This window comes from Hemiscyllium ocellatum, chromosome 19 (assembly GCF_020745735.1).
Source record: "Hemiscyllium ocellatum isolate sHemOce1 chromosome 19, sHemOce1.pat.X.cur, whole genome shotgun sequence".
Classification (NCBI taxonomy): domain Eukaryota; kingdom Metazoa; phylum Chordata; class Chondrichthyes; order Orectolobiformes; family Hemiscylliidae; genus Hemiscyllium; species Hemiscyllium ocellatum.
Genome location: NC_083419.1, coordinates 32,199,651 through 32,271,739, shown reverse-complemented (window position 1 = coordinate 32,271,739; position 72,089 = coordinate 32,199,651). Strand labels below are relative to the sequence as shown.

Here is a 72,089-nt window from a genome sequence, read left to right as displayed (position 1 = left end):
AAGATGAAGGAGATATGTTATTTGATGTGTATGTGCAGTCAACACAAAGCAACTGGAACTTGCAGGCTTGCTTCGTGGTGGAGTTTGCTAATCACATGGTCCCAAATATCAGACACAATGCTGGCCAAAGGAAACTCAGAGAAGGGGATATTGATTACGGAGACTGAGAAGTTGGAGTAATTTTCTGTGTTCAACATCTGATCAAAATACTAAAACAGTGATCATAAAGAGAGCTTTCTGCACATGCAGTTACCATGATTACAATGTTATTTTTAATTTGTTTTGGTAACTTTGCAAAAGATTATATTTGATTCCAGTGATGTAACTATAACATTAAGCAAAAGGTTACTAAAGTCGGGTTATTTTAAAAATAGGTTTTCATTGTTTTGCTGGCAGACAGAAGCATTTTCGAGAGATTCTGTGATGTTTGAAATTGTTTCCATAGCTCCGTTTTAACATGCACTCAAGTTAATGGCAACCATCTATGGTAAAATCAGATCCTCATAAAATGGAAGCACTATTCTCCAAGTGCTTGTTTCAGCTAAACTAAGAAAACAGCCAGTCAAAATATTTATGAAACTTAAATATGCATTTTTTTCTAGTCCCAAGCAAGTTGTTTTGAATAAGTAAGCATGCAAACCTACCACAAATGTAATTGTTTTCTAATAGCAAACATCTGTTTCTAAACTAACTTGATGTTAAGAATATTCCTGATAGAGTAAATAAGGCTATGCATATTTGAAAATAAATACTAAATTCTCTATGTTAATTATTAGCACAGCGGGTACAAATAGACATTCAATGTGTTTAGGGTCTTGTATGTGTACTATTCTTAATTGAAATCAACTGTGAAATGCAATCAGGGAATTCCATTCATTCCACCATCCTGTTTTGAAACTGGCTGGGTGGTGTAGACTTCCTTTCGCATTCATTCAGTGTAAATTTTTCCAAGTATACTCTCCTTAGTGATTAGCTCATGTCAAGTACGAAGGTAGATTCAGCAATCCTGTACTCCCAGTATGGAACCTTGCTGGATGGTCATTCAGACTGGAGATAGGACATCAACACTGAACCACCGATTCTACAGTCAGATTAAAGACGAATGAGAAATGGTGACATTGCGAGAAAGTAAACCAGGTCCATGATTGCCAATGGCCATCTACAATCTCAAACGAATGGCTGGTCTTTGCTTTGACAATAAGTGGCTGCTTGAGCAGGGAATCAAATCAATTCCTTACTCCGTTAAGGGTCAGCTCAGCCATTCGGTAGAGAATTAGCAGCCACTATCCTGATGTGGCCTAACCTCTGCTCACACCCCCACCCCATCCAAATAATTTTAGTGTTGCTCTTTCAGAGGGTTACAAAGGCACCTGGCAAATGCAGGAGCTGGTATCTTGACTAGATAAAAATCAGGAAGAGACACAAATAGGAGGCCAATGCAATTTTAACCAAGAATTCCACCAAATGTTAGACCAAATGTTCATTGCAAGAGCCAGCAGCAACAAGATCAGAAGCCAAAATGGACACAAAATTTTAGTTATTTTTCTTTTTTTTGTGTTGTTGTGTAAAGAGGAAAAGCAGTGGTTCTTTGTTCATCACATGAAACCTTGGGTCTCTTTTACCCCTCTCCATGACAACAAGTGTCTGCTTTCAGACTACCAACACACTCCCATGGACCAACTCAACTTCTATAATTGTTCAATTGGAAATGTGCTTTAGCTACTTTCGGCCAGTTTTTTTTTGAAGCTACACATAGTAATATACCAGTTAATATTTTGTGATGATACTGTGCCATTAAGAGATGTGTTCTGTCTTGTTTCACCTCCAGAGGGGCATTATCACAGTGGTGCAGAAATACTTCCTTCACACAGGCAGTTGATAAACAGCTTTGACTTTTTTCAAGTCAGACAAAAGAATCATGACTGGACAGGGTCAAATTCACACATATCCAAGGCAGACATTAGTTTGCTATCAGTTATTTGGTGGTGTTTGCTGGCTGCTGGAGCTGAAACATTGAGTTCACTGTTGTTTAGAGTGAAGTCTTAGACAGAGAGGCTTCTTCTTAGAAGTCAAAAGGAGCAGATTATTTCTTTTCTACTGGACTGGAGAGTGACTGCACTTGAGAATAATAACTGTGTTGATAAAATGTCTTTGTTCAGGGTGTGCTTAAGAGATACTGCCTAAATTGAAACAATTGATGGTTATTGGCTAGATAGCACATTATCTTGGTAATTATTTCAATGGAGTAAAGTTATGCCAATTCTTCTTTTTGTTTTGTTTGAACTGTATTGTTAGAATGAAGTGTGTTTTGATGACAGCTTAACGGTGGACAAATTGAATCACATCTGGAACACAGTGCCATAAACCTTTTTTTTTAAAGTGTATAAAAGTTGCAGTCTTGTGTATCTCCATAAAACTATTGTAGGAGTATGGTCTGGTCTATAACAATTTCTAGCAATACACAATTTTCACTCAAGTAAGATGCTTTAGAACTAATTATATCCTATTGTGGAATAGCAGATTTCACTGTGTTAAATACTAAAATAAAACAAAACATTGCTGTGTTAATCTTTTGGACCTTTTTTCTAAACTCCATTTGGAGTTCAAGTAAAGTTGGACTATGTAGGTTACAGGAAACAGGATTGTAGTTTTTAGGAATTGACAAATACATTTATTCAGAGCCATCTACAATCTTTGCACCACTACTTTGTCAAGCTTATAAAAGCAGTAACTGTAACTTACTGGAGTTTTTATGGACGTCTAATGTTTCAGTTAGGGTTCCTACCTGTCTATCAACAGTTCAAATCCAAAAAGACTGGAAGGAGAAGGCGAAGCAAGAAGGATGAAGGAGGGATTTCTGGATTTTTTTTTTTGCCCAACAATATATAGAACTCAACAACATGCCTCATGTAGTAAACATTGCTTCACATTTCTTCCTGTCATTTCAGGATAGGAAGTGTCATTTCTGAATATGATATCATGAAATTATGGGCTCATGTGGCACAGTGGAATTGTCCCTAACTTTGGGCTAGAGGAACCCTGTTCAACTTCCACCTACTCATGCAGTGTGTGGTAGCAACTCTGAATGGAATTCTAAGGGTTCTTGTGATGTAGTGGTAGTGTCCCTACCTTTGAGCCAGGACACCCTGGTTTAAGTTTCACCTCTTCCAGAAGTGTCTGTGAGCTTTAGGAGCTGATGTGATGCAGGAGTAGTGTAACTATCTCTGAGCCAGGAGGCCAGGGTTCAAGTCCCACCTGCTCTGCAGGTAATGCATCGAACAGGTTGGTGGAAAACAATCTGATATCATGGAATTTTATTGAGAACAATACAGAAAAAAGCAAACTTTTACCAATTGAGTTAATAAATTACAATTATGGATCAAATTTAATCCACCCATTATACAGGAAAGATAGGGGGCAACTCCGCTTAGTTGCAGGAAACTCACATATCAGTTTTCTGTGACCATGTCAGAGGTGGGAATTAACCTGTAGAAAGCTCTCCCTTTTACAGCAGGGTAACATTGAGCTGATTAGTGCGTAAATTTACACCAAATGACGGGGATCCTACTGGAATTTACCGGTGTCTCAGTGATTAACCAGGAGCTGGAGGTTTTCCCATGCTTCCCCCATCACCTGATGGTTGTGCAGTAAACTCTGTTAGGTTTCCCGAAGCCTACCAGGGGCTCCCTTGCTTTCTGACACTACGTAATCAAGGTAGCTGGCATAAATAGCCATGGAAGCCACCGAAAACCACTGCCTTGCCCTTGTCTGCAAACTTTCTGCCTTTCTGTCAGAGGGCACTTTCTCTACAATCCCTTTCCTACCCTCACTCACCCAACTACAGCAGTGCAAGATTGATCTCTGGTGAGTGCATTAGCAGCAGTCAGTCACAGCTCCCATTGACACTTTGGATGACCGGCAGCTCTCAGAGAGTGAACTTTCTGCCTGTAAATCTCAGGGATGCTCCAAGTCTGGCCAGTTCAGAGCTAAACAGGTACTTAATGCTGCAGGTTTTCCATCGATTTTCCAACAATTTGGAACATTAAATCCAGCTTCTTAAGTCTTGAAAGAAAATCTGCTGGTTATTTCACGCTATTAAAGACACTGTGGGCATGGATGATTTACAGTGCAACAGCAACTATGAGGTAGATCCCATACCTTGGCAGAATCTTGTCATCACAACAAATGTCCTGACAGTGGGAGTGGAATTACATAGGACTTTGCTCAGATATGGCAAGAGCAATCTTTCAGCAGCTAGCCAACTTTGAAATTTATTGTTGAGTGGCCTGTCCAGTCATGAAGCAGGGACAAGCAGGAGGTCACTAATCCAGACATTATCTGAAGGAGTCAAAAGTCCAGGTGCAATGGTTAAAGGGCACCTAGACAGGCATATGTTCCCTGCAATCCCGAGGTATCAGGCATGCTGTGTGAGTGAATGCTTTGTAACCTAAATTGCTGAGAACTATTGATCTGATCACTTCCTGCACCCACATGTTTGAGCTGGACTGCTGAAATCTCCTTCCTCTCTGATTTAAAGGCGGCTCTCTTTCACACAGGTCAGGGTGGATCTTCTTGGATTAACACATCATATTCTGCCAAGAGTCTTGCTCCAACTCTTTGCTGTCCAAGTAACTTCCAGGTGTGCTTTAACCCCCTGGCCCTCCATCTTCCCAAACACCTGTGGCCTTTGGGTCATGAGGGACTTCAAAGCATCCAAGGGTGGCACAGGGGCTCAGTGGTTAGCTTTGCTGCTTCATAGTGCCAGGGACCCAAGTTCAATTCAAGCCTTGGGCAACTGTCTGTGTAGAGTTTACATTTTCTCCCCCTGTGTGGGTTTCCTCTGGTGCTCTGGCTTCCCCCCATGTTCCAAAGATGTGCAGGTTAGGTGAATTGTCCATACTAAGTTGCCCTAGTGTTCAGGGATGTGAAGGCTAGGTGCATTGGTTAGGGGAATGGGTCTGAGCGAGATACTCTTCAGAGGTTTGGTGTGGACTTGTTGGGCCAAATGACCTGCTTCGACATTGTAGGGATTCTATTCTATTCAATGAGCTCACGCCAGCACCCTTCACTGTTCACATGTTGGGGTGGGGTAAAGTACACATCCTCAGGCACTGGCTGGAAGTCAAGGTGTCAGAAACTCTGATCCATCTTTCCCCAATACCGAGCTCTCAGGCTGGTTAGAATTGTCTCCCCTTGAAGCTTTGCAAGCTCTTTCACCTTGGTTTCCACTTTTCTCTGTAGCCAATAACTGCTCTTTGCTATTTAATTTTGTTTGGCTAATTTTCTGTCAGGCCTGATTTCTCCTGATGTGGGTCAATTTAAAATGTCTAATTTTGGGCCCACGGCTACCTAACTACATGGTGCAGAGAACAAGAGATCCCAAGACTTTTCAATGTCTCCCTTGCAAGTTTTCCTCCAGGCCTTCCAGCAGCAGCCAGTTTGCACTCAGTGACCCTCCAGCCTGACCAAGGTGATGTTGGTTAAGATTGCAGCAGAGCTTAACTCATAAAGTCCAGAATTTAAATTGGATCCAATGTTGCCAAATAGTCAATGAAACATTGTGCTGCTCAAGAATATGTGGCACAAAATATTTACTGCAGTGATGCTCATAATGTGATCAACATCAATGTGCTATTAGAGATGTGCCAAGCAGGAGTTTGGGTTCTAGGCCTCAGCATTGAATGTGTGCAGCTTAGTTAATGCTGTGAAATTATACCGGTTGTCGCAGTGTGTGCATGTGTATGAGTCATGGTCTTGAATGTTGTCCATCTGTTGGTTTTCCTGTCCATTTAGAGTATGCTCTGTGTTTTTAACTACCAGAAGGACACAACTGCACGCGGGGTCAGGGAGACTTCACTTAAGAGCGAATGCAATCTAACAGAAAGCTGCATATTGACACCTCCACAGGAGGAGATGGAGGAACTCACTAGGGAGAAAGTCAGATGATCATTGGAGTCATAAAGATATACAGAAACAGACTCTTTGGCCCAACTCATCTGTGCTGACTAGATATCCCAAATCAAACTAGTTCCATTTGCTAGCATTTTGCCAATATCCCTCTAAACCCTTTCTGTTCATATACCCATCCAGATGCCTTTTAAATGTTGTAATTATACCTATCTTAACCATTTCAGATCATTTCTTATATGCACCACCCTCTACATGAAAATATTGACCTTTGGTCCCTTTTAAGCCTTTCTCCTGTCACCTTAAACTTATGCCCTCTTGTTTTGGACTCCCTTACTCTGGGCAAAAGACCTTGGCTATTTACCCTATCTATGCCCCTCCTGATTTTATAAACCTCTATATGGTCACCCCTCAGCCTCCAAAACTCCAGAGAAAACAGCCCCAGCCTATTCAGCCTCTCCCTATAGCTCAAACCCTCCAACCCTGGCAACATCCTTGTAAATCTTTTCTGAACCCTTTCAAGTTTCACGACATCCTTCCTATAGCAGGGAGACCAGAATTTAACACAGTATTCCAAAAGTGGCCTAAGCAATGTCCTGTAAAGCTGCAACTTAAAATCCCAACTCCTCTACTCAATGTACTGACCAATAAAGGCAAGAATACTAAATGCATTCTTCATCACGCTGTCTACCTGCATCTCCACTTTCAAGGAACTACGAACCTGAATGTCAAGGTCACTTTGTTCAGTAACACCACCCAAGACTTTACCATTAAGTGTATAAGTCCTGCCCTGATTTGCCCTACCAAAATGTCACACCTCACACTTGTCTAGATTAAACTCCATCTGATCAGTGTGAACAAAGATGCTGGAGTTTCAAAATATCAGAATGAAGATAATTCCAAACTTCTGTTAAGAATTGGGCTTACAGTAGACACAGTGATGAGAAAATGAATCGTGCAAATGTAATTATTTGTGCTCTCCACGACAGGACTTCCAAGTCAGTCGGTGGGAGATATTGTGGCATTATGGCAATGTCACCAGACTAGTAATCTGGAGGGACAGGCTATTGCCCCAGGGTCATGGGGTACTCACCTTGGCAGCTGGTGAAATTTAATTTCAATGAATTAAAACTAGATTCACTAACTGTGACAATGAAACTATCAGCTGTTGGAAAAACTCTAATGGTTCATTATCACCACTACAGGAAGAAAATCTGCCATCATTGTCTGGTCTATATGTGACCCAAGACCACAGCAATATGGTTGGCTCCTTGTTATCCTCTAAAATTGAGTCAAATGCAAGAAAACAATTTAAGGGCAAAGAGAGAAAGGCAACAAATGCTGGACTTGCCCACAAAGTTCACATCCCATGACAGAATAAAGGGAACATGTGGGAGAAATCCAGATTGCTATCTTGAAGGATGATGACATGACTCTCTCAGAGGGTGCACCATCACATCACTCCCCTACACTCTCCACCAGTACAAAGATAGTCATCTCAGTCATTACACTTTTACAATTAGGCACACAGTCACAATCTGGTGAGGATGGGGACAGGGCTGCCTGCAGGTGGCAGCAGCTTGAAACCTTTTAAATTTTTAAAAAATATATACATCCAAAAGTGTTAATACATACAACCAAACAGCTTTCCCTCCACCAAATCACTAATTTCTTTTGTTTCTAACTATTAACCATCACCAGTAAATCACCCGTGTAGCCAGTCAGAAATTTACATCCAAAGCCCAGTATGGACAATGTACAGGCTAAATTAAGCCTTTAGGTGGCCCTTAGTTAGCCACTTAAGAGCCTTAGTTAGCAGGGAAGGCAGGGGAGGTCAGGTATGACACCATTCAACCAAATTAAGCTGCCTTCCCAGCACCAATTCTGCCACTCCTGAAGCCCATAATTCATCCAGTGTTCACATTGTCAACGGTTTGATGTGCCAAGTAATTGTTACAAAATGGTGAATTCTTGGTTTACCCATCAACATTTCAGTTATGAGTGACCTTCAAATATCTCTATTTGCCCTTTCATCTCCTTGAGTCTGGCAAGTCTATCAGGAACGGTTACTCTGAATCAGATTAATTGAAGTGGAGATGGAAGTCATTAACACCTGGAGAAAATCAATTACATTTTCAGTGAACTTATTCACACGCCCAAACATGACTAGTTCCTGTACCTTTTCAGAAAACACAGTAGAAAGTCACCTGCTGCACTCCCTTCCCTTACAGTCCACTTTTTGGGCAAGCTAAATTGTTCATATTGCGTGTTGCTTTTTAAGGACATAAAACACGGGCATAAGTTATATATGGTATACCAATGCATTACAAATTGGCTCCCGCATCTTGCTTTCAAGCAATCTGATACCATTCCAATCCACTGTGGATTTAATTCTAACCTTTAATTCCACCGTGCGTACAATTAGGTTCCCCACCCACCTTGTTTCCTGCCCGCAGCAGCTATATTAGGTGACAAGTTTTTTTTTTAATTTTTCATCCAATAATTCCCACAACAGCTAATCAGATTTTCTTGCATTTTTATTGTTGCTGTGCAATGTTATAGCAGCCATATGGACTACAATTTTGTGGGTAAACAAGTGAGCATTATGTGGTTTTTAGATGTTGAAAAATAAAACTATATCTGTTGAATGTGATGTCATATGAGGTATAATTTATTGGATTAGCTAATAATTCAACAAAAAGTGAAGGTAACGTTTCTGATCATTCACATTGTAGATACGTTTAGATACAACTCCATATGTGTTAATATTTAAATAATGGAGATTTATAAATATTATTGCTTCCTCTAGAAGCACAGTTTTGATTCCACTGAATTCTTCTAAATATACAAGCTTTTTTGGGGTTTTTTTTGTTGAAGATTGACAATTTATTAGAACATTGTAAATTTCTGAGTAATATAACCAACAAAATACTGCAAGTTTAAAAATAAATGAATTATTTTGAAGTAATATAAAGTTTTTTTTAGAATTATCTATGAATGGGTACTTTGCAAACAATGAAGAGATGGGAGAATTAAATCAGAGGAAGGAATAATCTGGCTAACATGCAAAGATGTAATTGGGATTTAGTAGCAGCATTTGAAAGTTCTGACCTCTACTTTGAGATTGTGCTCCACATTATAGGAATGCAAGAAATAATGAATCCATGCAAAATTGAGAGAAATATCTCTTAAACTATGTTAAGCACCTATCATTGGAACATCAACTTTAATAAAAGTTCTAACAAATTTTCACTCTATTTCATAAAGAAAATAGATCATTCTTGTACCTTATCTTCAACTGGCAAAATACAGCAACAGAGATGGGTTTGAAACAGACTTTAAAAGATCCAACCCACCATGATTCCAAAGGGACTAGTTTTTAAGTGTTCTAGTGAAAAGAGAAATGACTGGGATAGAGATCCAATAATTAAAGAGATGTATCTACAGGAAATGTTCTTGTCCTCTTCATAAAACTACCCCTTGCCAAATTGTTGTGTGAACACTTAATATATTTTCCCAAAATCAATTCACTCACATTTGAACAGAAATGTCATCCCATTAATTTGAAATGCACCACCTTCTCCGTTCAACATAAATTGTGCAACTTCACTGTTTTACTGAATGAAAATGAAATAGTGTAGGATAGATAGCTTCAGATTGGTCCCACAGGTCGGTGCAACATCGACAGCCAAAGGGCCTGTACTATGCTGTAATGTTCTATGTTCTAATATTCCTACTATAGTTTTGGGTTCAATGACAACATAGACAGGCTTCTGATGTAATCTATGGTGCAACTGTAACTTCAGGATCATGGGCTAGTGTGCTGCTAGAAAATTAGAATGTGCATATCACAGAGCATGCAGTCTGTTACTAAATGTTGCTTGAAGATAATCTAGAGGTCTGGTCTGAACTTGAATGAAGATCCAAGAAAACCACATGAAAACACCTAGAACTTGCACTATTGTATTAGCAAAACTGTAAACTTAAATGATTTAAGTAATAAACACCTTTACACTTGCCAATGGAAACTTGATGAGCTTCATCTTAAAATTTGCATCCCTTTTGAGTTGTAAAGTGGCTATATGGAAAATATAAGACTTTCAAATAAAATATTGGATAACGCAAGGATACTAAGTTGTACTTGTGGTAAATACTGTTTTATATGTGTCAGGAAGGTACCTAAAATCCATTATGATAATAATTATTATAATATACTGCACTCCAGCACTTAGATCACCAGTCCTTATGTTAGCTCGTCGTCGGTTCAGCTATCAATTGTGAGAAAGCGTCACAGAGGCATCAAATAGTACCACACAGATGGAGGCCATTTGGCCCAACACATTCATGGTTACTTTTTGAAAGAGCAAGCCAGTTAGTTCTCTTTCCTGTTTTCTTTCCTCCATAACCCTGCATTTCTTTTCCTTCTTTGTGTCTTTGACAGCTTTTTTTGAAGTTACTATTAAATCCATATCCTCAGACAGTACATGCAAATCCTAACTTTTCATTGCGGAGAATCTTTTGTTGAATGATTCTTTTGCCCATCAATTTAAATCTTTGCCTTCTTGTTATTAATTTTTCAGCAATTGGAAGCAGTGTCTTCATTTCTTTCAAGATTTTAAACAGCTCTATCCAATCTCCTCTTATTCTTCTCTACTGTAAACAGAACAGCCCTTGTACCTCCAAACTATTCACAACTAGAATTGCTTATCCCTGGAAATGTAATAAATATTTTTTGTATTCTCACATCCTTCCTAAAATATAGTGCCCAGCATTGGATGCAATATTCAGCTGTGGCTAAACTACACATGTTTAACATAGTTTTATAGCTTTTGTACTCTAGTCTGCTATTTAGAGAACCTGAGATCTCATAGTTTTCATTAACTGCTTTGACACCCTACCCTTAAAGTTTTGCAGACTTTTTCTCTTATGATATGTGGGTCTCATTGGCAGGGGCAGCAATTGTTGCCATCTCTAAATGACTTTGAGTTCAGTGGCTTGTTGGCCATTTCATATAACTTAGTGTGTTCAGGTCTAGGTTGTTGAAAGACCACGTGTATGCCATAAGCATCAACAACCCTCATTAAACATGACATCAAAGAAACAAGAGATGTTAGGAGAGGGTGTCTCAAATCGTACAAACCTCATTGAGTCTTAGTCCCATGTGGTCTGACAACATAATGGAAAGGCTCCCTACGCACATGCTCAGTAGCCATTCTTAAGATAAAGCTATAGTCAGCTCTTTACTGTACAAGCGGGGTGTTAAGAATCAACACTATAGTGCAGGTCTGCAGGCCAAAGTAAGTAAGGAAGGCAAATCAGCTCCCTTAAAAGATATTAGTAAACTAAATCAGTTTTTATGGCAATCAATGATTAGTTTTGTAAGCACCATTACAGAGAAGGACTTTCACTTTATTGTATTCATTTAAACTTAATTTCCACCAGTTACTGTACTAGGTTTACACCTAGTGGTTTAGCCTGGGTCTCTGCATTTTTATATTCATTCAATGGATATAGGTGCCGCTAGCTAGGCCCAATTAACCTGGAGAAGGCAGTGCTGAGCTGCCTCTTGAACTGCTGGAGTCCTTCGCTGTAAGGACATCTATAGTGCTGTTGGGAGGAAGCTGCAGGATTTTGCCTTAGCAAAGTGAAAGAATGACAATATAGTACCAAATCAGGATACTGTGTAGCTTGAAAGGGACCTTGCAGGTGGTGGTTTTCCAACTGTGATGACATTAAACTTCAAGCAGAGGTGTTTCAGATGGTCATCATCTGGCACTTGATGCAACTAATAGAGTCATTGAGATGTACAGTATAGAAACAGACCCTTTGATCCAACTCATCCATGCTGACCAGATATCCTAATCTAATATAGTCCCATTTTCCAGCACTTGACCATATCCCACAAAACCCTTCCTATTCATGTACACATCCAGATGCCTTTTTAATGTTGTAGCTATACCAGCCTCCACTACTTCCTATGGTAGTTCATTCTATACACGCACATCCTTCCAATAGGAAGGGGACCAGAATTGCGCACAATATTCCAAAAGTGGCCTAACCAATGGCTTGTACAGCCACAACTCTACCCATAGAGTCATACAGCATGGAAACAGACACTTTGGTCCAACCCAGTCCACATCAAGCACATCCCCAAACTAAATCAGTCCTATGTGCCTGCATTTGGCGCATATCCCTCCAAACCTTTCCTACTTATGAACTTATCCAATTGCCATTTAAACATTGTAACTATACTTGCATTCGCCACTTTCTCTAGCAATTCATTCCACACACAATACACTGTCTATGTGAAAAAGTTGCCTCTCATGTTCTTTTTACATTTTTCTCCACACACATTAAAAATATGCCGCCTAGTCTTCAACCCACCATCTTAAGGAAAAGACCCTGTCATTCATCTTATCTCTGGCCCTCTTGATTTTATAAATCTCATTAAGATCATCCCTCAACCTCCTACACTCCAGTGAAGAAAGTCGCAGTCCTTCCAGTCTATTTTTATTTCTCAAATCCTCCATTCTTGGCAACATCCTGGTAAATTTTTTCTGAACCCTCTCTAGTTTAATAATATCCTTGCTATAACAGGGTAACCAGAACTGCACACAGTACTCCAAAAGCTGTCTCACCAACATCCTGCACAATCTCAACATGATGTCCTAATTCTTCTACCCAAAGGTGTGAGCAATGAAGGCAAGTGTGCTAAACACCATCTTAACCACCCAGTCTACCTGTGATGGAAATTTCAAAGAATTATGTACCTGAAGCCTGAAGTCTAATGTTGCTTGTCATGTAACAGAGGAACCTTGATGCTGTCCAAGTCTTATGCACACAGACTGCTTCAGTATCTTGAGATTCATGAAGGGTGCAGAAACTGCACAATCATCAGTGAGCATCCACCACTGGAATAGGTAATTGATGAAGCCAACACTTGCTACACTGAGGAACCCCAGTAGTATTGACATCAGAGCATACCATTATTGTGATGAAAAATAGGAGGGGAGGGGAGTGGATTTCCCTCCCCCAGTAGTTCTGCGCTACCAGGGACCTGTCAGAAGTACTGATCTACATTTCTATAGGAAGCAAAATGGAAAACTGATGTCAGAAATGTGGAGCTCTTTTATTTTGTAAAAAGGAAGGGGTGTAGCAATCTGAGTCTGATTTGTCACTCCTTGGGAAAATCTGGCCAACCATGTACCAACCAAATTTACTAACTCAATGCACGCTCTGTTTCCAGGACATCAATGTTAAATTTGCTGAAAGATTGTGACTGACATAAATGTTCTTGACATCAGAGCTGGCTGGTTACCAAGTTCTCTAGCTTAATTACTAAGGTGAACCCTTTATAGATTTTCTTGCCTGATTAACATTCCTCAGCCACAAAACTGGAGAGAACAACAGAAGTGGAAGAACTGGTCCTTGCGATGGTATTTATGCTCAAATGCTTTAGGAGCTTTTTCACAGAACACAGTGATTGGAATTCAACCATTGATTAATGTGGTATGTTGGCAGACCAGTATAATCATAAACAAACTCAGCCTAAAGAGCAATTAGATTTGTACATTATTGAAAGCTAAAATAAAAGTACTGTCTATTGAGCAATTTTTAAAGCACTTTTACATTTACATTTTAGTTACTTTTTTGTGATTTTACAAACACTTCTACCACATTTTAAAATTCAATTGGTGAAGCATTCAAAATATAATTCTGAATGCAGGATATACTGGAACATTAAGAGGTTGTCAGTTGTGATGGCCAGTCGTCAAAGAGTTCAACATTGAGCACAATACTACTGCTGACAATGCAGATTAATTTTAACATTCTACTACGAATGGCAAAACAAATCTCTACACTGACCATTCTGTAGCAGCAAGAATAATGCATCATTTGCCAAGAATGTGTGAGGGGAAAGACTTTGCATTCTACTGACACAATATCTGGAAACTCTGCAGTTGTTTTTGGTAACACATACAATGCAAAAATCCTTTACTCCCCTGCAAGATTTTTGGAAGGAACTGCAATTTTAAATTGTGGTTTCACTTAAGATTTTCATTCTTCCAAATGTGTACTTCTGATGAAAAATGATGATTTGCAAAATCAGAGGTTTAAGAAGAATAAGCATGCATTTATATAGCTTGTTTCAAAACATTTAGATATTTTAAAGAGCTTTACAGCAAATGAATTGCTTTTGAAGCCTACTCATTGTTGTAAAGTATTAAAAGCAATTCACCGAACTCAAGGCCACACAAACATAACAAATGTTGGTAGGTTTATAAATATAGGGAGTTAGTTTTGGTGTACTTTGCTGATCAAACACCTCTTTGAAACATAATTTTCATCACTAACAATCAAGTGGACAAAATTTGACATGGCCTCTTTTTGACACAAAAGTTGTGATGTATGATCACTGCACAAACCAGTCTTGTGTTGCTGCCATACCTACTGTTCACAAGCATACAAGACTCAAAGAAATCCCACCACAAACAGTGGTCAACTTATACACCAAATGTAAAAGTGTAACCATTATAGTATTGATGTTCTATTCCATTGACATATAATGTAAAGAGTGATTGTATTTTAAATGCCCACACATCTTCACAATTTTGGTCCCTTTTATCTACTCATAATATAACAGTAAGTAAATCATGCATCTGAGGAGTGAAACATAAAGGCTGACAATGAAACTATACTACATCATGTCTATAAAAGGGCTGAAATAACTGCACAGAGACCTATCTCCCGTCACCACGTCACCCTTTATTTACTACTGAAGCATTCAAAATATAATTCTGAATGCAGGATATACTGGAACATTAAAAGGTTGTCAGTTGTGATGGCCAGTCGTCAAAGAGTTCAACATTGAGCACAATACTACCGCTGACAATGCAGATTAATTTTAACACTCTACTACGAATGGCTTATTTTGTGGCCAACCAGCTCAGAGTCAGTCCTCAACTTAGGAAATTCTAATCTCCTGGTTATAATTGTCAACACAGAGGTACAGGCCTCTCCTAATACCAAACTGACAGGTTTTGTCAGAGCAAGATTTAGAAGCCATGACAGAATCTTATGCAACTTAGGCAATTAGTTGCCTAACAACAAGGCTATGTCCTGTTAAGGCAGGATATTCTGTCTCCAAGAACTGCCAGCCTGTTGACATTTCATTCTCAACAACACCATTGGGAGCCATGATCACAGCTCGGACTGCAGAATGTCCAAAGTCATAAACATCACTGCAAGCTTGGAAGAGAAGTGAGTGAGGTCAGCTTGGCAGGAACAGTCAGGCTGGCCCTATCAAGGAGAGTGATTCTGATCAAGAGGCCAGACAACATCTTTGAAGGCCTCTCTGTGGAGTATCCAATCAGAATGGCCCTCCTCCAATTCCAAGCTTCGCAGGACAATGAACACCATTGTTGTGTATGAATTTAATTTCCCTTTATACTCTGCACTACTTGGATTTTTTTTAAAAAAACAGCTATTACCATCTCTATTCTCCCAAGTAACTTTTATCTTTCTTCCCTTCCTGTGATTAACTCAGACAGTGTCATGTTCCAAGAGCAGTGGTGTCTCAGAAACCAAGATATCCGCTCTCCTTCTGTGGATGAAAATAGTGAGTATTGAGAGGCGTTGAATATGACATTTGCAGAGGAAGTCTGGAGAAAGATGCAGTGGTTCTTGTCAAAGTTTGTCCCAAGCCATTCCATGACTCAGGACTCTGTGTCTACAATCTATTTCCCAAGAAAAACATTGATTGCACCTGAAGGACCATCATCTCAATGAAAGACTGTCTTTAGTCTGCCCAAAACTTGTTGGTCTTCAAAAGCAAGCAGTTGCCCTCAACCGGGTGCTGGAGATTGGCACATTCCAAGGTCCAGGATACACGCTGAGGGACACACTAAAGTGTGAAATCTTTCTGCCAAAGTTAAAGGGGGGTCAATTCAATTATTGGACCCTCCCAGTGCCTCAAATGTATGTAAATATAATCTTGGACAAGTATCAAATTACTTGGGTTTGTTTGCTGGATAGAGTCAAACTCCAATGTTTGTTTGTTTCCTGACATGCTACTGTACAGAACCAAACTGCTTTTGGGGACTACTTATGTGTGTAAAGATATTTTCATGAATAAAGTATATTTTTGAAATGCTAAAGAATCGAATATGGTAGCAGGGGCTTAAAAATTAATTTGATTCCTATCTACAAGCCACATTTACAGTGTATATTATATTTAACTTAATCTACTTGTGTTTATTGTTGGATCAAAGGAGGAAAGTACAATGAACTCCCACAAGCTCCATGAAGAAATGTGTATTTTCCTAATTATTTCAAATATGAACCCAACTAGCAAGGTCACAGTAATTCATTGAATAAAATTCATAGCTCATGATTTACTGAGGAACGCCGGGTGACTGATCCTGGGAAGGGTTACATTATTTAACGAAACAATAGAAGCATCATCTGTTATGTAACTCATTGTGCATGTGTTTTTTTGTGAAAAGCACAATGATGCACTAGTACCAACGATGCAAGTTCACCAAAGGTTCAGCAGTAACTTTGAAACACTTCATCAAATAATAGGCAAACACTCTTCTAAACTGACAGACATGGAGATTAAATCATTTTGTTTCTTTATTGTCAAGTAGAGTCGTTCATATTGGTATACATTTCTGTTAGGTTTTATGATTAGATTAGCCCTACATTTTATTCCCCTTTGGAACTCTGCTGCACACTGCATTTTTTTATAGCAGTGTTCTCCTGTCTTTCTGCAGTAGGTGTTTTGCACCCTACACAGTACATTTTTTGTCTGAAGGGACATTTCCAAAATAATGTTGAGGATTAAGGACGATTACATTAAAAGAAAAGAATTAAGAATGCTGATGACTATAACTGGCAAGCTTTTTCATAGAAAATAAATTCTCTTAAGTGGATACTGAACAGGAATTCTTTAAAAATTACACTTTGAGCACATACATGCACACTAACAATAGATACATGCTGCAATATTTGCTGAGTGACTGGAGAGATCCATGGACGGAATCTTCTACAGGTTTGAGAGACGTGGGCTATGGTGAGATTCCTGGCAGCAATGTGCAAGGAGCCCAGTGAGGTCCATTTCAATGTCAGGAGCATCTCGTTCCATCTTCTGTGCTTCTGACAAGCAAAGCGGTAAGTTTCTTGCTAGTCAGCAGCCAGTTATATCAATTAAGGGGGACTGTTGCTTTGTGAATGCACCTTGTGACTGGATTGATTTGCCATATTAATTTCCAGGTTTATATCTCATCGAGCATGCTAGAGAAAATTCCACTTGTAAACCGGAGCAGGTACCTGGCAGATTCAGCTCGCCAATTGCTCCGAGGGGCCTCCCTCCATGTTACATACGATCAAACTTCATTAGAAGACACAGTATCCACTGTCATCAGCCACATGCACCCATTGTCATGCACAGTGGCATTTGGCAATCCTCACAACCATCATGGCATCTCTCCGATTCTCTGGTAAGGCACTCCAGAAGCACAGACTTGCATTATGGATTGCACCCCAACTAACACTGCAAGCCTGCAGGAGGGACAGTTAGCATGCATAGATAGGGATTCAACTAAAAGGTTGCATAACACTGCATGTCAGGACTGCTCAGTCACATTCATAGCACTCACTTACTTAGAGCCTACTCGCATGCACACACTGTTTATGTCTTGCTGTGCCAATCAGCACAGTCACACAACCTGGCACTTTGTTCTGCTGGTCAGCAGACCTTAATCAAGAGGTTGTGCATCTTGCTGTACGGCAGTGTGCTCCATCATTCACATACCAGCACCATGAGCCAGCAGCTTGCTCGATAAATGCCTTATGTTCAGCAAGCAAGCAGCTAATCTCCCAGGCGTAGTCCTCAGCAAAGTCCATGGAGGTACCCATCATTCAGAGGGTCCTGCGCAGTAAATCAAGGGTAGCCTCCTAAACCACTCCAGGGGATTGGCCACAAATAGGCGTCCTATCAAAGTGTTCTCAGTCGGGGTGGGGTCTGTGTTTTTGCAGTCTGGGGAGTGGGTCATAATCAGTGCTGGGGTTCCACTGCATCTAGTCCAGGGAAAGGGTTGGAGAGATGTACAAGCATCAGTCAGGGCTCTGGGCACTATTCATCCAGAGCTGTCCAGTTGGGTCAATGAATTAGTGGGCCAAAGTCAGTCCATTAGGTCTCAGGGCTTTCAAAGGGAAAGAACATTGCACGCAGATCCATGACCTGTGTAGGACACAGTCCAACAGGCTCTCTCATCCCTGGCCATCTAAATGCACTGGTTCCCTCCTTGTGTTGAGCCTCCCTGCCCCAGACATTGCTCACCAACTGGAACTCTAACACCAAACACATCAAGTTAGGCCCCATCTACCACCCTCTGAGAAAAAAGAACAGGAAATGACATCACCAGCCCAAAGAAACTCAAACATATACAGTAAATAGAAAGCAGGAATTATCAGCAGTGCTTCGCCCAGAGGCCCACTGAAGATGTTACAGAGTATGGTGATGAAACATCTGGAAATGAACCTTCCAGCTTAGTGAGCAAACCTACATCCACAACTTCAACCTGAGCTAGAAATCTTCTCAAAACTCGCTTTTGTTTTCATTTTTGGTCACAAAGGCTGCAAAAGAATAGGGCTGGTGTCGGAGGAGAGCCAAAGGTGTCAGCAGCACCCGTTGGCCAGTTTGAACTTCGTTCCTCTTGTTTCCAGATGATGCAGCACACTCTCACTACAGGTACATCACCTGTAGCCATGAACTGATGCCTAACATTGAAATAATGACATTCAGCCTACACACAGAGACAACCAACCAGATGTAAGGTGAAAACAATGACATTTAATTAAAAAGTGTAAAATAGTGTACAGTGCATTGTTACTCATGCCCTCAATAAATTTATTTTCTTCCTCTCCTTACTTCTGCATTTTAGTTTAATCCCTGATTTCACCACCAGGATGGAAGGAGCCTACTTGGCAGTGAAGCCTGTTGGCCCTGGAGGTTTGGTCAGATAACTCCCAGGGGCAATCTGGTCTGGTCAAACATGCCAAGCCTCATTTTGGTAAATGCTGAACTTCTAAGGTTGCTGCTGAAGATGGTCAACTGACCAGGGTCTAGTAGCCTGACCTTCTCTGCCAATCCACCAGGAAGAGGACAGTCCTCCTCTGAACCACCACCATGACTTCAAATTCATGTCAGTGAATCACAGCACAATCTTTCCTTCTGATACCTTCAACTCTGGCTGTGGGTATGCATGGGGACTTCAGGATGCCAGTGCTCCTCTGAGTGTACAGTGAACGTTTAAAAAGTGGTGGAGCTGTAAAAGATGTCAGTCTTTCAACTGATATCCCCTGAATTAAACTTGACAGATGCCATAGGGGTGAGGTAGTAGTTAATGAGACAAGTTTGGTAAGATACAGTGAGAAAATCTGCTTGGTCTAGTGACAGAAATCCCTCCATAAAATTTAGTACAACTCACATTTAGCCAAAATAAACCATAATGTTCAGTGCTGTTAATCTCTCCCAGCAAATTTAGGGTTATGATTTGGAGCTTTTGACTTGCTTCTGCTGAGGTGAAAACATTTAGATTTGTATTAGATATCCAGAATTTAATTCTTCATTCCTGTCATAGCATTGGGTTCTTAGAGGATTCTGTCCCCACGGGTTGTACATTGTTCTGTCACAGAGCCTCCACCTTACCTTGCATGGGTTCCATTTTGGTTTTCCATCTGTTCTAACTTTATTCAGATCTGCAAAGCACATAACGTTGCAGAGAGCACCAGTGTCGTTTGATGTTCTCCTTCTGATGTAAGTATCAGAATAATTACATCAAACTATTTTTCTCCTTTAGACTTCAACAGTGCCAACCTCTAAAGTGTGGACTTACCAAAATTATCATCCAACACTTTTCTAATACTCAGATGATTTGTCAGAATCATCATCTAACATTTCTGTCACAACCGTCTCTTTAAATTTTAGTCTTTTTCACCTTACTTCTAGCTAAACATTTGCTTGCAAAGTGGTTTAGCTTCTTTCAGATAAAATCCTATCTTCCCCATGATGGTCATGTTTACCTTCGTTTTATATCATGACTTCTGCAATATTTGTATGATGTCCTTTGGCTTTGATCATTTTGCTAGCATTTACATGAATACTGGTTGCTGTTCTTCACTTTTTTGCTCTTGAAAGGTCTAGGCAGGTTTAACATAGTGACAGGTTTGAGCTGCTTAGAGTCTGGGCTGCCTATTAACATTGACACAAACTTGCTTGTTCTCTGTGAGTGTGTCAAGCTCAGATGTTCAGTTCCAAATGCAGAGAATGCAGAAGAAATTCAACAGTAGGAGCAGATGCTGGAAGCTGTACTGAAAACAACAAATGCTCGAGATCACAGAGGGTCAGACAGCATCCATGGAGAGAGAGCAAGCTAACTTTTCAAGTCTAGATGACTCTTCATCAGAGCTGAAGTGAAATGTGGAGGGGACAGCATCTATGCTTTAGTCTGGTGGTGGCCAATGTAGCAGTAATGGGTCTAGAGTGAGGATGGAAAAAAATATGTTGACAGTTCAGATTAAGTGACCTGAATATGAGAATGGTCGAACAATGGTGCGATCATTCAGGTTAAGTGATCAGAATGATAGTTCAGAAACAAAAACAGAAATTGCTGGAGGAAATCAGCAAGTCTGGCAGCATCTGTGGGGAGAGAAAAACAGTTAACATTTTGAATCTGGTATGATACTTCTTCACTCCAGTTCTCTGTTCTGAAGAGTTATACAAGACCCAAACCATCAATACTATTTCACTCTCGACAGATGCTACCAGACTTTCTGAGTTCCTCTTGCAATTTCGGTTTTTGTTTCTAATTTCCAGCATCTGCAGTTCTTTGGATTTCCGTCAATGTTAACATTGTCACTTTGAGTTTCTATGTTGAAAACATGTTGAGCACTCACATTAAGGATCAATGCATGCCATCAAGTTATCAATATTTCTGCAGTCTCATGTTTCTGCTCTTTGGAGAGTTTTGGCATGGAATACAGTTTATAACAGTCTCTCCACAACAGTGATGGTTTGTTATTCATAATTACTCTGGTTTATTAAATCTGTTACAGTCTCACGGTGTTGCCATTTGCGAATGGAAAAGTTGCCAGTTGTGTTTCACATTGCCTTTTATTTTGACCTTTGTGGGAAAAGCAAGGTTACAGCTGTTGTGTGACTCACCTAATGATTCAGCTGTCACCTGCTTCATATAAGTTCCTTTTCAGTGGTCTGCAGTAGCTATTAACATCTTTTCAATAGTTTGGAACATTTGCGTTCCTCTTCTTATACACAGCAGTTCAAAACTCAATCTCTGTGCCAATTTTGTATACCATGTTACATGTTCCAGGACTACAATATTGTATGTACCCTGTCTTTATATCAGTCGCTTGAAGATGGCTCCTTGCAGAAAGTTATCCACTTTTTTATCCTTTTCTAGTATTAAGTATGTTCAATTATCTTCAAGTTTGTGCAAGGTTGCCAGCTGCTTTAAACACATTCCATGGGGCATCAACTTCTTGGCTTTCAAAAGAAGTACCTTTGCCTGTGTATCATACCTTTTCCTGTCCACAAAATAGTCCATTGCACTTCTGAAGTACCGTCTTTGTTGCAATGAAAAAGCATCATAAATTAATTTGTGCTCAGTAAGATTCTTTAATCAGACAAATGGCCTCTTCCAGTGATATTGGCTGATGAATGAAATGTAAGACAAATCATGAGCAAAATCCCCCTGCTCACGTGAGTAAGCAGACAGGACCTTATTTGAATATCCTATTTGAAAGTCAGTACTTCCAACAGTGTAGCAGTCTCTCTCTTCTGCAGTGAAATGCTAGCCTGTGTGACACGATCAATTCTCTGGACTGCGTCTTGATTAATCACCTCTGACTCAAAGGGAAGAGTGCTATCACTGAGCCAAGGTTCCACAACTAAGCAATAGGAAGTTTCCACTTAAAGCATCTATCTTAAGAGTCACAGGAAATGTAAATGCTGTCAGTATTTGGGACACAATACACACCAGTGAGAATCTCGATGTATAATCAAAAAGGTTTGTTTAAGCATTAGAAACCTGTTCAAGTATTAAAATTCATAAATCATAAGTATCTTTTGTATGTGTAGCACAATGTATTTTGTTTCTACTCCACATGTTGCACATCTAAGGTGTAGTTCTTTATAAAGACTTTCTGTGAATGCACAATTGAATGATGCCTCCTATGAATTTTATTGCTAATGCAATGTCAAGCACATTAACCAATATCTTCAAGTGATCTGCTGATTGAGTCAAACAACATGTTCCTTCCATTTGTAACTTTAGGCAGAATAAGTACCATACTCAACCAAATCCTTGTTGAGATATTTTCTAACCAACCCGCTCAAAGGTGATATTAAACACTATTGGAGCAGGTGGGATTTGAACCCTGGCCTCCTGGTGCAAGGGTAGGGCCCTCCAACCAATCTATTTGAAAAAACCCAAACAAAATTACAGATGTGACTAGCTGAGCAGTTCTGTGTGTGCAAAAAGCAATATCAATAAATAGTTTAAGATCATCATTCATGCTTATAACAGGCTAAATTATATTTGGTCTGGTACCTGCAAATATGAGGAATATGTTTGAGATTTTATCCTTTTTGGAATTATCTGAAGCCTAGAAAGCATTTAGTTTCCCATTTCTTTCTCCATGACTACACCTTTGTTCATGTCCTAGGGATGTGACAGATGATGAAATTTGAGTTGAATAAAAATAGCTAGTCTGATGGTTACTAAGTAAAATAAACCATCTGCTTCAGTATGTTCTTTAGGGATTGAAATCTGTCTTCCTTACCTGGTCTCACCCTCTGTGATTCCAGAGCCACAGCACTAATGGGCAATAATGGATGAGCAATAAATATTGGCTAAGCCAGCAACACCCACATCATTTAAACAAATAAAACAAAAAAAAAATCCTCATTGGTTTTCTGTAACTGAGCCACTTGAATGGTTAGGTTATGTCTGTGGCTCCTTTTAAGTCAGCATTTTTGGTCTGTCTTTAAAACTAGTTTGGTCCATGACAGCCCAAGTACTAAGTCTGACATTAGAATCCAAACATCTATAGTCTTTATTTTATATCATTTGGGCATCATCAATATTCAATTCCAAATTGCCAGGATAAAATCTCAAACATATTCCTCACATTTGCAGGTACCAGACCAAACATTTAACCTTGTTAAATTTTACGTGGAATACTAGCATGTAACACTTCTAATATCCTGAATGATGCACTAGTTTATGTAAAACACACATTGCACCAGAATAAAGACCTTCACCTCAGCACAAAAGCAGCTTCAAGTTATAATTCCCCTCTCCTGGTTAAAAAAAACAATAAAAGGTGCTTCCCCATTTTAACTTGCTCCTTGGAGCAAACAAGCAGAATACCCCACTCATAAGGAAGGAAGCGAGTCCTTCTTGAAACATCCAGATCAGACTCCAGAAGGCTCAGTTCATAATCCTTGGGTTGTGGAGTTGTAAACAGCTTCTAATAAAGCTCTGTACTTCACTCAGTGGAACAACCATTTCATGTGCTAGTGTGTTTATCTGAGCTGAGGATGATGTCAATTCAAGCATTTATACAATGAGTTATCCACTCAGTGAAGCCTCAAGCCTGAACTTGTTAGTTGTCTATTGACCAATGAATCTCTATTGTTAAATAAAAATAGCAAGTGCTGGAAAAGGTCAGCTGATTTGACAACAACTGTGGAGAGAAAAACCGAGTTAGCATTTCAAATTGAATATGGCTTCTGTTGAGATCCAAACTCGAGGTCAGATTTGCAGCATTTGCTTATATTTTAGTGACTTTTTTTCTTAGTAGGGGGTTAGTTTGTCTCTTTGAGTTTATTTTAATTCATGAACAAAAGTCCAAACTAAGGCAATCCTTTATGGCAGAATCAGTTGTAAATGTGATTGTAGAAATGTAAAAATGGATCCTGTATACCAGACACTGCAGAGCAGAACTGGAAATGACACAACCCACCATAACAGACCGGGTCAGATAAAAGGAGGAGTAGTACAACAACACCTCATTGGAAGTCACACTGATGATGTTATCTAGTAGCGTGATGAAACATCTGCATACAATCCAACCAGCTCAGTGGGCAAACTAACAGTTGCATCCACAACCCGAGCTATAAATCTTCGCAAAATCCTTAAATAGTTGTAAATATTGACAGCAAGTGGATCTGTAGCATTTTGTATCACCATTGACGATTGACCAGTTCAGCCTAGTGTGTTAAAGCAACCTGGAAGAGTAAATTTGTCAGTAGGAACTGGAATTTGGTTACACTTGGTTCCATGTAACAATGCAATGCAATGTCCGAGCTGAGAGGCTGGACCAGCCGCTATCTCTGGACGAGCTGACCAAGGCCCTCGAGTCCTTCGATAAGAATAAAACTCCCGGAAGTGACGGCTTACCGGTCGAGCTCTATTCCGCTCTGTGGGACTTGATTGGCCAGGACCTGCTGGAGGTGTATGTCAATATGATTCAGGCGGGTACCATGAGCGAATCCATGAGGAAAAGCATCATCACCCTCATCTATAAGCGGAACGGGGAGAGGGAGGAACTCAAAAATTGGAGATCGATTACACTGTTGAATGCAGATTACAAAATCCAGTCAAAGGTAATCGCCAACCGGGTCAGGTCTGCTCTGGGGTCGGTGATTCACCCTGACCAAACCTGTGCTGTGCCGGGCAGGAAGATCGCTGAGAGTCTCGCACTCCTCAGGGATACAATCGCCTACATGCAGGACAGAGGGTTGGACGCCTGCCTGATCAGCCTGGACCAGGAGAAAGCCTTTGACAGGATATCACACAGGTATATGAGAGATGTTCTCTCCAAAATGGGCTTGGGGGGGAATCTGCAATTGGATCAGACTGCTCTACACCAACATCATCAGTGCAGTCTCAATCAATGGGTGGGAATCAGATAGCTTCCCAGTCAGATCTGGAGTCAGGCAGGGCTGCCGTCTCTCTCCTGCCTTGTTTGTATGCTGCATAGAGCCATTTGCCGAGTCCATCAGGAAGGATGCGAGCCTGAGAGGGGTGACTATTCCTGGCAGCGGGGGCCTGCAGGTTAAGGCCTCCCTGTACATGGATGACGTCTCCGTTTTCTGCTCGGATCCGCTTTTGTGATGCATTTGTGACCAGTTCGAACAGGCCTCAGGGGCCAAGGTAAACCGAGGCAAGAGCGAGGCCATGCTCTTCGGGAACTGGGCCAACCAATCCTCGATCCCCTTCACCATCAGGACCGACCACCTGAAGGTGCTGGGTATTTGGTTCGGGGGGGCTGGGGCGTGCGCCAAGTCTTGGGAGGAGCGTATCAGTAAAGTGAGGCAGAAACTGGGCAGATGGAGGCTACGGTCGCTCTCCATCACGGGAAAAAACCTGGTCATCAGGTGTGAGACACTGTCATTGCTGTTGTATGTGGCACAGGTCTGGCCTATTCCCAGAACCTGCGCCGCTGCAGTCACCTGGGCCATCTTCCAGTTTATATGGAGTTCAAAGATGGACCGGGTCCGAAGGGACTCGCTATACAAAGATCTGGGCAATGGGGGAAAAAATACACCCAATGCCACCCTCATCCTGATGGCCACCTTTGTGTGTGACTGCATCAAGCTGTGCGTGGATCCCCGATACACAAGCACCAAGTGTCACTACGTACTGAGGTTCTACCTGTCCCCGGTGTTGCGAAGGATGGGCCTGGCCTCGCTGCCGCGGAATGCTCAGAGTAGTTGGACCATTCCGTACCACCTGTCCTTCGTGGAGAAATTTTTGAAGAAAAACACCTTTGACGACAAGTCCATCAGGAAGTGGTCAGCACGTAGCATCCTTGAGACCCTTCGGGAAAAGGAGAGGGCGGATCCTGTCGAGTGGTTCCCTGAGCAGACTGTCAAAGCAATTTGGCAGAATGCCTCATCGCCAGAACTTTCCAAAAAGCACCAAGACATGGCTTGGCTGGTGGTGAGAAGGGGTCTACCTATGAGATCATTTATGCACGCCCGGACTCTCAGCCGCAGCGCACGCTGCCCTCGAAGCGGCTGCGGGGGGGAACGAGACTGTCACACACCTCCTTCTGGAATGTGCCTATGCAGAGGAAGTCTGGAGAGGAATGCAGTGGTATTTGTCGAGGTTCGTCCCGAGCAGCGCCGTGACGCGGGACTCCGTGCTCTACGGCCTGTTCCCCGGGACGCACACCGATACGAACATCAACTGCGCCTGGAGGATCATCAACTCGGTGAAGGACGCTCTCTGTGTGGTCCAAAACCTGTTGATCTTCCAGCTGAAGGAGTTGACCCCGACTGAGTGTTGCAGACTGGCATATTCCAAGGCCCAGGACTACGTGTTGAGGGACGCGCTGAAGCTTGGGGCAGCTGCCGCCAAGGCGCGGTGGGGAAAGACCATCGTTTAACATCTGCCTGTCTAAAGAAGAACAGGGGGCCCATGCAGTCATTTGGGCTCTGCTGACGCCTCAGCTCAATATATGGGCGTATGAGCGAAAAATGCACAGACCTGTATGTAATAATGATAATTCCGAGCTGTGTATGTAAATGTTGACATATGTATGGCATTACCTAATGTACAGTCCATCAAATTATTTTATGAATATTTAACGAATAAAGTATATTTTAGAAATTAAAAAAAAGTTGGTTCTTGTTGAATTTGAAGTTATGTATCTTTAGTTCAGTAAACTCCACCCATCTGTACTTAGGTATTCTTCTAAACATGGCTCTGGCCAAGTGACTGTCCCTTCAGGGAGAGAAGGTCCATTCTGTCTCAGACAAACTGATTTTAAATGGCAGGTCAATCAGTGGTGTTGAGGCTTTTATACATAGTGATAGATTTCTATGCAATATGTATTCAGGATGACCAACAAAAGAAAATTAGTTAAAGTGAAGACGCAAAAACAACACTAGAATGGAAATCTGTGTTATTGATTCCAACCAAAAGTTGTACTCATTGCTTTATTACTGGTGATATTATTCAATTCATTTCATCATAAATAAAACTTCTTTTCATTGTATATGAATGTCATGATGAAGTCCAGCAATTGTTGGCCTTCCCAAATTACCCTTCAGAACATAATGGCAAACTACCTTCTTGAATCACTACCATTCATGTGGTGTAGGTAGCCAACAATGCTCTTAGGGATGGAGTTAGGGATGGAGTTACAGTGAAGAAATGATGATATAGTTCCTAGTCAGGAGAGTGTGCGACTTGTAAGAAAATTTGCAGGTGATGGTCATTCAATATATCTGGCGCACTTGTCCTATCGGTTGTTGAGGTCATGGGTGAAAAAGGTGCTATCAGAGAAGGATTGAGGAGTTGTTGCAGTGTATCTAATGCATTGACGCACAAATGCACTGTACCTTGATGGTGGAGGAACTAAAGCTTTAAGATGGTGAATGGGATATTGTTAAAGTGAGCTATATTGTCCTGGATGATGTCAACCTTCTTCAATATTGTGGGGGCTACATTCATCTAGGAAGTATTCCTTCACATTCCTAATTCCTGTCTTATAGATGGAGGAAAGGATTTGGAGAATCAAGAGTAAGATAGCAATCCTTCACCAATCCCCCAGTAGAATTCCCAACCTCTGGCCTGTTCTTCTGGCTTCAATATTTCTAATGCTGGCCCACTTCACCAACTGGTCAACGATAACTCCCATGATAATAAGGGAGGGGGAGTTAGCAATGGTCATGTTATTGAATGTCAAGGTAATGGTTTCCTTCTCCCATGCTGGAGATGGCCACTGCCAGGCACTAATGTGACACAGATGTTATTTGACTATTATCAACCTGAGCACTAATAGGTCTTCCAGTATGCAAACATGTACTGCTCCAGTATCAGAAGAGGCAGACATTGTACTGAACACTGTGTAATCAGCAGCAACCATCCCAAAGTTTGACCTTATAATGGATGGTAGATCCTTGATGAAGTAGCTGCAAGTGCTTCAATCTAGCACTCTGCCATGACCAACTCATGCCACAATATCCTGGATCTGGGATGATTGAGCTTCAACAACCACAACTACCTTTCATTGTTCTTGGAATGATTAAACCAAAAAAGAGTTAGCCCCAATTACCAATGACTTCAATTTTGCTGCGGTTTTTTGATGCCACTGACAGTCACAGCAGTAATTTACATTTCCCCCACAGAGATGCAATACTGCACTGATATAAGACATCTCACCAAATCAGTCACATGCAGTTTCACATAATAATGACTGATTATGAATTAAGAGATCATATTGATGCTGAAGGTTAGAACGTGTCCTACTGTTTCTACAATGATGGGCAAAGAGAAAATGAATCAATAGGGAAATGTGTAATAATTGGTACAATTATCTAAATTTCCATAACCTGTCAAGAATAAAATTATTAAAGAACTAATGCATTATCAAGTGGCAAAAAAAAACTTTATGTATCACTTTTACTCCATAATAAGAATATTCAGAGAAGGAACATAGTCTATTTCATAAAATGCAAACATTACAATGTTGCTATGACAATTTTATCAACAAAGCAAGCAAATTACTTTAGAACAATTAAATGCTGTGGGGTGTAATTCTTGGGAGATTCCTAGGTATGACAAAAATCCTTAAAATGTGCAAGAATCATGAAACAACAGGAAAATTATTAACTGTTTTCTACTGCTTTATCAAGAAGAGTGAAACCACAAATATGAAATGAGTAGTTTAAACAAGCTTGTTCGTGCTTGTAATACCTCCACTGTTTGATTTCCAAACATCAGTTTTAAACACTGCAGGTGACAGTAAACCACGTGAAACTACAACAAAATTAATTTTCTATGGTTTGTGTTACATGCTGACAGTCTCAATATATAATTAAATATTTCCTCCATTATTTCTCCTTTCTAAAAGTGACTATATTTTGAAACTCAGCCAAGTGGCCTGTTGCCTTTTCTGACTTCAGGAAAACAATAGTGTGCATTGACAATATCACTTGTGCCCTTGGGCAGCCCATACATATGCAGTTACACATAGCTCATTTCTCTTACACAAGTCTAGCAAGCGTTTTTTTTTCGCCTGCTTTCAAGTGAGGCTCAATTTCAGCGCCAGTTGTGATGCATAGAATCTCTACAGCGCAAAACATGGCAGGTTGCATCTAACAGCATAGTCCTTCATTCCTTTAGTTCATAACAAGCAAGATACTGACCATATTCGACTGAATGTGCTTCCAAAACTGACAACATAGTGTCCAACAATGATTCTGCAAATGGATAGCATTTCCTCGATAATCCTGAGTGTCCTATGAATTAGAATCCAATTTGAGATTGTCTGTTGGGCTCACTGTGTGGTGCATTTGCATGGCCTGGAGCCCATAAAAATTGTCAAACTTGTAAAGATGTGTTACTTACATGGGTTGAAGCTTTCAAACATGTGAACCAGGACTGAGAGTACAGAAAGTTAGATATGAATCCTCAGTGGGAACATGCCCATCAATTTTACTATCTTTTGCCTCCTTTATCAAGTCATGCTTCTGAAGGCCTTTTTTCAACTGGGATTATGTTCTAAACTATAACAGGTTCTCTCAAATAACAGTCATCCTTTCTCTAAACTGTTCCCTTCTCCTGCAGGGAAAAAAAAACTTTCATAGATATCTACAGGATGGCAGCATCCCATAATGTTTACATATTAATATTCCTTTGCAAAAGTATTGTGAGTACACTGCTCATAGTGTACTTTCAGGCATTGCATCCTTTTAAGGAGTTCTGTCAATTTTCTGCAGACTAATTAATACTGATTCCTAAAACATAAGGTTTCGTCAGACTGACAAAATATTCTACCATTGTGCAACAGCCTTTGAGTCACTGGAAATACAAGAGTGTAGCAATAAGATTCACAAACTTAAGATAGCACATTTTCATGCTTATTTTCTCTCTGCTGCTGAAATCATTGACCTGTTTCCACATTTCAAGTTTTACTTTTGAAAATACTACTGTTCCCTAATAGTTTGCTATGAAATGGGTTCTTAAAATCTTTATATGCAGCACCTATTGATTTTTGTTTTGTATATTGCCATTTTATTACCCAGAGAAAAATGCATGGTTTTACATTGCATGCTTGTTTTACATTTCAACAATTTTTATTTCCAATGTGATTGATAGAAATGAGACTATGAAAACTAAATGAAGTGCATAATGGTGGTCAATTCACTGCAATGTCTGTCGTATAGTCTCTTGGAATCGGCAGCAAAACAGACTCTTCAATCCAACTGGACTTCCCAATATGACCCAGTTCCTTTTGCCAATATTTAGCCCATGCCCCTCCAAACCATTCTTATTCATATATCAATCCAGATGCCTTTCATATGTTGTATTTGTATCCATCTCCATCACTTCCTCTGGCAGCTCATTCCACAGATGCACCATCCACTGCGTAAAAAGGTTACCCTGCAGATCCTTTTTAAATCTTTCCCCTCTCACCTGAAACCTATGCCCTCTAGTTGTGGATTCTCCCACCCTAGGAAGATGACCTTGGCTGTTCACCCTATCCATGCCCCTCATTATTTTATAAACCTCTATAAGGTTACCCCTCAGCCTCAGAAGCTCCAGGGAAAAAAGCCCCAGTCTATTCAACCTTTCTCTATAACTCAAACCCTTTTGTCCCAGCCGTATCCTTGTAAATATATTCTGCACCTTCTCATGTTTAACATTCTTCCTATAGAAGGGCAACCAAAATTGCATGCAGTATTCTAAATGTGGCCTCACCAATGTCATGGATGGCCAAAAGATGATGTCCTAACTCCTCTAGCCAATGTTCTGACCAATGAAGTCAAACGTGCCAAATGACTTCATGATCCTGTCTATTTGTATTTCCACTTTTGAGGTACTGTGCACCTACACTCCTAGGTCTCTTTGTTTGGCAACATTCCCCAAGGCCCTGCCATTAACTTTACAATATCTACAAACTTTCAATTCAGTTTCTTAAACATAAGCTTTACAAATCCGTGTTAACACTGATTAGTTAGTACCTTTCAAAACATTCATCATTTCAACCCATATTATGTACTGGGGTCTGACTTTATACTGAGGTTACTCTAGTAAGCCAATAGAATTTATCTGGGAAAGATTGAAGTAAGCCGAGAGTGCCAGCTCCAAGCTACCCAATGCCAGCTGTGGTATTTGCACTCAGTTGTAGCTGTGTGTAATAAGACACCAAACAGCAAGTGTATGACATTCCATATCCTTCCTATCTGATGTCCAGAGTTACAATGGGAGCAAGAAGATTTTAAAATTAAAGACTCCATTGCCTAGTGCGATCAAGCAAGAGACTCATTGCAGGAAGCAACAGGGCAGGATTTAAAATAAATGTTTTGTCAATTATTTTTATACCTTCCATAAGCCCAACTGACAATGTACAATTAGGAAATGCCACCAGAAGGGGATACAGCTACATGAAACACACAGCAGCAGAAAGACAGCCCATTCATTCAAATACAGGAAGCTGTCCAAAGTTAAGGTCCAGACATTGAAAATTTATCACTATTATGACAAAAATCAACATTCCTAGCAATGAATTTACCCAGAATGAATATGAAGCTATAATTGTATCAATATTCTGGCTTACATCTGGCTTTAAAATAAAATGCTTGTCACCTTGGCATGTTTTACATTTTGCAGACTTCTTTTATAGTTTGTTTCGCTGTTGCCTATTTTCAAATAGCTTCCTATATATGGAGTTTTATTGATAAAGATAACTAAATTGCTACATACAATATTGTAAAATTGGTTTAGTGCACTTTGGAAAAACGTTTATATGGATCACTATTATAAGAAATGATAAATTATCTGTTATAACGAATTATTTGACTGGTTATAACATATACAGAACAAATTCTGTGCATTCAAAAGCAAACTGCAACCAATACATCTGGAACAGCTGGAGCTGCAGGCAATATGAGAAATTGAGAAATTGCAATGTAAAGCTGCATCTGATTATGATAAAGCAAACTGTGAATACTGGAGACCTGAAGTAAAAGTAGAGCATGCTGGAGAAACCTAGCAGCTCAGGCAGCATCTGTGGACAGATAAGATTCAAAGAAGTCCTATCAGACGTAAAACGTTGACTCCATTTGTTGTTCTGTGCATTCTGCCAATCCTGCTCGGTTTCTCCAAAACTTTTCAGTTTTTATTTTTAATCTCTTCCTTCATTGAAAACTATATTACTTAGTATTTTATGTTTATCTTTTAGGAGTGTCGAAAAGAAACAAGCATCTGTTTGATGAACTTTGCAATACGTTCTATCAAGTTGAAGCTGAGTTGAAACTTATACACCACTATATTTGGTGTATAAGGAATGTCTTGCATCACAACAGGTCAGTTCCTGCCGCTAAACAAACGCTAATTTTACTCCAGAATTCCAAATTGCTGACTGATGCAGAGATTAATAGTGTAGATTCTATTTGTTATGTATATATAAATGAAACATGTCTGGACAGTTATTTTTTGCTTAAAATACAGATCTCTCAACAATTCACCCTTTACTGCCTCACTGATGTCTGCTTTGACAAGAAAACTATCATCCAGCCAAAGTTTGCACATTGCCTGCAGCTGCAGCTGTTCCAGATGTATTGGTTGCAGTTTGTTTTTGAATGCACAGAATTAGTTCTGTATATGTTATAACCAGTCAAATAATTCATTGTAACACATAATTTATCATTTATTTTGCAAAACTATAATCTTATTAATGTATACTAAACAAATGCAGCTACAAACTATCAAAGCATTTTTCCCACAGTGCAAAAATATGTGGCAGGACATTCTAGTGTTTCCTGCCCTGAAAACTGGGGATTTTCTTGTAACTTTTAATTTTTTCCACACATTTCTACGTATATTAATTAGGAAAACAACTGCAGGAAAATGGGTGCAACAAGGATTTCAACCTATCACAGGAAGTGTTTATAATAGGAACTCCCTGTTTCGATTACATCATTGTCCTTCAAAAATACAATGGAAACAATTTAGTTTTCAAAACATTCATCAACCAATGTGCTGATTTTAGCATCAGGTACATTGTCTAATTGATCACACACAAAGTAAAAGTGTAAGGAACCTTTTTAAGTGTAGTGTAATTACTTAAAGTTCCTCTTTTATAATGGCTACCAATTGCAATTACTATCAAATAACAATTACATCAAAAGGTTATTTTTCTCAATATTAATCACCAAGTGGTTTAAAAACTTGGTTTCATAGAAAATAGTGGCTTTCAAAGTTTTTGTCATACTTTCATTATTTTGTTAAAAGTGAAAAAATGATTATGTCTATCCAGAAAAAAGTGACACTCTAAATAAATTATAATTATACTAAGAGGTCAGTCAGAGAAGTAACAATGCAAAATAACTCTTTTTTTAAAAGCCAATATATCACAATGTAGGTTTTATAGATGATCTCATGAACATATCTATAGAATTGCTTTGGGAAGAATTGCTTCCAAAGTTTATAATAACTAAATCCCACTGTGAGGATTATTTGCAAGATGCTCAAAACTCTCTGTTGATTCACAAAGGGTCCAGTCTTGTTCATTTTATGAGTTGACTTCTTGACCTGCTGACATACGGGCCATGCTCTCTCTGCAAAGAATTCAACATTCAACTACAAGAAGGTGCACAGTCTTCAAAAGAATGTCAAAAAACTGAAGTCATGTTATTGAGGTCTTTGTTAATAGTCATTGATCAACACAGTTATGGATAATTGGCAAAAATAACAAGTTTATTCTTTCACGAGATGAAGCAGGAGAATTTCATCACTCTCTGGCCTTAATTATTATAAATGATGGTTAGATACTGAGACGTGAGTTATCTCTGTTCTGCAATTATAACCATTCTGTGTTACTAGTGGCTTCAGGTTCTTGGAAGTTGGTAATTCTGTAAGAATTGCACTGTAATTGATCACAGGAAGTTGGATGGGTTTTTTTGTTGGATATAATAATTTCATGGCATTTATTTGGCACAGATATTATGATAGTTGTCCAGATCCTATTACAGGATGACATGAGCTATTTCCTTTTAAGAAATTGTGAATGGTGCTGAACTCCTGACTTTACAACAGGGAGAAGGCTATTAATTAGAATACTAGTTGTGTTGTGACCAAAGCTAATGATTGAATATAAGTAATGAGATAGGTTTTCATTATGAATAGCATGGAGACCAAAAGGGTATTATTTCACAATAAAGCATCCACATCTGGTACAGGATGACTATCATCAGAAGGGCAGGTTTGCTAGCATTTGTCAACTCTGGGGACAACAAAGAAACATGGTCAGAGTCTGGCTGGATCATCTCATTTTTATAAAGTTGAGAGGACTGCGGATATCAGCAGTTATTTCATTTGACTGGCAATGAGGTAGGTAATGAAGGGATTATCATCAAACTAATCCAGTACAGTTAGCCAGTTGTAAGTAACATGGCAAAGACTCAAGTTTCATCCCTGACCCTGCTCTTTCAGCAGAAAACCAGTAGGGAGCCTTACCAGCTTGGGCAACACAAGAGCACATGGAGTATCATTATGCTTTTTGCCAATGGTTTGTAATGATTTCCCATCCAGATAGCTGGTAGTACTGTACAGAGTGAATGGACTAGGTGACTTACAGTTCACCAAACTAACCCAAAGTTTAAGAAGAGGAATGTCTGCCCGTATCTGAAAGAGATTGGAATTCAAATTTGAGTAAGCAATGATACTACCATCTCTGAAAATCTTTTCTGCACTTTGTAAGTTTTGTACAAAGTATGGTCTTCTCATAGAGCAGTATAAATGTAATGTGAATCCCCTTGATTTGTATTCTATTCCAGCAGAATTGAACTCCAGTATTGTTCTGTATGGGGATGGAGTGGGTAAAAGGCATTGAAGTGTTCAATCAGCCAGGACCATTTGAGTAATAGGACAGGCCTTTCCTGTTCCCATAGTCTGAGAATACCACCCCTTCAGGTCATATATTTGACTTGGAACGATGTCACTATCTCTTCATTGTCAGTGTCCTAGAACTCCTGCAGTGCTGTGGGTATATGTTGATCACACAGTCCACAATGGTTCAGGACCATAGCTAACCATCACCTTCTCAAGGCGAATAAATGTCTTTTGTGGCAACAGCACTAAAGTATCAATGTCATTTCCAGTATAAACATCAGGACCCCAATCGCAACCCTATGCAAGTAAATAGAGGACTGACATTTGTTCTGAAATGAGCATCTTTTGGATCTGGCATCTGCAGAAGGAATGTCTATTCTTTATCCAGAAGTGCTCTTACACATAACTGAACATTTTTTTCCCATCAGCAAATCACCCCTGGTATTTGTTTTCCATTTGTTAACCACCACCGATAAAGTGCCCAGGTTTTCCAATTGAATAAATTATGTGCAAAGCCAGTTAAGAGCAGTGCAAACCATCAAAGGTAAGGGGGAGGAGGAGGGGGCTAAATCACTGGCACCCCATAAGGCTGTGTACTCAGCCCCTTACTATACTGGGACTAGACTGTGTGGCCAAATTTCATGCTATATCCATCCTCAAGCTCGCTGATGATACCTCTGTTGTAGACCAGATCTCAAATAATGATGAGACAGAATGCATCATTAGGAAAGAGGTACAGTGCTTGGTTTCATGATGTAAATCTCTTCCTCAACATCAGCAAAATGATAGAACTGGTCATTTACTTCAGAAAGCAAAGTGCATGGCATGCCCCTATCTACATCAAAGGAGGTGAGCTGGAGATAGTCGAAAGTTTCAAGTTCCTAGGAGTGATGATGACCAACAATCTATCTTGGACTACCCGTGTTGATGCTGTGATCAAGAAAACACAACAACGTCTCTTCCCCCTCAGGTAATTCTGTAAAGACTCTTATCAATTTTTACAGTTGCACCATAGAAAACATTCTATCTGGATACATTATGGCTTGGTATGACAACTGCCCTGCCCAGGACCATAAGAAACTACAGAAAGTTGTGAACATAGTCCATCATGCAAGATAACCTTCCATCCATTGACTCCATCTATACCTCTCACTGCCTAGAGAAGGCGGCAACATAATCAAAGACCCCTCCACCCCGGTTATAACCTCTTCCAACTTCCTTCGAGCGGCAGAAGATACAAAAGCTTAAACACACATACCAACAGATTAAAGAACAGCTTCTTCCTCACTGTTATTAGACTTCTGAATGGACCTCTCGAATTTTTAATTTAATGTTAATCGTGCTCTTTATGCACCTAGTTTGCATCTATAGCATTGTACTCCTCACTCTATTCTATTATGCTTATGCACTTTGGTGTGATTTGCCTGTACTGTACACAGAACAAAACGTTTCACTGTAACTAGATAAATTTGACAATAATAAATCAAATCAAAATCAAAATGGAGATGTAAGGGGGAATAAAGCAACCCCTGCAATGCCCATCTTTCTCTAAAGGTATCAAGAGTACTGTTGGAGACTGTGCACTCCCTCTCCAAGGATACCTGGACACAAATGTAGCTGCAAGAGAGGAGCAGACTGTCAGCAGAAACTACCCTCGGGAATGTCTGGACCTACTTATAGCCAACTTGGCCAGAGCCAGGTCCATAAGTAGGTGCTCCGACTTGCCCATACCCCGCTGTGCCAGATGCTCAAACATCATGAGCGTCGGGCTGAAGTGCAACCAAAAACAGAAAAGGATTTCCAAAGATATTAAAATGGAGGTGCCATCACGCACAATATACATGATTCACGGAAGAAGAAATGTCTATCCAGTGGGAAACAATGTGTTGAACTTGTTCACGTTGGTCTGAGTCCCTGAATAAAGCTTTCCAATTGAGGTGGCTATTCGCGGAAAGATATAGAGACTGAAGACTGGCATTGTTCCCATTTTACTCGAGAATTTGCTGATTCCCATGACTGTCCCTCCGCCCACCCTGATCTCTCAGGGATGCCAGTGGACGAATAGTTTGAAGGGAGTTCTAAGGCTGTTTGATGGAGGCCGTGATAAACTCGCCTGGTTAGGCTTAGTGAGAGGAGCGCCCCAGCGGGCGTGGCTCAGCGAGAGCCGCAAGGTCCCGGGGAGAGCAGCAGCGAGAGCTGGGAACAAGGAAGGGAAGTCGAATCGGAAGGTGGGGAGGAGAAAGGGAATTTTTAAAAAAAACACACAAATGGGTAAGGAAACGGGGACAATGGAGAGCGCGGTGAAGTTTGAGGATGACGAATTTTTAAAACCGATCAGAGTGCTTCCTGACCGGGAAGGAACACCGCCCGAGGAGAGGGTGCACCACCAGCGAGACCCCTACGGGATAAATACTCATGTGAAGGTGAGAGCTGGGCCAGGGGGAAACACCCCAGTACAGTCCCGGAGCGAGCTTCAACTGTGTGCTGCTCACCTGTCCGAATAGCAGCTTGTTTGGGATGGAGGGAGGGGTTGTTGTTTACTTATTGCATGTGTCTCCATAACGCGATAGGGGAAAGTGAGCGGTGCTGGGACTGAGTTCAAAGCAACAATCTATCAGCGACGGGTTGTGGACACAAGAAATATATGATAAAGCGCCTCTCAGTCGCATCCCCTTTCCGCGTGGTATGTGCATCCGACATTAAGTACAGTGTTGGAACAAATTAATACGTTCATGAGGGTGCGCTGATCTCCCTGCTGCACGATTAAGGGGTTCGGGTGCAAATGGCTCGCGTTTTGTGTGTTAAAACCCAGGCTGACTGATGCACTGCCCACTCCTGTCTCTCTCTCTGCCCAGGTTTGTTTCGAAGATGTGATCGCAGAACCTGCTGCCACGCAAAGTTTCGACGGAGTCTGGATTTGCAGCCACGTCTCGTTCGAGTTCACTAAGTTCGTGCTGTACAAAGTGCTCACTCTGGTTCTCGCCATCCCCCTCGCCTTCGTCATTGGCATTCTCTTCGCAATCCTAAGTTACATCCACATTTGGTAAGCAAGCCTTTTTTTCCCTCAGTCCAGTCAGCTCTGCAGCTTCTCTGCACCAGTTATTAACTAGATCCACTATTCTGTATATTATGTATATATACACACACACATATATGGGATAAGAAAAGGTCTCATCCTCAAGATGAAGTCTTGTCTTGTACTAATACACATTAAGAGATTTGGTTTGCTTATGCAAAATAAATATTCAATTGCTGAAAATGTGTTGCTGGAAAAGCGCAGCAGGTCAGGCAGCACCCAAGGAGCAGGAGATTCGACGTTTCGGGCATAAGCCCTTATTCAGGAATCATTCCTGAAGAAGGGCTTATGGCCGAAACATCGAATCTCCTGCTCCTTGGATGCTGCCTGACCTGCTGTGCTTTTCCAGCAACACATTTTCAGCTCTGATCTCCAGCATTTGCAGACCTCACTTTCTCCTTTAAATATTCAATTGGTCAGCTTTATCTAAAACTGAGAACGCTTTAAGTTTGAGCTTTTTGTTGGCAATCTCACAAAGTCACCATGGTCTTACCGGACCATAGAGCTGCTGTCCCAGAAAGAGACGGCTGGTGGGGGTTTAATGCGAGGGTTACTACACCTCACACAAGGGAGACATTGATAAGGAGAACCCTTCATGTTAACCTCAGCAAGTGTGGGAATGGAACCCATGCTTTTGGCATCACTCCACATCATAAACCAGCCTTCCAGCCAACCAAACTCATAGCCTGCAAGTAGAAGTGGGTGTAAATCACCAAAAATAATCAGGGTCTAAGAAAAGCTCTGAACTCACTCTTTCCTCATCCTTTTAGCTGTTACCCACTGTAAGGTCACAACAACAAAAAACAGCTGGAAAAACTCAGCAGGTCAGGCAGCAACTGAAGAGGGAAAAAATGTTAACCTTTCTGAGTAATAATCTTTTATGAGACCTGAGGAGAAATAGAAATGTAAAAACCAGTGGAAGGAGGAGGGGGTAGATGAGGAAGGGAGATTAAATGACAACAGATTTCATATTGCAACAGCCAAAAGGAGTGGAAATGGACATGGTGAAGGTCATGTCCAAATGAGGTGTCAATTGCTACATAAAACTAGACTGAATGCAACACAAAAAGAGAGATTATCCGTAACACCAAAATGGTCCCTGAGTCTACACAAACACAGCCCATGACATCAGCTGGTGGTGACTGGCTGCTGAAAGCACCGCTGATAAAACCATGCCAGGATGTGTCCGTCCATATACCACTGATGTCTTCATGCTGGGGATGAAACAGCCCAGGAGGCTGGGAACTGAGACTCCTCAGTTGGTCTTCTTTCACTGTGCTCAAACCCCCACTTCCACCCCAACCCACTGCACTACCTGGAGTGGGGAGGCTGTGTCCAAGGGCCAAGGCTTCTTGGATTCCTCTTCACAGAATCTTGCTCTCTGTACTATCTAGAGATGGAGTTTGCAGCAGGGGCAGATGAGAAAGGGAGAAACAAGACAAAGACCAACCCAGCAAAACAAGAAGAAAGCCAAGTTGGAGAGAACAAGTTGGAAACAGAAGTTGATCTAATGCTGTTTTCCGAAGGCTGTGGAGTGCCAAACCAAAACATTGAGTGATGATCCTCAAGTTTAAATTTTCATGGCCAGTACATAGTAGCTCTGTGGCAAGATTAATGGTTATTTAATGTGTAAATGCAACAATCTCATGATACTTCGAGGGTGGTTGAGGTTGAAATGTCATTTCCATGAGGCTAATGGTAACTTGTCGTTATCACAAGTTGTTGAAATGCTTGCATATATATCATAACGCCACCACTAAACTCTTCATTATTTTGACGGCAAATTCTCGGCTGACACACTTCTGTTATGAAAATTCAAGTTTCAACTTATTCAACGATCGGTCAGTCATATCAGCAGGTAGATGGAGCTCGGGTGTAAATCAGCTGTAAAATAATTGACCATTAGAAGAGCTTGAATGGGGCTGAAGGGCTCTTGCCTGTTTTTATGTTCACATAGTTCCAAGCATAAATCGGATATGAATTGATGTTAATGAGGGAGGTCATATTGAATCAGAAAAGAAAATTCAATAAGAAAGTAACTATCGATGACATTAAGAGAATCAAAAAGGTCATACAAGAAGAGACAAACAACTCTTGATCTTAAATACAGCATAGTCATGCATCAATTCAAAAGGAATTCGGGAGAAATGTCTCTATAGAGAGATTGTTTCAAATCTGGAACTTGCTGCCATATGACTAGGCAAGTTGAATAGCAGAGATACTTTTAAGAGGAAGCTGAATTAACATAAAACGTGAAGGGAATGTAGGACATGTTGTTAGGTTTAGATGAAATATGGAGGGAGAAAGCTGGTGTGAATCATAAACACAACACTCCAGCAAATTGTATTGCTTTTTGTGCTGTAACTTTTGTGCAATTAACAACAAATTGCTAAATAACTGCAATCAGGGCAGTTTTTCAGCTTTTACTGTGACCAATGTTTGTGCCATCAAATAGAGTGAAATTACCAGAAGGTACAGAGTGGACCCTAATGAGGATTTGAAAAAAGTGCTGGAAGTGTTGTCACTAATTTTCATAAACGTTACTAAAGTTGTTCCAACGCCTGAAAATATGCTCATAATTTTCAAAGAGTCTCTGATCGAATGTGTGGGCAGGAAATTCATTTTTGCAAATTTTATGGCAAGAGATGTGATGGACTGACAGACTTACAGGCTTTTACAAACTTAGATACACACATAGTATTAAGATCAAAAGTAGGCCATTCGCCCCATCGAGCCTGTTCTATCATTCATTAAAATCATGGCTGATCTGTTAGTGTTTCAAATTCTATACCAAGCCACACCCTGTTCCTCTAAACTTAAGTGAAAATAAGTCCACTCTGTCTTATAAGGAGAGAATAGATAATCTAATATATGTCCTCCAAAATTTAGATCATGTATACGTTTGTAGCCAGCATGCTTTTGTTACTGTCTGCAATATGTTAGAAATTCAAGGGTAAGGCCTCAAACGTGATGAAAGGCCAATCTCATAATAATGAATTAATAAATGTTGATTTCAAATTTTACAAACTTATTTTAAAGAGAATTAATATTTACTGGTAATTTTAATGTATTAAAAATAGTTAACATAGCCACGTCTGTTTTATTCCATGTTTACATTTTATCATTGTGAAAGAACATTTGAATGTTATGAAAGGACGAAGAGTGGCAAACTGAATTGCATAAAAATGAGAAAATACTGAAGTCACAAAGGGCAGTCAATTTGTCAAAGAGCAAGTTTAAGGTTTTGGTTGGGATTCCTCATCAGCTTAGGCACAGTGATGAAGAAGAAGTCCTTTTACAGGATTGACTAAAATAAATAGGGAGGAGAAAGCAACAGGTTGTTATCCAGAGTTTAAGTGTGCCTATTCCTGTAGATGTTGGGACACTTCCACTTATGGGAATGCAGCATGACATTTCTGTTCTTAGTTGATTTTATAATATTTCAAAATAACTAGCAACAAATTAGTTAGCAACAACTCCTTTAAAAGGGACACTGCAATTATCCTGGCCACAGGTCAGAACCCCAAAATGCTCTGAACATATTTTTTACATGGAATTACATGATGTGCTTTTTAAAAAAGGGCTGAAATAGTCAAAAATGGCTGCAGATGTAAATTAAGTGGCCAACTGGAAAGAGAGAACCACAAAATTTCATATTCTGGATTACTGGTGCTGGAAGAGCACAGCAGTTCAGGCAGCAGCCGAGGAGTAGTAAAATTGACGTTTCGGGCAAAAGCCCTTCATCAGGAATACCCGAAACATCAATTTTACTGCTCCTCGGATGCTGCCTGAACTGCTGTGCTCTTCCAGCACCACTAATCCAGAATCTGGTTTCCAGCATCTGCAGTCATTGTTTTTACCTACAAAATTTCATATGTCTAGATGTGATCGGAATTACAAACCTCAAAGGAGAGGAAGAAGAAGCAAGTCACAACCAAATTAGATTGTGATCTCTTGTGACGACAAAAATAATGAAGGACTAATTTTTTTAATTCAACCGCAATCCTCCCTCTGAACATAATGCCCCAAACTGAAAACACATTTGTGTTTGTTTTTTTTTTCCCTTTACAAGACCCTGTTTCTACTCCACTGGAGTATGCCAGTGGAACTAAACATTTTCCCGTGTACCAGTCCAGGTTTGAGGGCTGGTGTACTGTGAAGGTCACAGTCAACAAAGTAGCCCCTAGGTACCCTATGTCACAGGTAAAGGAAGACCCTGTCAGACTCTCAGTGCTGCAAGCCAGAAAAATGGAAAAAAGAACCACAAAAGGATTCTCTCTCTCACCCCAAATGATGGAATTCAATCACACTCAAAGGAATCAGAACTATAGAATCAAGACCAAACTGTAAAATTTAAGCTGAGGTAACTGACTGTGTAACTATCAATATCAACACTAATGTTAACCACCATTGCAACATTTGCAACAGCCAGTTGCCTACGCCTTACAAACAATTCAGAGATTGATCAATATATCTGTTTTTTCTTAACTTTTATCTTTTTGGATCCATCTCTTATTTCTAATTTGTATTTATGTGTATTGTATTGCTAATTGTTTTTGTTTAGTAATTAATAAACTCACTCTTTCTTAAGTCAGGAAAACCTGGTTACATTGGGTTATTTGAAAACATTAAAAACTTGGCTCTGGGAGAAACGTATGCACTAGGGAAGGAATACTTTTTATATTAACCTTGTTGCAACAAATTGAGGGGGTTCTGGAACCATAATGAATTAGGAAAACATAATTAATTAGGGAACCTCACCCTGGGTCAGGACATAACACAAAATTAAAATAAAGGAACCTTACAAAGCTAAAGCAAAATAGCATTCCTGAGGCTAATGATGCACTCCAGTGCCCCATGTACCCACCAGCTGCTAAAGGCTCAAAAATCAACGGACACCATATGTTTCAACATCAAGGACATCTAAACACAGATGTAACCACAAAGGAGAAGCAGGTAGTTGTGTCCAGCAACTCTTTCCATGACCCACTGCCTGGAATATTGATGGTCACCTTTGGCCAGGCCCAGCAAGACCAGACACACAAGGAGGTCTTTTAACTTGACACCCACCAAAAAGACACAGACACACAAACACACACAGGGTGACCAAATATTAGGACTGTCAGACTGCAATTCAATGAAAATTTCAGGATCAACTTTCTTAACCAGTTTTTTATATATACACACGGTGTCACAGTGGCACAGTGGTTAGTACTGCTGCCTCACAGCGCCAGGAACCTGGGTTCAATTCCCACATCAGGCAACTGTTTGTGTGGAGTTTGCACATTCTCCCTGTGTCTGCTTGGATTTGCTCCGGTTTCCTCCCACAGTCCAAAAATGTGCAGGTTACGTGAATTGCCATACTAAATTGCCCGTAGTGTTAGGTGAGGGGTAAATGTAGGCGAATGGGTCTGGTGGGTTGCTCTTTGGAGGGTTGGTGTGGGCTTGTTGGGCCGAAGGGCCTGTTTCCACACTGTAAGCAATCTAACCTAGAACCTACACACATAATTAACAGAAGTAAAATATATTTTTAAAAGGCAAAGCCTGTCTGTTCCTGGCATATACTAATGGCTGCATGTAAGTTGTGGTTCAGTTGCTAGGCCCAAGGACCTGGGTTCAAGTCCCATTATAGGGCTTGAGTGCATTCAACCATGGCTGTCACTCCAGTGACTCATTGAGGAAACACTGCACTGTTAGAAGCCCCACCTTTTGGATTTAACATTAAACCAAGTCCCCATTGTCTGTTCAGTCAGATGTAAGTGATCCCATGCATTATTTCAAGGAAGAACAGGGGCACTAATCACAGGGTCCTACCAATACTGTTCCTTCGTCAATATTACAGAAAGGTTTGGTCACATTCACAATTGTGAAGCTGACACGAGAAAAGCAAAAAAGAATTGTTTGATGTAGGAAATTGTAGCAGTTCTCTGTGGATTGGTAATGCATAGCTTGAAATGCTGAGTTTTCCATTTGTTGACATCTATCATTATGAATCTGTAAAATGATTGTGAGTAATAGAGTCTCTGTTTTAACTGCAGGTTTCTTATGCCCATTGTGAAGACATTTATGGTTATCCTGCCCTCCTGTAAAACCATCTGGAAAACGATCATGGACATGTTTGTTTCTCCTCTGTATCAGAGCATTGGACGCTGCTTCTCTGCCATCAATTTACGCTTCACTCGAGCTTAAGAAAATAAGAAAAAGATGATTGGTAATCAAAGAGGACAACCTCTTACACAAAAGGATTTCTTCCAGATGTTAAAAAAAGACTAACATTAGCTATTCTTCTATTTTTCATTCCAAATACACTTCAAAACGCTTGACATCTTTTTTTAAAAGTATAATACGCACTTTTACAAATAGTTTATTTAGAAACATGCATACTATGTAAGTTAAATTTTCTATTATGCACCAGGATGCACATTTTCTCTGGTAATAATTAAGGAAGGTTTTACAAAGATATTGCTGTGCAATAATTACATTTTGTATTATATATCAAGAAATGCTCATATGCCCTCAATATGGTTTTGTTAAAGCAAAGTCTGATCATTTAAAAAGAAACAACGAAACAACTCTAAACTTTTTGAGGTTTGTAAATAGATTTTTCAGTAATTATTCTGTCAGTTGAAGATGTTGCAGGGCAAAGCTAGATAAATATTATTTTTACAATGGCTTCAGGCCCAACAATAACTGTTGAGGCTGTATTATTTGCAAAATTAACAAGATTTGCATAATAATCAATCATAAAAAATCTTATGGTACATAATATATTTTCAAAATACTTCCCTAGACTTAACCAATATGATGAAGGACTTGTGTAGTTTGTATACTTAACTCACTAGCCTGGTGCGTTGCTTATCTATTAGGAGAAAGTGAGGACTGCAGATGCTGGAAATCAGAGCTGAGAAATGTGTTGCTGGAAAAGCGCAGTAGGTCAGGCAGCATCCAAGGAGCAGGAGAATTGACGTTTCGGGCATAAGTTCTTCTTCAGGAATGAGGAGGGTGTGCCAAGCAGGCTAAGATAAAAGGTAGGGAGGAGGAACTTGGGGGAGGGCGTTGGGAATGCGATGGATGGAAGTAGGTTAAGGTGAGGGTGATAGGCCGGAGAGGGGGTGGGGGCGGAGAGGTCAGGAAGAAGATTGCAGGTCAAGAAGGCGGTGCTGAGTCCGAGGGTTGGGACTGAGATAAGGTGGGGGGGAGGGGAAATGAGGAAGCTGGAGAAATCTGCAGAAGTCCCTCCTCCCTACCTTTTATCTGAGCCTGCTTGGCACACCCTCCTCATTCCTGAAGAAGGGCTTATGCCCAAAGCATTGATTCTCCTGCTCCTTGGATGCTGCCTGATCTGCTGTGCTTTTCCAGCAACACATTTTTCAGCGTTGCTTACCTATCCATGTTATAGATATGTGCTTAATGATTGCATTTATATCAAATGAGCTACATTAGTTTTCCATCCCTTGGTACATTAAGTTTAAAATCTTTGCCTTCATCTTCAAGTGAAAATTATTACTTTCACCTTTAAATCCTTCCAAAGCCTGCCCCTACTTTATTCCACCTTCATTGAGTTTTAGATTTCCTCATTCATTCTTTAATCTTCAATTATCTTTTTGTCCATTGCTATCCTCTTGCTCAACTAGTGGGAGCTGAACTATCAGACACCACCATTCTATTTAATGGATAAACTTCCCTGGAACATCTGCCTGTACTCATTATACATTTCAAACACTTCTTAAAATCCAGTCACTGCTCCTAATGTCTTCCTTGATGATTTGTCATTCTTCACTTATTTAGTCCCATTTTCTAGTTTTTCTCTGTAAATTACATTCGTTATTTTTTAATGAAGAATAATAATCTGGTTCAGGATCTTTGGCCTGTTTTCATTGGAATTTAGATAAAGAAGAATGATCTTAGTGAAAAATAAGAGATTCTGAGGGGGGTTAATGGATAGACACTGACAGGATGTTTGTCCTCAGGGAATCTAAAACTAGGAACTACAGTTTGAAAATAAGTGGTCTCCTATTTAAGGTACGGATGAGGCTGAATTTCCTCCCTCCGAAGGTCATTAGCTTTTCCACAGAGCAGTGGAGTCTCGGTAATTGAATGTACTCAAAGCTGAACTAGGCAGATCTTTATTTGACAAGGGAGTTAATGCTTCTGGATGCTAACAGAAAAATGGAGTTAAGGACACAATCAGATTGGACATGATCTTATTGATTAATAAAGCTAATTTGAGGGGCCCAGTAATGTACTTCCACTCCTATTTCCTCATGTTCTTATTTTTAGTTATTATTTATGTGTTTGAATATCCAAAAGTAATAATTTTAATTAACAGAATGGGAATCAAAATAATTTCATCTGTTTCTGCTTAAATGATTAGAATTACTTTAATTTCACTATATCAAGTGGATGTGATTCTTTAAAATCAGAATACATATGCACACTTCTTTGTTATAATGCTGTATATTGTAACTTTATATACCAATATTGTGCTACTGTAACACCAATTAATGATGATGAAATGTTGATAATCTTTAAGATGTTGTATTTTCAGCACTTGAAAAGATTATGCACTGCACTTATGTAATGGATTCTATACAAATCTATCTAATGTTTATGCATCAGCGGAGCATCTATGTTGGTGCTTTAAAAGATTGACCTCTGTGCAGATATTGTACCTGGTTCAGATTTATTTTGAGGTATCATTACAAAGTTACAAATTTAAAACAGTTGGGTAGTGTCATACTTTAACATTTATTTTCCTGACATGATTTGGTCTGATATTAGTTTGAAACCAGAATCGGTTTTAACAGAAGGATAATAAATTTTTCTAAATGCAACATTTCTTATGTGCCCTGCACAATTACTGAGTACGTTTGTTTTTAAATTCACTCACTCCGACTTCTCTGGGTAAAAGCATCATCCACGGTTTATTGTCATGACAAACCGAGAAGTATAGATTTTGTTCTATGCTGGGTTAACTGATTACAGAATGGCAAGAATTGAAGTACCACAATTCAGTCAATGGACCTTTGGCTGTGGAAAGATCACTACAAACCACCAAAAAGAAACTTGCAGACAGAACTGTAAAGTCAACTTGTGGGAAAAGCCACTAGCTAGCAACTAAAATTGTCATGTTGAGTGAAAACTTTAAATGTAGCTTTGCTAAATCGCATGGCAATCTTAAATTTAAATGTAACTTGCTCTGCTAACATAGAGAACCCAGCTCCTGCTGAGATATTGCACTCTGCTTAATGTGACATCATGTCTGTCATGATTTATATTAACAGCCACTACCTTCAATGCTGATACAAACCTTAATGCATGAAGTATTTTTATAATCTTAATACTGAAGCCTCAATACTAATTGTAACCTCAAGCCTAACTAAGTTATTATTTATATATACGTTCAGTATATAATCTGTATACCAGATCTTAAAGCTTGATTTCTAAATCTTTATGTTGAGCTGAATTGAATATTTTATACACCATAGATATCTGAGCTGGATTGCATGCACAAAGAAAAGAAAAGGACTTATAAATTACAGACTAGTACAGCACAGAAGAGGGCTGTTCGAAACATCAGTTAGCATTGTTTTTCAAAAGAACCAATCCAGTTTGCAGAACTCATCTATTCTTTCCTCATAGGACTGCAATTTTTCTCTCTCCTTCAATTGTTTGTACAGTTCCTCATTGAAGACCACTAGTGAATTTGTTTCCAGTCTGATTTGCCAAATTCTGATTATTCCAATTCCTCATGACTCATTGCACAAACATGGATTTTCTTAATTGTTTTAAAGCAATCACCTGAAATCAGTACTCCCTGGTGTCAAATTTTGGAATTTTATTTTCTCTCTCTATTTACTTTGAACAATGCATGATCTGAAATACCTTGATCGCAACTCAAGTAAACCTTCTCTACTCTATCACTCTAGTTTCTTTATTCCATCTAAATGACTGCAATCCATCATCCCTTGCAACCATTCTAGTAAATCTCTGCATCCTCTCTGAAGATTTGACTAACCTCTTTAAGAGGAGCGCCTAGAATTTAATACAAGATTCTATTTGGGATTGAATTAGTGTTTTATGTTGGTTTCGAATCACTGCCTAGATGTGGTATTCTATACTTCTAGTCATGAAACCCAGCCCTGCTTGGGTATAATACTTCCCATAACTTTACCACTTCACAAGCCCTTTAGTGCTTTTGATTGTTAGTCAATGTTGCAATGTATGAAACAGGATGAATAACAAATACCTATAAATTGCAATGTGATAGGGGTCAGAGAATTGGCTTAGTGATTTTCTTTGGGAAGAAATGCTATCTGGAGCACCAAGGAAGCTGTGCTACACCCCATTGAATAATGTCATAGGTCTTTTAGTTCAGGAATGAGAGAACAAGACCTTGGTTTGACATCTGATCCAAAAGGTGCGACCACCAACTGGGAAGAAGACTCCATTAGGACTGAGATTAAGCACTGGAGGAGAATTCAGAGATGAGAGAGGTGATTTCAAAAATGGATTTAAACACAATTTTTTTTACTTTGAGGTGTTTGTGGACTGGTAGCTGATGTAAGTTAATAATAATGGGCTTTGGCATGGGATTGGATATAAGCATCATAGATTTAAATGAGCTGAAGATTATAAAGGGCAGATAAAGGGCAACTGGCCAAAGAAGCATTAGAATAGCTGGATCGGTAGTAAAATGTAATGGTTCTGAAGGAGTTAATGTTACATTGGCTTCACTGTGTTCTACTGATGTCACACACAGTCTGTATTCTAGCTCTTGGAAATAGTAGATATATCTGTACCAGATCCCTAAGGTCTTAATAATTAAACCTACCCAAAGTAGTTACACTTTGTGTGATAAACCTTCTTATTATCTAAAAGTAGGCTTCTCTTTTAAATAATCTATCATAGTGGATCCTCTGTCATTAACCATTAGATAGGCCCAAGGCAAAGGAATGGCAAATGTGTCAGTGAACTCTCAAACAACTCTAATCCAGTACCACATGCTGGCAGAAGTAGCCACAATGTATCACGATTGTTCACTTGGAAAATACAACAATGTCCAAAGGCTTTGATGAAGATTCACAGCAAATGGCCCAAAGGCAGGAATGTAATGGAGGTGGAAGCAGTCTTTATGATGGAGGGAATGAAAATCAGGTTGAGTAGAACACACCACAGATGCAAACATTTGCTTTCAGTAGCTGGGGCTGTATGGATGATGGAATCATTGCATTTGAGATTGGAATGGGATGTCATAAAGAAAGTGATTGCATTTTTAGCAGTATTTAGCTGGAAAAAATAAAGATTGTTTTTTTGGAGATGCACCCTCTTAATAGCATTGCATGTTTCATTGGACAGTGATCCCACGTTTGTAGATAATGATACCAGGACCACTAGTGAAGGGAGATGGAATTTCCCAATGTATGAAAAACTGCTAAGGCTGGGCACCCACCCTTTTTAGAATCAGATAATCCATACAGTGCAGCTCGAACCCATTCAGCTCACCGAATCTGCACTGACACACTAACAAGCATCCCACCCTAACCTTGTAACCCCACTTTGGTCAATCCATCTAACCTGCACATCTTTGGACTGTGGAAGGAAACTGGAGCATGCGGCAGAAACCCACACAGACACCGGGAGAATGTGCGAACAGTTACCCAAGGGTGGATTCGAAGCCGGGTGCTGTGAGGTAGCAGTGCTAACCACTGAACCACCGCTAAAAACTTAAGTGAAGGAGTCGGATGTATGCTCAGGGGAGATTGAGTTGAATTGCCAACAACAGTGACAAGTCAGCTAGCTCAGTTTGCCAGACGTTGGGTGGTGATACCGACAGGCTTGGATTCAGTTCCCTTGCCAGTTGAGGTTACCATGAAGAGCTCTCTTACTCAACCTCTCCCCTCGCCCAAGGCATGGTCACTCTCGGGTTAACCCATTCTTTCTCGTGAAAAAAAACACTTCTTATGGGACTGTGGTGACTTCATATTGTAGTTCAAGGCAAACAGCCGTGTGTAGTTTGGTCGCCGGATCTTTGCTGCACTTTTTCATGGATGGAATCCTACTGTTAATCATAATTAAATCCCCATGAAACTTGCTCGTTTTCCTCTTTCCTATAAACCCAAATTTCGTAAATATCTCCCTGAGTAACTTTCTATTTGCTGGCTGACGTTTGATTCCCTTCCTGCGAGAGAGATGTCACTGCACTGTTAGCCAGTTTGGAAACATTTTTGCCAACGGCACTTCCATTTCAATGCAAGCATCTGTTGAACTTCTGTCACTAATTTGCCGGATTTGGAGATGCCGGAGTTAGCCTGGCCTTTCCAATGCCCTGCTTGCGTGTCTGGACCCGCTCTCACACAGTCTCTCCCTCTCTCTCTCTCTGGTCTGACAACGTTTTCATCTTGCCTCCTGCAGATTCCACCTTCCCCTCACACAGTGGGTCTTGCCCAAGTCTTGCTGCTCGCTATGATTCACTGCAAAGTCATGTATGCATTCCCTATTTCCCGCTGTAACTGGGAACTTGGCGTTCTTTGCATTGGGAGGCAGCGGCTCTTCAAATCCGAGCTCCCTGCACAGCCCAGGGGAATTGGCGGACTGCCACAAAGCCCAGCGATCACTAACACTACTATCTTCCTTCCGCAGGGTACTAATACCTCGCTAGAAAGCTGCTGTAGACTCGCAGAAACCCTCCAGTTGTTTGGGCAGCTATGTCTGGTGGCAAGACCGGGGACTTTGAGGTAAGGAAGAGTCGCGCCCGCATTGTTACGAGGTGAGCCCACAGCTGAGTAACCAGTCTGGGATAGCAACCAGGGGATTAGAGTAATCGGGGGGTCGCTGTGCCACGTTCCCATTGTGAAGAGTGCAGGTAAGGTCGCCTGCTGATTGTGAACACGCACTGCAGAATAACTGAACCTACCGTGACTTCGAAACAAAAAACACTGAGCCATTTAAAAAAAACTAGAAAATACACCAGACCTTTTTTCCTTGAAAAAGTACGATTTGCAGTTTGCAAGTCAATTGAATATGAAACGCCTTGTAATTTAGAGAGGGCACGTTTGGCAATGACCTATACTCCTCATGGAGTTATCAGGAACAGGCCACTCGGCTTCTTGAGCCTGGTCCGCCAGTGATAGAGGTAAATCCTCTTATCCCATCTTAGCCCTGGAGCCATCCTCCAGAATTATATCATACCCTGCCATTTATGCCCAAGAACTGAGCCATCGCAGCTCCCCAGGGCAGAGGATTGTCAAATTTTGCTTTACTCTCATTTTCTAAGTCGCAGAGTTCTCACTCTGTGTCTGTGAGGCCGCCTTGCCCAGCCTGAACCGCCCAGTATCCACCCTGTCAACTCCTCCAGTATTTGCTGTCTCCCTGTTCCTCTGGCATTAATTGGCAATCCTATAACCATGCCAACTGACAACCTACACAAGGTCCTTTAATGTATGGTGTCAGCTGGATACAATTTAACCTGTAGGATCCAGCACTAAAATCAGGGACTCATAGGAGGACTGCAGCCCGCCAGAGAACATTGACGTCTGTGTGTGTGTGTGTTTGAGAAGACAAGTTACTGTAAGGTTTTAAGGACGCACAGAGAAAGGAGAGGAGCCAGATCTCGGTTAAATAAAATCACAGTCCGTGCGGGGATTGAACCCGCTATTGTGTATCACGCTCTAACTTCCTACTGACAGCCCTCACCGTACCGGTCTTCGAAGCTCCCCGAGCTGTGAAAAACATCTGATCTCCATGGTGACTCAAACCGCTCGGTTCATCCATCCTGCATTTACTGTTCTGCAAAATAAAACCCCCGGAGCTTTCAGGCAAAGGGAATCGGAGGGGCCGGTGAAAGTCCGGACACAGGTAGTGGATTCGATACCTTCCCGAGCACCTGTGCATTGTCTGGGGAGGGGGCGAGGAGTAGACCGGCTGCAGGGGAGTGATGACAGCGCCGTGTTCACTTAGACTGCGGCTTCTGCTCTCTACAGCTCAGCCATCGAAGAAAATATCCCAGCAAAACATCACAGTGTTTATCTGGCAAGGGGTAACCTAAATGGTGCGAGATTTTCCGTACTGGAGTGACTCACTGTATCCCTCGGTTGGAGAATTCACAATGGGTCAGTGATGGAGTGACTCACTGTATCCCTCAGTGGGAGAATTCCCAATGGGTCAGTGATGGAGTGACTCCTTGTATCCCTCAGTTGGAGAATTCCCAATGGGTCAGTGATGGAGTGACTCTCTGTATCCCTCAGCTGGAGAATTCCCAATGGGTCAGTGCTGGCATGACTCCTTGTATCCCTCAGTTGGAGATTTCCCAATGGGTCAGTGATGGAGTGACTCACCGTATCCCTCAGTTGGAGAATTCCCAATGGGTAAGTGCTAGTGTGACTCCCTGTATCCCTCAGTTGGATATTTTCCAATGGGTCAGTGCTGGAGCGACTCACTGTATCCCTCAGTTGGAGAATTCCCAATGGATCAGTGCTGGAATGACTCACGCTATCCCTCAGTTGGATAATGGGTAAGTGATTAGATTACTTACAGTGTGGAAACAGGCCCTTCGGCCCAACAAGTCCACACCGACCCGCCGAAGCGCAACCCACCCATAACCCTACATTTACCCCTTACCTAACACTACGGGCAATTTAGCATGGCCAATTCACCTGACCTGCATATCTTTGGACTGTGGGAGGAAACCGGAGCACCCGGAGGAAACTCACGCAGACACGGGGAGAACGTGCAAACTCCACACAGTCTGTCGCCTGAGTCGGGAATTGAACCCGGGTCTCAGGCACTGTGAGGCAGCAGTGCTAACCACTGTGCCACTGTGCCGCCCACAAAGTGCCTAAATGGGGTAACCTAAATGGTGCGAGATTTTCCGTACTGGAGTGACTCTCCGTATCCCTCAGTTGGAGATTTCCCAATGGGTCAGTGATGGAGTGACACACCATATCCCTCAGTTGGTGATTTCCCAGTGGGTTGGTGCTGGAGTGACTCCCTGTATCCCTCAGTTGGAGAATTCCCAATGGGTCAGTGCTGAAGTAACTCACCGTATCCCTCAGTGGGAGAATTCCCAATGTGTCAGTGCTGGAGTGACACACCGTATCCCTCAGTTGGTGATTTCCCAGAGGGTTGGTGCTGGAGTGACTCCCTGTATCCCTCAGTTGGAGAATTCCCAATGGGTCAATGCTGAAGTAACTCACTGTATCCCTCAGTTGGTGATTTCCCAGTGGGTCAGTGCTGGATTGACTCCCTGTATCCCTCAGTTGGAGATTTCCCAGTGGGTCGATGTTGTAGTGACTCACTGTATCCCTCAGTTGGAGATTTCCCAATGGATCAGTGGAGGAATGACTCACTGTATCCCTGAGTTGGAGATTTCCCAATGGATCAGTGGAGGAATGACTCCCTGTATCCCTCAGTTGGAGATTTCCCAATGGATCAGTGGAGGAATGACTCACTGTATCCCTCAGTTGGAGATTTCCCAGTGGGTCAGTGCTGGAGTGACTCCCTGTATCCAAGCGAGCCCTTGTGCTGCCCCCTGCTGCCGGATTGGGAATGGCTTTCCAGCCGCCAGCTCCGGTTCACAGGGGTGTGGTGCCGCTCTACTTTTCCACTTATATACGATCAGGCTCAATAAAGTTCCTCTCAGGCATCAGGCGGCGGCTACGTTCGGTGTTTTGTGTTAGAGCCGCTCAAAGTCAGCTTAAATAAGAAATTGTTCTGACCCTTCCCAGGGACTTTTATACCCATCGCCGATCAGAGACTACGGGAATATTTACAAACCCAATAATAAAATGGAAGATGAGAAGTTGAACGAGAAATACGTGACTGATGTTCACACCAAAGAGATCGATTTGATCAACAGAGATCCAAAACATCTGAACGACGACGTGGTTAAGGTAAGGAAGAGAGATGGGGTTTGGTAAAGTTGGAACATATGCAGGAATTAAAGCGAAATAGTTGTATTGAGTGCAGAGAGAGCAGGTTTGCAGGGACAGGGACATACCCAGTCCAACGCGAAGTGCTCTGTGTCCTATCGACGAATCTCTAGTACCTAGTTTAAGTTCCTATTTCTCTGCGAGTCGTGTCTCGCCTGCGAAGCGTCGATTTTTCAGCCCCCGGGGGTGTGGATTGCTGTTGAGCTGCTGATTTGTTTGATCGGTACCAGGGACGGATTGCTGTTGAAAAGCTGTCACAGAACTATTAAGAATAAACACGGAATTGGCCGAGAGATGATTCATCCGTGAAACAGTCTGAGGTTTCAGCGAACGTCGGAAACTTGTAAACAGCGTGAAAAGTGCAAGTCCTCCCGGTCTGTTTGAAAGGACCCGTGTGGATAACGTTGAATTCATGCAAGGCATTTATTAAAAACTGCAGCGTGCAACCTTCACCATACCCCATTGCACCCATCGCCCAGCTCACATACTGTTCACTGCACACAACTCCCCAGTCCACTGTTCATTACCCACTCAACGCAGACCCCGACCCACTGCACCCATCCCCCAGCTCACTTCTCTGTACCGACTCTAACGAATCCACTGTCTACTACTCCCATCTTCCAATTTACCGTGTTGTGTTCATTGTCTCATCCTACTGCTTGCCAGCCCACTTCACTGTAACCCTCAAAGGAATCCACAATCATCTGCACCCATCTTCCAATTCACTATACGGTCTCCACTGCCTCATCTCACTGTCCATTTCCCACTTCACTGTACCGTATCCACTGCCCCTTCCCACTGCCCATTTCCCATTTCATTGTTGTGTGTCCCCTGTTCCCAGCCTACTGCCCTATGTCCCATCCTCCAGGCCATTTTTCTGTCTCACTGCATCCAGGATCATCCACTGACCCCCATCTCTGTGTATGCTGGTCTGTGCCCACTAAGCCCATTCTGCCAACCCCCACCCTCAGTGTTCATTGCATCCATTCCTCAGCCAATAAAATTAAGAGAGACAGAGATAGGATGGATAGTCAGAAATTTTTTTCCCAGGGTGGAAATGTCAAATTCTAAGGAACGTTTGTTTAAGGTGACAGCGGGAGTATTTAAAGTAGATGTGAGTGGAGATTGTTTACACAGAGGGTGGTAGGTGCCTAGAACATGATGTCAGGAGAGGTGGTAGAAGCAGAAATGTGAGCAACATTTATGAGGCATTTAGACAGACACGTGAATAGGCAGGGAAAGAGGGATACGGACCTTGTGCAGGCAGACAGGATTAACCTAGAATGGCATCATGGTCAGCACAGATATGTTGGAATGAAAGGCTTGTTATTGTGCTGTATTGTTCTGTGTTCTATGTACCCATCATCCATCCCAGCACCAAGCCCCATGCATCATCCTCCAGCCCTCTAAATTCTGCTCACTGTACCTAGCACCAAGCCAGCTCCACAGTGTGCACTATATTCAGCACTCTGTAGAGTTACCCAACACCCAGCTTATTCCACACCCTTCAACCTGCTGCACTCAATAATTAATTCATTCCACACAGTCAAAAACTTGAGGAGAACCTACCCACCAAATTTTTACTAATTCAGATATACATATTATCAAAAAAATCCAACAAACCAAATTAGCTTATTTATCAACTTCAGTCTGATGTTGAATGGATGAAATAATAATTGCATAAAAGCTGATAACAATAATTGGAGAAAAGAATGACCAGAACTTGTTTTGTATTTATCATTATTACATCACATATCAATGACATGCTGATGCAATTAAAAGAAAGCAAAAGCAGGTTTGCCAAACCTTATTCATGAAGCTTGTGCAGTTTAAATTATCAAATGATTCTTTTTAATAACAGCAGTAATTGACCCCCAGAAGTCTAAAATCAACATTCAAAAGAAAATCTGTTCATATGATCAATTATGCAATAGAAATGTTTAGCATTATTGATATTGTTAGAAGTCCTATTGCAGTTTTAATTAAAGGGACATTATAACGTTGATAAAATCCAAACTAAGAGTACAATTGTGAATGTGTGCAATGATGTAGTGAAAGCGTTACTATCTCACTAATTGTAAATTTACTTTACATTTTTTTTAAAAAGTATAAAAATTATATTGTTAAAGTTTATAGTGCAGTAAATATCTACCACAGTGAAAAACAATGCCTTCACTATCTATTTTATAAACTGGAGCTTGCTCCCCAATAACAATAGTGAGACCATTTTTAGGTTTAACCATGGAAAGCATGAGGATGTTGTTCGTACTTTGATAGGCTCATCGTCATTTTTCAAGTAAAAACTCTGTCAATACCCAGTTTGGACGGGGGGAGGGCAAGTCAGAGGATTTCCTCATAGGCCTGCCCCTGGGCCTGGCAAGGATGGCCATAAACAGGTCCAGGCAGGGGACCATAGAGAGGGTCATTATGGCCGATTGCCTGAGCCTCTTCCACAGTTATGTTCGGGTCCAGGTGTCTCTGGACAAGGAGCACACGGTGTCTACCAACTTCAAGGTTTTTAGACAGTTGGGAACTGTGGTATGGGGAGTGTTTTAGCTCCCCCTCTGGTTCTATTTTGATTTAATCCCTCCTGTCCCCTTCACTTTTTCAAACACGTAAGCATTGCCCCTAAAGAGAAGAGCACTGCTTCTCACTGGCCACTCAGGTGGTTTTTCTTGCTGGTAGCGGAATATGAATAAAGTTTTCCTCATACGATGTTACTTTACTGTGTCCGACACCTAAGGAAGAAAACAAGATGAAAACTCTATCAAGCAAATTATGTGTAGCACACTTAAATTCCAACCACTGTGGAATCTAACATGTGGGAATTCCACATGTGGAACCTGTATAGTAACACACTGTAGTAACAAAATATTTAAATTAAACCTTACTACAGGAAAATTAAATTGATAGCACAGCAAAGCAATTCTTTCACATGCCGTTACCCATGACTATTGCATTAATGAATGGAAAGGCAGTTTCAAGCAGTCAATGATGTAGCTTTTATTTTGAATCCAACTGTCTTAACCAAAAAATAATCAACAGTATAGCATGTGTGTTTTATTTTTGAAAGCTGTCTTTTTTAAGGCAGTCTTATTTTTTTAAAGACCTCAAACTTTAAAACATCTATTATAGAAATGTGGAAGGAACCACATATGTACATTGTCAACTGCGTCTGCTTGTGTCATACGTGTAGCCAAACCTTAACAAAGACAGTCTTGGCTTCTTACAAAATTCAGCTGTGAACATTAAACATTAAAACAGTAGCGTAGGCCAGAAACTTGGATGATATCAGCACACACTTGTCACTATCTTGTTTGAGCTCCTATGATATATATAGGTTGCAAAAGTATACAAATATGGATATTGACTATAATATAACCAGATAAGTGATGCTTTCATTCTAGGTCCTCTCCAGAACCTTATACAGTGTTACAACTTTAAAATTTTTCTTCAGTAATCATTTAGCTTAACTAAATCTTCACTATTTGGAGGAACAAAAAGCTAACATTTGAGGCTGATTTCAATGCAAATCACCAGTGCTGAAATGCTGTATTTTCTTTAATGAGCTGGCCGATTTTCACATTTTACTATATCTATTTGGCATTTTTCATTTGCATTTGCATCTGCAGTGCCACATTATTTTGGCCGGAGCACTAGAAACTGATGGCCAAAAATAAAATTGTTCCTCTTCAGCTCATGGACATAGATTCTGCTTTTAATTCACCCACCAACTGTTTGGTTACTTTTATTCACAGACTACAACCATTGTGGACAGTAAAAGGGCATCACAAAAGTCTAACCAACTGATAAGCGCAGGCTGGGTTCAGTGAATAAAACCCTTTATTGTTCCTCCCTCTCTCCTACCCCCTGAATCATATGGCATTTGAGCATGTTTGGAACTCTTCCAACTGAACCATGTTTGGGAGGCAAGACTGGAGTTTTGACTTCAGCTGAAATAACTAAGTGCACGCTACATAAAATCAATTTACAACTCTCATTACCTGTGTCAATGTCTCAACAGTTGGCAGATGGTAGATGGCCTGGTAATTTCGCTGGCTTTTCATGTCAGTGTTAATACTGAGGGGAATTATCTTTAGCTGTCAGCAGCTTTTACCAACAGCTAAAAACAGGCTGAAATCTTACTACAATAGGAAAAATAAAATTGGCTTGAAACGTTTGAAGCAGAGAAGAAAGGGAACACGTATACCTTTAGTAAACTCGTAGCCAATCATGGTTAGGAGCCTGCAAATACAGAATTAATTTAAATGGAGTTGGATTAAGTTAAATTATAACATGGTGCCTGTAATGGAAAATCAGCAAAATGGCTTGCATATCACCAAAAAAAAACTCTTGTCTCACCTTTGGTACAAAAGAGATAATAATGCCAACCAATTATAATTGGTTCAAATAGATCACATAAGAATTGGGGAACAGCTAGGAAACAATAACTATCACAAAATCAGGTTTGACACAAAAGTATTGAAAAGAAAAAGGAACAGCCCAAAGATAATGATACTTACCCATAAAAATAATTTCATTGACCTAAGCAAATATATTTTAAAGAAGAAATAATATGAGAAACAATGGAAAAATTTAAGACAGAGATTTCCAACGTATAAGCTGATAGGGTATCTGCTTATTTACGAAAAGATCTGTAGACAACTTCAGGAAGACTGAAGATTGCAGGTTCAGTACATAGATGTCAGATGAAATTGAACAGAGAAATATTAAGTAATACATTTTGAAATGAAGAATGGGATAAAATAATATAAAATCATAAAGCCTTACCAGCAGCAGAAGAAAGAGAGACATGGGAGATTAAGTACAAAATTTTAAAAGCAATGAGAGGATAACTTGATAATGTTGTACAAAAAAAGCTCAAGATTTTGTTTAATAAGTGTATTTAACAGAGGGGAAGAAAATCATCTAATTACAAAATTCCTTGCGCATACTGAGAAAATCCCACAGTCCTTAACAGCAAAAGATTTGCTGTAGAAGTAATAAAGGTATATGTAGCAGCCAAAATGTACACAGCAAGGTCCTACAAATAGCAATGTGGCAGGTAGTCAGATAGTCCAATTTAGTGCCTTTCATTGAGCAATGAATATGAACCAGTACAGCTGAAGCATTAGGGACTCATGTGATACCATGGTAGCGTCCCTACCTCTGTAGCAGAAGACCTGCATTCAAAGATGTGTCATAACGTATCTGAGCAAGTTAGTTAGAAAATATCTATACCAGAAGAACTCCCCACTGTTCTTCACAGAGCTTTGACATCCATGAATCTCTTACTGAAGAATTAGGTTGTTTAAAGCAGAGTTGTCCAATATTTTAGCCACAATAACCACATTTGAAATCCATTTATACTGAATTGCAGTACTGATTAATAAATCTCTAAAATGAGTAATCTATACTGTTGATAGGCAGGTGACTCAGTTCTTGCAGTGATACACTGTGTGTTTTAACCTTTATGTGCATTTGTTAACAAAAAGGTAAGACTAAAAACAGAAAATGTGAATTCTTTGATTTGTATATTTGTTACTTCCTTGGTTATGGAATGATGGTTTTTAATTTTAATAAATATTCATATTTATCTACGTGGAAACCATTTTTAACTAAAATTGGTATGTGTTGCCACAATGCTTGTAGTTAATTGGACATTTCTGTTGGACGAACCACTCGCAATTTAACACTACATTGCAGTGTCAATCTAAATTATTGAATCAAAGCTCGCTCTTCAGTCAGGATTAAAACTACAATCACAGTTCTATCTTGTCTGAGCTAACATGAATAAATTGGTGGTTCGACTGCAGTTGAAGTAACGGATAGAATATTGTGACTTCCCTGAAGGCAAGGTGGAAATGATGAGGTATTTAATCGGGGTGGGCTAGTGGCTGACTTCAACACCTTCCCACCTCCATCCTGAGAATGGCCTCTGCACCCTGTTGCTAATTGAGTCAAATTAATTTAGCAACTGCTAGGCTAAATTTTAAGAGCACCGTTAGAAAAATTGTTTTGCCTCGTTAGAAACAGTGGTTGAAGTTTAATAAATATTTTCTTTCAAATAAAAAACATTGATTATTTGAAGATTAAGCTTTAAAAGGATTTGGGGAGAGAATGTAGCAGAGCTGATAATGTTGCAATGGATCAAACAGCCTGCTTTTATGTTATAGACATCCAAATGATTCTTTTAAAAAAATCCAACAAACTGCAGATGCTGGAAATTGGAAACAAAATCAGAAATTGCTGGAAAGGTTCAGTAGATCTGACAGCATCGATGGATAGAAAGCAGAGTTAATGTTTTGGATTCAGTGACCCTTCATCTGAAGTAGAAACCTTCTGAAGAAGGGTCACTGGACCCGAAACATTAACTCTGCTATGTATCCACAGATGCTGTGAGAGTTGCTGAGTTTTACCAGCAATTTCTGATTTTGTATCTATGGGATTCTACTTTGAGAGGGTTGCCTCTTCATCATGACCAAAATTACAGAATATGGCAAATCTCCAAAAATGCTAAATCTGAGCTTCCACTGCTGATGGAAAACTCATTGCTGCCTACATTAGTGAAGCATGGTAATTATGGATATTCAAAATGAATAAAAATACACTAAGTACAAGATGTTTAAATATTTTAGAAACCAGCGTCTGTAGAAATTTGCACTGTTAACCAAAACAAAGTAATGAATAAGGCATTGATGGTTTTATTACAAATGGCAAATAGTGTAATTTTTTTCCCTCATCTGTAAAGTTGTTAACTTATTACTTGTTTTAAAAGGAAAAATGAATTTGCATTTATATAGTGCCTTTTATACCTTCCAGGTGTCACGTCTTGACTGTCTGCTTATGTCATTGCTGTGTGCAAAATGTGTGCTGCATATGCATAGATAGCTGTCATTATACTTTAAATGCTTTCACTTAACATAAAGCACTGAGATGTGCAGTGAGGTGCTGTGTAAATAAATGCTCTTCTTTTCGCACTCATTTCTCCTTTCGAAAACCAGTGTTGAAACTGCATGACTTATATGTAACACAGCACTGTTGTACTGTACTCTACAAAGAACACAATGAGTGGCATCACTATCCTTTCTCTCTGATGCTGTTACTATATCTTGCCCTCAGCTCATTTCTAGCTCTTTTTTTTAAAGAAGCTTCTTTCTCAAACACTACACTTATCTAATACAATTCACGTGAAAATGAAATTAATAGACACTAATCAGTAAAGGAATTGCTAATTATGTTGTGGCGGGAATTACAATAATTTAAAAGAATTTCAGATTGTATCTGATTAATTTGTACTGATCTAGTCTTACTCAAATTTACCTATTGCACTTAAATTCTACTGTTTCCAGCATAGTATTGTGTCGCAAGATGGGTCAGAAGATTATAAGTGGGTGTTATCAATTCGCCATTATTTCAATTGTGTATTGGCTGTTCTGCTTTAATTAATCCAAATTGGCCGTGGTCAAATTGAGTTAATGTTTAAATACCATTTCCTGTGTATTCCCCTGCATTCATGAACATCATCAGACTGCTGAATAAATAGCATTTCCTTTCACAGTGAAATTATTCAATGACTAAAATTTCCTATTCCCTAGCGATATCACTGGTTGTGTTCTTTGTACAGCACAGTACAACTGTGCTGGATGTTACGTATCAGTCATAAGATTTAAATGCAGGTCTTCAATGGGCAGCTTGAGTCCTGGAGAACCTTTAAAAATAATCCAAATTAATTTATGTTTATAGTTTGTCACTTATCACTTGCATGTAATTCTACTCTGAATTAACTTACTGAATCTGCAGGTATATAAGTATTTGCATACCAGACTCTACATTTTTCAGTGTCAATTTATAGGTTTACCACCTCCATAGCACAATACATTCTAAACTCTCATGTTTGTGTTTTCAAATGACAAGATTAAACATTCTATCAGATTGTTTCTGCTACCTGCTTCCAAAATGGTTTTTGACTACATATTAAAACTTACTTTCACATATCTAGGAGTTTCCTGTCGTGTAACATATCTCAACTATTTCTATTGTTACCACCAATATTTTCTGATCTAATTTTCATCACAAGAGTTCCTTTGCTTTTTTTTCGCAAAGGGAGGATGTCATGAGGATAGAATGAATGTCTTCTTTCTTCTCCAATGCAAAGCCCTTTTGTATAATGAGCTTTAACATTCTTAACTTAGTGGAGAGAAGCCAAAAGCTAAATTTATATCCAAAGGAATTAATTTTATTAAAAACAGACATTTGAAAAATATAGTGTTTAGATGTCGAAGGATGCGAATGCTGAAAATAAAGCTCTGACCCAAATATAAATGATTGGAGGCAGTTAATATGAAATTCAGCAGCGATAAACCTGAGGGCAGATAAAAGTGTGGGTGATGCTGCTGAGCAGGAGAAAGTGTGGACTGCAGATGCTGGAGATCAGAGCTGAAAATGTGTTGTTGGAAAAGCGCAGCAGGTCAGGCAGCATCCAAGGAGCAGGAGAATTGACGTTTCAGGCATGAGCCCTTCTTCAGAAATGAGGAAAGTGTGCCAAGCAGGCTAAGATAAAAGGTAGGGAGGAGGGACTTGAGGGAGGGGCGTTGGAAATGCGATAGGTGAAAGGAGGTCAAGGTGAGGGTGATAGGCCGGAGTGGGGGTGGGGGCGGAGAGGCAATGAAGAAGATTGCAGGATAGGGAGGCAGTGCTGAGTTCGAGGGATTTGACTGAGACAAGGTGGGAGGAGGGGAAATGAGGAAACTGGAGAAGTCTGAGTTCATCCTTTGGTGGTTGGAGGGTTCCTAGGCGGAAGATGAGGTGCTCTTCCTCCAGCCATAGTGTTGCTATGGTCTGGCGATGGAGGAGTCCAAGGACCTGCATGTCTTCGGTGAAGTGGGAGGGGGAGTTGAAGTGTTGAGCCACGGGGTGGTTGGGTTGGTTGGTCCAGGTGTCCCAGAGGTGTTCTCGGAAACATTCTGCAAGTAGGCAGCCTGTCTCCCCAGTATAGAGGAGGCCACATCGGGTGCAGCGGATGCAGTAAATGATGTGTGTGGAGGTGCAGGTGAATTTGTGGCGAATATGGAAGGATCTCTTGGGGCCTTGGAGGGAAGTGAGGGGGGAGGTGTGGGCGCACAGGCTGCCTACTTGCGGAACGTTTCAGAGAACACCTCTGGGACACCCGGACCAACCAACCCAACCACCCCGTGGCTCAACCCTTCAACTCCTCCTCCCACTCCACCAAGGTCATGCAGGTCCTTGGACTCCTCCATCGCCAGATCATAGCAACACGATGGCTGGAGGAAGAGCGCCTCATCTTCTGCCTAGGAACCCTCCAACCACAAGGGATGAACTCAGATTTCTCCAGTTTCCTCATTTCTTCTCGCCCCACCTTGTCTCTGTCAAATCCCTCGAACTCAGCACCGCCTTCCTAACCAGCAATCTTCTTCATGACCTCTCCGCCCCCACCCCCTCTCCGGCCTATCACTCTTACCTTGACCTCCTTCCACCTATCGCATTTCCAACGCCCCTCCCCCAAGTCCCTCCTCCCTAGCCTTTATCTTAGCCTGCTGGACACACTTTCCTCATTCCTGAAGAAGGGCTCATGCCTGAAACGTCGATTCTCCTGCTCCTTGGATGCTGCCTGACCTGCTGTGCTTTTCCAGCAATACATTTTCAGCGCAGATGCTGCTGAGCAGACAAGTGAAATTAATATGAGGTTTCATCTGCTTAATGGAGTTTGCATCTGATGAGTTTGTGAATGTGAGATATTCCAATATTTCTGATTCATGGAAACCAATGATTGTAGATATTATTCAAGCAGAAAAAGCAATTCAGTATTATTGCTTCTTTCTTTATTTTCATAATAAATTTTGTACAAATTGTGCATTTTCTGCAAAAATCAATCATCATGTTTTGTATTTCTCCTATCATAGGTAGATTTTGAAGAAGTGATTGCTGAACCGGAGGGAACTCACAGCTTTGATGGTGTTTGGAAGGCCAGCTTTACTGTCTTCACAGTGTCTAAATACTGGTGTTACCGCCTGCTGTCGGGGCTCTTTGGCATACCCTTAGCGATCATCTGGGGAATTTACTTTGCGATTTTAACATTCATCCATATTTGGGCAGTGATGCCCTGCATTAAGAGCTATATGATTGAAATACAGTGCATCAGCAGAGTCTACTCTATTTGCATCCACACCTTCTGTGACCCCTTTTATGAAGCTGTGGGGAAAATGTTCAGCGGTATCCGAGTATCAATGCAGAAAGAAGTGTAAATAGGAAAATCTTGATAGAAGTGGTTGGTCAGTTTATCATATAAAGCTTCCTACCAAATGGAAGTTCAGTTTCTTTTCCGAGAAACATGTTGGTGCCTTTACTAATCGCACTGTTATAAGAAAATGGTGGTGCATAATCTTTCATTTTATTGCTTATCCCTCAAGCATTCTGTTATCCTTTTATGGTACTTTGCATTTTAATACCGATCTAAGCTTAACACCAACATTCCTTCACTGTTAAATACCATATGACTGCTTTTGTAAACAAAATGAGTCATTGCTTTTCTTCAGCAATTTAGCACGATTGCTACTTCACTCTCTTATTTTTCATAAAAGCCAGAAACAAATTCTTTAATTCACAGTACTGTACTTACCAAGGTGGTAAGGATAAGTGATTAAACACTGAGCATAGGATGTTTAATACTGTTTAAGTAGTAGAGAATGGCAAAATAAATATTTTGTAGTGAAATGATAATTGTGTAATCTCCAAAACCACAACACAACAAAGAATTGTCTTTGTTTCATTTTACTTGAGATTGTTGAATTTTCTAAAAGCCTGAGTATTTTATAAATTACACATGCAGGGTGTCAATCCAGAATATTCTACAACTAATGCCGGCTATGTATTTGTAGAATGGTCATTTAATGTGATTATAAAACTAAATAGCTCATGAGTTTACTTGCATTTTGATGCCAACAGGATTGAACCTTCCCAGAACACCAGCCAAAATGTGTAATGTTCTCTATTAGAGTTCTCTTTTAGTAAGCATTTCAATATTTTTGTCTCTTTGCTTGTATCTTTTAAGGCTCTCTAACCTGGTGAAGTATTTGAAAGAGAGCAATGGCAAAAAAAACTGACAGTGCAGCATACCTGATGCCTCCATCTTTTGAAAAATTGTGACAAATGAGAAATATACCATATGATTATCAAAGCAAATATTGATTGTATCTCAGATTCTCCACATTGTACTTTGCAACATCTTAACTAGCATTATGAAAATAATTATACAACCCAAAAGGGTTAATAACCAGAATTTTCCAGCTTTATAACTGCAGTAATAGCAAAAGCCAAAATCACAGTACATATTACTGAAGCAGAATATGTTTTGATGAGTAGAATAACCAATGGAACACTGTGTGCACCACACCTTCCCCTTTTAAACATGCTCCTAGGTTCAATCTTTTTTTCATGCCAAATGCATCAACTGCCATGGTGAAGATATACAGCAAAAAATTTAAAAAGTTTGCTACAACTGCCATGATACAAAGACATAGTTGGAAAATTCTTGTGGGGGTTGTATATAGTCAAAATATAGTTTAAGGTCTTCCACAAATTATAAAAAACTAATTTTAAAACCATAGTTTTTTTTTGCAAAAGCTATTTTATACAAATGCAATTATATCACTTATTAATCATACAGTATATAAAATTTAGCTTTTATTTTTCAATGTCACTTTTTAATTGTTTTTTAATTACTTGATGTCTTGGTAGATTTTTCTAAGTCATACTGGAGCTTATTGATGCAGTAGAAGCATTTAAAGTATGTTAGCATGTAAGAGCTGAAATCATTTGGGAAAAAAAAATAAAGAACCAAAAGTTTACACCAACAAATTTGAGTTATATTTTTTGACATTTTGTTTTTGTACTAAAACTGAAAAGTGAAATGTTCTTTCCTCAAGTTCAAGAAGTTGAAATTTGGTCTTTAGTGCAACTTAATCATAACCATAAAGAAATAATTTTAACATAAGATTTCATCTAGGGTGTACAGAGCAATAGAAGTAATTGTAATTTGTGTTGCATGGAGTTTACATTAACTCTATGCCTAAGGCTGTTATATATATAATCTGTTAATATATTTAGTGTTTCTCCAGTGTTGTAAGGAGAACCTTCTACAGTTGATGACATATTATGTCATATTACAGAACTGAGCTGTCATTTGTACATGAAATTGACTGATGCCTGGCAAGAGCCATCCTCTATCATACCAATAAAGTACCAACCCCTTGAACTTTCCTTCCATTTGCTATAATCTCTTTTTAAATGTAAAAATAAGCGAGGCAATGTTAATATGAATGTTTTCAGAAATGTACTTACCTAAAATTTGTATTTTGAATAATTGACTGTGTATTAATTCCAATGTTATTCCATAATTTGTACTATTAACTTTGGACAGATACTTACTTACTAATAATCCCTACAATGTGGAAGTAAGCCATTTGGCCCATCAAATCCAAACCAACCCTCTGAAGAGCACCCTATAAAACCTTACCCATCCCTGTAACCCTGTATTTCCCATGGGCAATTTAGCATGGCCAATCCACCTAACCTGCACAACATTGATCTAGAAGAGGAAAGTTGAGCACTTGGAGTAAATCCACACAGGTACAGAGAGGATGAGCAAATTCCACATAGCCAAGGGTGGAATTGGACCCAAGTCCCTGGCACTGTGAGGCAGCAGTGCTACCCACTGAACCACCATGCCATCCAAAGCTAGGAGTAGGAGTAGGCAATTCAGCCCTCAACACTGACCTACCATTTAATATGATCGTAGGTGATCTCATCTTGGCCTCAACTCCACTTTCGTGCCAACTTTCCATAATTAAAAATTAGTCTATCTCCTCAAATTTATTCAGTATCCTGGCATCCATTACGCTTGGGAGAAGTGAATTTAACAGATTCACAACTTTTAAGAGAAGAATTCAAATTCTTACATTATTAAGTCTGCCACCCATAACCTAAAACTATCACCTCTTGTTCTAGATTGCCTCACAAGAATAAAATGCTCTGTGTCTAGTCAATCTCCTTAAGCATCTTATAAACTTTAGCTGGATAATTTCTCATCTTTCTAATCTCTAACAAGTAGGGGCCTAAACTGCTCCATCTCTCCACATAAAACAAGCCTTTTATCTCTGTAATTAATCTGGTAAACCTTTTCAGAACTGCCTCCAGTGCAATTACAGATAATATACAGAATAGCACTCACAGTGAGACTGTTGAGTTCACTTCGTATCCCAGACACCTACGCTCAAAAATCAAGGCTGGTACTTCACTGCAGTTCTGGTGAATGTACTGACTATTGGAGGTCCATCTTTCATATGAGACATTAAACAAAGGCCCCATCTACTTTCTCAGCCAGCCATAATAGTATTAGTGACATAATTTGAAGAAGAATATGGAGGTTTCTCTTGGTGTCCTGGCCAATATTTATCTCTCAATCAAATTTAATTAAAGAAAGGTTTATCTGACCATTTCCACACTTCTGTTTGTGTGAGCTTGCTGTTTGCAAATTGCTTTTTGATGTCTTACATCAGTTATTTGGCTGTAAAGTACGTGGCGATCACCTGAGCATGCCATTTAAATGTGTTTTTTTTATCTTCAGTAATGCTGGTAGGCCTCACAAATTACGCAGATAAAAACAACTTCAGCAACAACAAAATACTACTTCATCAGAATATATTAAGGAAGTAATTTTAACCCAACCACTCACTGAGCAGCCCCTTTCCAGGAAAATGACACATTTCTAAAGAGGAGTCATATTGGTTTTGAAATATTAACTTTGTTTCTCACTCCACAGATGCTGCCAGACTTGCTGCATTTCTCCAGCACTGTCTATTTCTCCTCTTTCTAAATTGCACATGTTCTGATTTGTAACATTTAGAACTTACTGCAAAAGGGACCAATAGGTCACACACAAGCGGCTGTGCCTTTAAGATATACAACTGCCCAATCATGCTGCAAACTCAAAGGTACCTTGCTTTGCAACAGTTAAGTTATACTTAACAAAGGGAAGTTTGGTGGAATATTGGTTCCCTGCAGAATGAGCAGGATAAATGAGCTCCAGCTTTGTTGGGCTGCCAATAAGGGGGGTGAATTTCACATTATCCCCCCAGTTTTTCTGGCATGAAATAGGCATCAAAGACTAGCAAAGCGATGGCGTATATTCACCTAGTGAAGGTGTATGGAATGACCTACCAGAGGAAGTGATGGAGGCTGGTAAAATTGCAACATTTACAAGGCATCTGGGTGAGTATGTGAATAGGAAGGGTTTAGAGGGATATGGGCCAAGTGCTGGCAAATGGGATTAGATTAGGTTAGGATATCTGATCAGCATGGATGAGTTGAACCGAAGGGTCTGTTTCCATGCTGTACATCTCTATGACTCTGTGACCATTGTTAAATTAGGCCTGAGACATTTTAGGGAACCTTGTTGACAATCTGTGAAGAATGCAGCATAGGATAAATATTAAGATTTAATATTATAATTAATATTAAAATAACTGTCTTGCATCCTAAGGAATGATTTGATAAATTTATACATGGAAATGCCTGATTTTCTTTACTAGGATCAGGAAATAATTTCCTAAATAGTTGGGAAGCATATGACAGAATTATCATTTAAAAGAATACTCATCTGTAATAAAGTAAGTTCTAGATTAAAGAGCTTTTGTCACAAAAGTGGTGGTATCCCTACCCCTAGATGAGGAGGCCTGCATTTGAATCCCACCTGGTCCAGAGATGTGGTAACAGGTTGCTGAGAAAGTGTCTAAGTCTCTGATTAGACTTGATAGTTTAATTAGCTCCTGTTTTCACTGACCTACACTAGAAAATTGATTTTTTTTGGAGGTCTTACATATTATTCACTATTTGTTATCATGACCATGTTGGAAATGAGCATTTTGTTTGATTTGCCTTTAGGGCTATGACACAAAGCAGCAACAAAGAAAGCAACAGCAGGCTGTACAAGCTGTTAGAAATGGGGGAGGGAACAGAAAACAAACAAAGTCCTTCAATATGAGATTGTACAGAAACTATATTGAGTAAAATAGCTTGTATTTATATAGCAGCTTTAATGTAGCAAAATGCCCTCAAGGTGCTAAGTCACAAAGGGATGTATTATGACAGATGGCCATTTTCTTCGTCAAAGAAGTACATTCTCAGTGCATCTTTAAAGGAGAAAAGAAAGATAAGAGAGATTTAGGAAGACAATTCCAGAGCTTAGTATCTCGGCACCAGAAGCCATGACTATCTATGATAGAATGATAAAAATAGAAGTTGGTCGAGAGGCCAGAGTTAAAGAATTGCAGATAACTTGTTCGGATAAAGGACTGGGAAAGTTACAGGGATATGCCAAGGGGAAGATTTAAAAACACAAGCGTTTAAAGTTGAGGTGTTGTTTGTTCATTGCTAATATAGGTCAGAAAACATGAACGTGGTGGATGATTGGAACTTTGTGTAAGTTAGGATGAGGACAGCAGAGTTTTGGATGACCTCACGTTTACAAAGCAATGGAGGCCAGCAAGGAATACATTGTAAGAGTCAAATTAAAGATAACGAAAGTGTGAAGAAGGATAAACCTCAGATTTACACAGAGGCAGTGTTTCAGTCACTCTGGTACTCCAGGGGGACAATGACAGAATTCCGCCATGTTTGGAACTAGGAATTGTAGACCAGCACTTGGACATCAATATCATGACTTTCATCTCTGTTCTCTCCAGCAGACCTAAGATGTGAGGATATCTCCAAAGAAATGCTTCCGCAAACGTGTGTCCAATAAAGTTCCTGCTCTAAGATTCTAATGTATGCTGGGTGCTAGTCTTTGAGCTGGTGTTTCAGTGGAGACAGTTAGGAGAGGCTGGAAGTTGGGGAAAGATGTAGTTCTGGCCCTGTGGGCCAATAGGAACTTGAGAAAATAAAGTGGAAGAGAGCTATAAGAGTTAGCCGTTAGTGGCATGGTTAAAGAAGAAGAGATGAGGGACTGACGCAAGCAGCATTTATTTGTTAGGCATGATCCAAAGGGGGGGATTTAAGAAACAAAGGTGGGCAGGATCAAAGCTCACTTATTTCATGCTAAGCAAGCATAAAGTCATAGTTAGTATTATCCCGCAGCCCTTATCAAAGGGCATTCTTTTGGAGTTCCCCCACCATTTTGAGCCAGTTATGAACTTGTGTGCCAGGAGCTTTCTCACAGCTGATATCTTTCACATCTGCAGTCCACCCCACAGTACCATATCTCTCAATGATATTCATTGCGCAGTGCTTAGAGAATGGCTTCTCTTCCCTAATGAGCATTGTGTAAACACAAGTTCAGGTCTAACAGCACTCCTCTGTCAGTCAGAAAGCTTTAGAACACATGTTACAACCTAAAATGTGTGAAAACCTGAATCAAACATTTCAATTTATTTACAAGACTTTTGTCCTGGTAAAATTAGTTGTTTCTGGGGTAAGGTTCAGGAACATCAACCTCAACCCTACAAAAGAGACTAAATAGAGTTGTCCAACATCATGAATCATTTTGAACAAGTAGGAAATTGTTTTTACTAGACAGGAAGTGAACAAGTTTAAGGTCATCACTAAAAGAATAAAGAGAGAAGTAATGATAAACTTTTGGCAGACAGATAAATCATTTATAAAGGTAAGGAAAGAGTACAGAGATCAAGTGGACAGCTCCTTAATAAAGGCAGCACAATGCAATAACCTGAACAGCCTTTTCTGGTGGTTTTTTTTCATCTCTCTGAAGAATAATTTGCATTCAAATCTCAATAGTCAGTTCAATCACTTTTAATGTGTAAACTGCATCTATTTATAAGTTGAATAAAAGGTAAAGTGCCAGAAACTGTTCTCCTGAAAAGCAACCATCAAATATAGAAACACAAATTGTCACATTCCCACGTGAGTTTTTTCTGTAGACATTGTGCATAGAAATAATTTAAAAGTTCAAAAGTTACATGTGGCATCTGTAATTACAAATGTTGATGCTAGTCATTGCAGATTCAATGTGATGTTTATTTGTTACTAATAAGTTTGTAACAATGATGAAATAATTAGTTTGACAGCTCTGAGACCCTGGTTTGAATCCTGTCCAGACTGCTGCAATAATTGTTTTTCCCCTTCAGAGCCAAATCTTTAGGTCAGAAGGAAGTATCTTGAGATGAAATCTTCCATTGAAACACAGACAGAAACTATCCGACATCATAGGGCTGTAGCATAGGTTTAGACTGAGCATCACCATGGGGCCCTAACTCGGTGCTATGTTAGTTTAGGCAGCTGTCATCATACCAACAGATACCACTGTTCAAAGGGGCTTGCAGCGTCTCAGCAATCTATGCTCCAGCAAATCCATCAGCATTTCTGAGGTGCCATCCTTGGAAATGCTGGTTATCATGTAGAATATAAACTTGCTCTCCTTTCACAAGATGACGGCAATTATGTTCCTACAACTGTCACTCCAGCAGTGTCCCCTGTCTACCCCTCACAGCCATCCACAACCAGACTGATACCATCTATGCGTGAGCAGATGTATTTTAAAGTCATGGCCTCAACTCTCCGAGCTGCAGAACAGTGCCCTGCACATATACCTGCAGTTTCTCAGATCAAAATCAGCCACCAACCATTGGCTTAATACAACATAAGAATCCTCCCACTTCCTTCTGACCAAAGGGGTAGCCCTGGGCATCCAGATGGGCCCAGCTATGCCTGCCTCTTCATAGGCAATGTGGATCAGTCCATCTTCTGCAGTTGCACCATCCCCTACATTTTCCTCTGCTACATTGACGACTGTATCGGTGCCACCTCATGCTCCCACAAGGAGGTTGAACAGTTCATCAACTTCAATAACACTTTCCACCCAACCTTAAATTCACCCGGACCATTTCGGACACCTCTCTCCCCTTCCTGGATGTCTCCATCTCCATCTCTGGCGACCGACTCAACACAGACATCTATTTCAAACCCATGTCCTCCCACTCCGCCCTCCTGTAAAAACACAATCCCTTACTCTCAGTTGCTCTGCCTTCACCGTACCTGCTCCCAGAAGGAGTAATTCCACTCCAGAACAGTCCAGAGAGCTTCCTACTTCAAGGGCCACAATTTCCCCTCCCCAAGTGATCAACAATTCCCTTTACCACATCTCCTCCTCTTCCTGCACCTTGTACTCCTCTCCTCCAACTGCAACAAGGATAGAATCACCCAGTCCTT

The 72,089-nt window shown here is 40.3% G+C and overlaps 2 protein-coding genes and 1 long non-coding RNA gene across 7 annotated transcripts; 2 read left to right on the top strand and 1 right to left on the bottom strand.

Annotated features, from left to right (window-relative positions):
- The first annotated feature begins 36,936 nt into the window (after positions 1-36,936).
- Positions 36,937-46,641, top strand: cav2 (caveolin 2). Its single transcript, XM_060839805.1, has 3 exons — positions 36,937-37,267; positions 37,700-37,887; positions 43,959-46,641. Exons 1-3 carry the CDS (start codon positions 37,112-37,114, stop codon positions 44,107-44,109), a joined length of 495 nt encoding a protein of 164 aa, XP_060695788.1. The 5' UTR covers positions 36,937-37,111; the 3' UTR covers positions 44,110-46,641.
- LOC132824926 (uncharacterized) lies at positions 43,073-53,957 on the bottom strand. 2 transcript variants are annotated; one of them, XR_009645726.1, is made up of 3 exons: positions 52,962-53,957; positions 51,616-51,708; positions 43,073-44,104 (listed from the first exon to the last, which is right to left on the bottom strand). It is a non-coding gene; the product is annotated as an uncharacterized LOC132824926 (long non-coding RNA). The 2 variants fall into 2 exon arrangements; XR_009645725.1 differs by lacking the exon at positions 51,616-51,708.
- On the top strand, positions 50,331-66,128 carry cav1 (caveolin 1). Of its 4 annotated transcripts, XM_060839803.1 has the most exons (4): positions 50,331-50,405; positions 50,563-50,657; positions 53,646-53,810; positions 63,773-66,128. In XM_060839803.1, the coding sequence occupies exons 2-4, from the start codon at positions 50,628-50,630 to the stop codon at positions 64,112-64,114; spliced, it is 537 nt and encodes a 178-aa protein (XP_060695786.1). In that variant the 5' UTR covers positions 50,331-50,405; positions 50,563-50,627; the 3' UTR covers positions 64,115-66,128. The 4 variants fall into 4 exon arrangements, with proteins under 4 accessions (XP_060695786.1, XP_060695785.1, XP_060695787.1 ...); XM_060839802.1 differs by lacking the exon at positions 50,331-50,405 and having other exon boundaries at positions 50,447-50,657; XM_060839804.1 differs by lacking the exons at positions 50,331-50,405; positions 50,563-50,657 and adding an exon at positions 50,769-50,785.
- Positions 66,129-72,089: the final 5,961 nt, after the last annotated feature.

Excerpts from the sequence above, each read along its gene's own strand:
- cav2 (XM_060839805.1), top strand. The coding sequence starts at position 37,112 with ATGGGTAAGGAAACGGGGACAATGGAGAGCGCGGTGAAGTTTGAGGAT. Across the intron at positions 37,268-37,699 it reads GGATAAATACTCATGTGAAG|GTTTGTTTCGAAGATGTGAT; the intron begins GTGAGAGCTGGG and ends CTCTCTGCCCAG. Across the intron at positions 37,888-43,958 it reads CTAAGTTACATCCACATTTG|GTTTCTTATGCCCATTGTGA; the intron begins GTAAGCAAGCCT and ends TTTTAACTGCAG.
- cav1 (XM_060839803.1), top strand. The coding sequence starts at position 50,628 with ATGTCTGGTGGCAAGACCGGGGACTTTGAG. Across the intron at positions 50,658-53,645 it reads GCAAGACCGGGGACTTTGAG|GGACTTTTATACCCATCGCC; the intron begins GTAAGGAAGAGT and ends GACCCTTCCCAG. Across the intron at positions 53,811-63,772 it reads TGAACGACGACGTGGTTAAG|GTAGATTTTGAAGAAGTGAT; the intron begins GTAAGGAAGAGA and ends CTCCTATCATAG.